Here is a 72,089-nt window from a genome sequence, read left to right on the forward strand (position 1 = left end):
AAGTAACTTGGTGTAATGAAAAGTGTATTGGTTTTAGACCTGAATCCAGAAGACTTGGATTCAAAACCTGACTCTGCTACTTACTGCTTGTGTGACCTTGGCCATGTAATTGAACTTTTCTGGGCCCTAACTGCCTTATCTGCAAAATGAAGGGTTTGAAGTAGTTGGCTTCCAATGGTCCTTCCAAGGTCTTGTGAATTTTTAGAAACCACCATCAACACCATGGCTATCACTGCCTTTCAGATACTGATAGAGATAGCCTAGGATCTTAAATTCTAGAGCTCTGGAATAGCAGCATCCCCCAGAACACCCACCCTACTTTTACACAGCCAGCATTGTGGAGTAGGGGCCCACCTTCCTCACCACCACTAATACCAAACAAACACTGACCAACTACTATTGATGGGTAGGTGAGTCCAAGAGCCCTATGAATGGCAATGCCCCCATGGCTTCTTCTAGCCCAGATGCTGTCGCCATTATCCCAAGGAAGCCAGCTCTATGGGAGATGAGAACCTAGCAAGTACTTCTGCAGGCATAGGAAGGCCCAACTCCTCAGCAATCATAGCTGCTAAAGACCCAGAAAAGAAAGTTCGCTCCACCAAGTCCCGTGACAATGTCAAATGGTACAACATCAGACACAGACATGATTTTATCAGTGGAAACAATGGCAGCTAGGTGGCACAGTTAACAGAACCTGGCCCAAGGAGGAGGAAGAGGACGAGGAGAAGGAGAAGGAGGAAGAAGAGAATTTTTATCTGCTTTGCTGCTACACCCTAAGGACCTTTTCAGCTGAAACCTTATTTTGGTTGTTTTCTACCATTAAAATATGAGTTCCTTGAGATAAGGGACTGTTTCCACTTTTCCTAGCACTTATATTCCTAGCATTTAGAAGTGCACTAGGAAGACTTGTATGGACTAATGCTGAGTGAAGTGAGCAGAACCAGGAGAACACTAGACACAGTAACAGTCACATTGTACCATGACTAACGCTAGCCCTTCTCAGCAATGTGAGGATCTAAGACATCTCCAAAGGTCTCATGATGGAAAATGCTACCCACATCCAAAGAAAGAACTGTGGAGTTTGAATGCAGATCAAAGCATACTATTTGCTATTTTTTTTCTTCTGTTGTATTTTGTTTCCTCATTCTTATGGTTCCTCTTATTGGTTCTAATTCTTCCTTATAACGTCACTAATGTGAAAATGTTTAATAGGAATATATATGTATAGCCTATATCAGATTGTGTGCTATCTTGGGGAGAGAGGTAGGGAGGGAGGGGGAGAAAAATTTAAAACTCAAAAGCTTATGGAAGTGATTGTTGATAAATTAAAATAAGTTAATAAAAAAGAAGAATGCTTTGAATATAAGAAGCACATAATAATGTTTTTCCATTTATTCAAGTTGTGCATTCACTCATTTAGATTGTCACAAAAGACTGAGGTGAGATAGATGCTACAGGCATTTGTATACCCATTTTATCATTGAGGAAGCTCAGCTATTCTAGGTTTCTTCCCCTTCAAGAACATCCAGACCTCTTTCCAGTCTCCATGAAGATAGTTTGCCAGACATCTTGGCCAACATAAATAGGCTCTCCTTTGCACTTAAAAAGTAAATGTTCCAGCCCACAATAAAATAATGAAATCTCTAGTTTTGTTGAGAAATGTGTCAAGTGCTTCTTATCATTGTGTATTCACCTCAATGCACTACACACTGATTCTCCAGCTTAGTTTTGGAATTGTCATGACCTTCTTTCCCACCATTTGTCCTTTGCTCTTGATTCTTTGAGGACTCTGGCTTGACCCCTCCTGTCTACTCCTTATTTAAGTCATGCCCTCTTTTCCCAGAAAGCTTTATCTCCCCTCATGATTTCAATCACCAGTCCCATATACTTAGGGAGCTGCCTAGAGATTGTATTATGTGGAATAGAATCAAGGATGTGCTGGAACTCAAATCAACTACTAAATTTCCAATGTGATCACTTACACCCCAGAAATCTGTGCAAAGCCTGTAGCCCTTAATTTATCGTTTTGTTGATTGTTCAGACCAGAGGTACCAAACAGAGTGCTGCCTGTAACCATAGAGGGTGCATACTCAACTAGATTAAAGTATAACTGGAAAATATATTAACAAAATAAGTACAAATACAATAAAATACAGATGATAGTAATATGTGGTTTTCTAAGTCAGCCCGCAGGGAGTTTGACACTAGTGGTCCATACTTAAGAAAGTGATGGAGAAAATGTTTATAATGCAGATCGAACTTAAAAGTGTGCCAAGCTTACATTTCTTTCCTTTTAAAATTTTAAAAAATTTATTTTATTTTTAATTTATGGAATAAAGCAAGCATTTCCATAATATAGTATAATAAAAAGATGATTACATGTGAAACTGCAAATCCATTATGTACAACTTGCTATTCCTTTTAAGTTATAATAAACTTACCATGTACATTTCTTTTTTTTTCTTCCTTTCCCCCCCATTTCTTTTTCAGAGAGCCAGATGTTAAACATTTACCAGCCCGTTCCTGTTAGACTTCTCATTAGCTGGGTGACAACGAACAAATCACTTAATTTCTGCAGGCTTCAATTTCCTCATATATAAAATAGGAAAAAAGAGCAATTTCCTCATATATAAAATAGGAAAAAAGAGCATCTACCTCATAATAATGTTACGAGGATCAAATGAGATAATATAATATAATGTTATCACAACATATAATAACAAGTAATTATAATATACTATAAAGAATTTTGCAAACCCTGAAGTCCTTGATAAATCCTGGTTATTATTTGCTATTATTATAGAGGCTGCTAGGTGGCACAGTTGAATAGGATGTTGAAATTGGAGTTAAGAGGACAGCTAGGTGGTGCAGTGGATAGAGCTCTGGCCTTGAAGTCAGGAGGACCTGAGTTCAAATATGGCCTCAGAAACTTGACACTTACTATCTGTGTGACCCTGGGCAAGTCACTTAACCCCATTGCCTAATTAAAAAAAAAAAAGAAATTGGAGTCAAGAAGACCTGCGTTTGAATCCTGTCTCATACTTAGTAGCTATGTCACCCCTAAGCAAGTCATTTAATTCTTCTCAGCCTTAGCTTCCTCATCTGTAAAGTGGGAATAATAATGATGATGATGATGTGAAGACAACCTGAAATAACATATGTAAAGCAGAACTTTGCAAAGCTTAAGGCACTATATAAATGCTAACTCTATTATTACTCTGCCTTTAAGTGAAGTTGCATAGTTATAAAAAAAAAAGGAATGTTTAATAACTTGCAACTGTTTGATAGTAACATTTACTGTACTGACTGGGAATAAGGAATTTCTGTAGCTCTATAGTTGCAATAGCAAATGGAGGCAGTGGGATTCTATCTGCTTAAAACAAAACTTTGGACATACAATTCTGTCAATGCCATGCATAAATAGATGTGCTAATATGCACTTGGGCTAAGTGGCTGTGCTTAGACCAAGGTTGACTTGTATTTCAAAGTAATAACGGGGACTTGGCAAGGGGAGAGAAACCCCTTTGGACCTAGAACATGAATTTAGAAATTTTGAAAAGAGAAGTTTAAAAACTGGCTGCTCCTGAACTATAGAGAATTGGTAGGTCCCTAAATTAAGATGCCATTAAGGATAGTAGGTTCATATTTTGTTTCTGCATAGATGTGATGACTGCTAACGAATAAACCCAGCAATAAATATTCACTCAACTCCAGCTATGTGCATAGTACTAAAGAGGAAAAATAAGATGGCATTCTTTCCCTCAGGAGTTTACAATCTAGTCATGGATGTAGTTATTAGTATTCATCAGCTTGTTTATACTATGCTAGTTAATAGAAAATTGTGAGAATTAAGTATTTTATTAAAAATAGCTTGCATTTGCAGAACACTTCTTACCATAATGTGCTTTTAGAAAGTGAAATTGGCACTAAACATATATCATAGAATCAGAGGATGTTTTCCAACGGCACAGACATCTATCTTCTCTCGGTAAGGATCTGTCATTTTGCCCAACAAAAAATGTAAAAAATTAATGACAAAATTTCCTCATTTCCTTTTCTGACAATGACTGGTGGATCAAGGAAATGCTGTAGGCCTCGTATTGTTGCTTTTCAACAAGGTATTTGACAGTCTCTCATGACATCCTTGTGGACAAATGGAAAAATATGGGCTGTTTGATATGACAGTTAGACTGGTTAAATTACTCTTCCCCAAGGTCTATGTTGACCACAGGGTAAGGAGGCTTCAGGTGATGAGCATCAGAGTTTTCTCTTCCACCTTATTTTGTTCAGTCCTTTATCAACGACTAAGAGTCAGATGATTTTATAAGATGGAATGCTTGCTGTTCTGTTGTTTCAGCCATGTCTGACTCTTCCTGATCCCATTTGGGGTTTTCTTGGCAAAGATACTGGAGTCGTTTGCCATTTCCTTCTCCAGCTCATTTTACAGATGAAGAAACTGAGGCAAACAGGTTAAATGACTTGCCCAGGGTCTAACAGCTAGTAAGTGTCTGAGGCTGTATCTGAACTCAGATCTTCCTGACTTCATGTCTGGCTCTCTATCCACTGTGCCACCTAGCTGCCCAGATGGAATGCTTAGCTCATTTGCAAATGACACAAAGCTAGGAGGAATAGCTAATATATTGCATAGTACATTCGGGATCCAGAAAGATGGAGCCAGGGTGGAATTAAGGATCCAAATGAAAAAGATAAAATTTATTAGGGGTGTTGAAACAAATAAATTAGGATCACTCATTATTAAATGATATTTATTAGTTATGTTGAACCAAGCTTATTGGTAAATTATTTTACATTTAAGCAACCTCTATCTACCACAAAACCCCTCAGTCAGTCAACAAGTATTTGTTAATTGCCTGCTATGTGCCAGGCTCTGCCCTCCTCATGTACATTCCACTCTAGCCAGGCCAGCCTCATTACTGTTCCCTGAATACAACTGGCTTTTGAAATTTGCTCAGGGTATTGCCCAGAAAGGTTTCATTTATTGTCACATATAAGCAAATTTGCTCTTGGACTTCTCCTTCTTTGCAGAAGTAGAGGATTATGGGTATGGAATACTGCCTATGACATTAGACTTTTTCACTGTATTGGTTTGGTTTTGATGGCCTGTTTAATTTTTCTCTTCTTTGTTCTTTGTTCTAGGGGATGAATGTCTTGGAAAGGGAAGGGATACATTGGGATTTTTTTTTAAGTTTGCTCTTGGAGAGATTTGGGAATACTCAGAGCAGTGAATGTATTTGCAACAAGAGGATGGTAACACTATTTTGGGAGTGAAAGTTTGACTTTATTGAAAGGTAGGTGGTGCAATGGTTAGAGTCCCAGGCCTTGGAATCAGGAAGACTCATCTTCCTGAGTTCAAACCTGGCCTCAGACACTTACTCACTGGGTGACCCTGGGCAAGTCATTTAACCCTGTGTGCCTCAGTTTCCTCATCTATAAAATGAACTAGAGAAGGAAATGGCAAACCAATCCAGTGTCTTTGCCAAGAAAACCCTGAATAGGGCATGAAGAGTTAGACACGACTGAGAAATGACTGAACAACATATGTTTGTGTATATGGTAATCAGAGGAGAGAATAAGAAGGCCAGTTTGCTCTTGCCCAGATACCTGGGCTATCAGCCCTTAGTTGTTTCTGGCTGATAGCTGGTCTCCTAGGGCCCTTCCCTCACACTAGGATGGACATACTGGGACACAGAGCCCCAGCAAGGTATCCTGAGACTATTACAGGTGTCCTGGGACTCCTGCTCCTGGCTGACCTTCCCCCCTAAAAGTTAATTTAGCCTTAGCCCTCCTCGGTGTTTGTCCTTGTTGGCCCTCCCTTTTCACTATGCTCTCTAAAGCCTTCGTCTTTTGTGTGGCAGTGGTGAGATGGATTTTTGAATCGGGGACCTGAATCTGAATCCCAGTACTGTCACCCATAATGTGATCTTGAGTGAATAACTTCAGTTTTCTAGGGTCTTAGGTTCCTCATCTTTAAAATAAAATCCCTTCCAGTTCTAAATCTATCATCTTAGATATTTTCCTCTCTTACTCTTTCTATCTTCTGGAGATTAATGAAAACTTTTTTTTTTTTTCCTGAAGATACCATATGCTTTGAGGCAGCATACCGTAGAATGGAATCAGAAAGGGTGGGTTCACAGGAGTATATTGTACACAGTAACAGCCACACTGTGCGATGACTGACTTTGATAGACTTAGCTCTTCTCAGCAACGCAACAATCCAAGACAACTGTAAAAGTCTCAGAATGGAAAATGCTATCCACATCCAGAAAAAGAACTACGGAGTTTGAATGCAGATCGAAGCATACTATTTTCTCTCCTTTTTTCCCCTTTCTTGTGGTTTTTCCCTTTTGTTCTGATTCTCCTTTTACATGACCAATGTGGGAATATGTTTAATATGATTGTGCATGTATAGCCTGTATCAGATTGCATGCCATCTTGTGGAGGGGGGAGCAGAGGGGAGGGGAAACATTTTAGAACTCAAAATCTCATAAAACTGAATGTCAAAAACTAAAAACTAATTAATTAATTTTTTGAAAAGAATACGTTCAAATCCCACCTCAAATAGTTGCAACCCTGAGAAAATCACTTAACGTCAATATACCCAATTTCCTCATCTCTGAGGTGAAAGATTTCAATTGGATGGTTTTTGAGATCCGTGATCGATTGATACCCTCTCCAAGGTCAGCTGCTTTTTCTGTCATCTGGGGCCAGGAAGACAAATAGCTTGTGCTCTCCCTGCTTCCCAATGTCACTTTCAGATGCTCCTTTCACTATCTCTCAGCCAACTGAGTCTGGCCATTTAACTGAACCCCATCCTAATCCAGATCCTTCTTGTCTTCATCTAGTGACCTTCAGGTCTCTTTATATTCTCCCAAACAGCATGAACACTTAGCTCAAAGCCTTCGTCTTAATCCCCAAACCTGTCCTTTCTGAGTATCCTAACCTCCTTAACCTTCTCAACTCCTATGACACTTTTCTGGCCTACCTCTGCCACATGCTGGAGTGGTCATTTCTTAGACCAGGTTTCTCAACCTGGAGTCCATGAACTTAAATTTCTTTTTGATCACTGCATTTCATATCATTGGTATTCCTTTGAAATCCTATGTATTTTATGCACTTAAAAACATTATTCTGAAAAAAGAGGCCTTAGGTAAGCTTCACCGGATGGTCAAAGGAGTTCATCACACAAAAAAAGGTTAAGAACTTCTGTGTTGGATGAACCCCACCCCCACTAGACTGAAACTGCCCCAGGTGCCTGAGTTCTTAGTTGCAATTCTGGGAATTGGTGATGTTATCAGGGTATCAGGGTATCAGGTATGGTTGGGAGAAAAGGAATGAATCTAAGATGACCTGGAGATTGTAGTGATAAGGCTTCAATGGAAGTTTGGAGAATGAATAAGGAGGCTAAGAATTCAACATTTTTCACAATGGCTGCAATGACATATAAAAGTAGACATTTGTCTAAAGGAGCTCATAGTTGACTTGGGAGGTAATCTAATTTCCCTATGCTGTTCATTTGAGCCTGAGTTTTATCAAGGGCAGAGGTGGGGAACCTACGGCCTGGAGGCCACATGTGGCTGTCTAGGTCCTAAAGTGTGACCTTTTGACTGAGTCCAAGTTTTTTTTTTAATTTATTTTTATTTTGTTATTTTTAGGCAATTAGGGTTAAGTGACTTGCCCAGGGTCATACAGCTAGTGTCAAGTGTTTGGTCTGAGGCCGGATTTGAACTCAGGTCCTCCTGACTTCAGGGCCAGTGCTCTATCCACTGTGCCACCTAGCTGCCCCCTGAGTCCAAGTTTTACACTAAGGGGATTTGTTTTGTGAGGTTTGGATTTGGTCAAAGTGTTGAGGTTTAGGGGTGCTGGGACCCCAAAATATCGAGAACAAGAGAAGCGGGTCCTGCCCGGATGAATTTGACGGGAGCCTTCTTTCAGCCAAAGACAAGGTTTATTAAAGATACCCCATATTGGACAGACACTTAAGGAATCTAAGCATTTGTATTGCTAATGCAAGGGGGCCAGATTCTAAGAATCTGAGCACCTTAATGGAAGCCAGATGGACCTTATATACAGAAAGACTTTGGGAGGGATCTAGGAGTGTTAAAGTAGTCTGGGGTAACTGGAGGGAGGGATCTAAGGGTGATTTGGATGGGAGTGGCCAGTAAGCTGGGGTGACTGTGAGGTAACAGAATGCTCCGGGGCCTGGACCACGTGGCCAAGGGAGAATGGAGTCTAGCTAGGATTAACGGTGGGAAGCGGCCAGTGGCAATTCAGAGGTAACAGAACAGAATTGGGAGATTGGGCCATAGCCACAATGAAAGGCCAGTTGAGTGGATTACAGGTTCAGGCAAAAGCCAGAGATTTGGGAAAGTTCAGGGATTTTCCTAGAGAGCCACATGTGGCCCTGAGGCCACAGGTTCCTCGCCCCTGATCAAGGGAATAAAGAATAAAATCTATATTTAAAGAAGTATTTTTCCTTTTGCTTTCCCAGCATCTATCAAGAGCAGTATATAATTTAATTACTGAATCCATAGGCTGGACCATGGAGAGAAAGAATGATGTGTCTGCTGTTGTGAGAAATGAGATAGCAGCCCACTGCTCATTCCCATCATTCTTCTTCTGTTGGACTAAATTAATATAGTTAACAAGCTTTTGTTTGGACTAGTAGCTCACAGGCGCGATGCACAGATCAGGACTCGTGATTATTACAGTATTTATTACTTATTGATTGCTGACAGTGCACCCACCCAGCACAAGAGGGAAAGGAATTCTTTTGTCATTTTATTGTGCCTATGTCAATGTTCAATTTAATTCGACTTGGCAGACATTTATTAAACCCTTACTCTGTGCAAAGCATGGTGCTAGGTACTTCGGGAATAATAAGCCTTGGTAAGACATTGTCTACATGGAGCTTAGGGGTAAAAGTGGACGTGAGCCCTCTACAGATAAATCCAATACACCAGATTTAAGGGGGCAATTATTAGAGGACTAGTTGTTTTGAGACAAGGGGTGTGGGTCATAAAGCTTCACAGGATAATAGATTTTTTTTGGGGTGGGGGTTAGGCAATGGGGTTAAGCGACTTGCCCAGGGTCACACTGCTAGTAGGTGTCAAGTGTCTGAAAAAGAATTTGAACTAGGATCCTCCTGACTCCAGGGCCGGTGGTCTACCCACTGCGCCACCTAGCGGCCCCAGGATAATAGATTTAGACCTGGAAAGGTCTTCCATGGTCATCTAGCCCAACCTCATTTTACAGAAGAGGAAACTGAGGTCCAGAGAGTTAAAATACTTTAGGTCACAAACTCAAGGTCATCCTGGCTTGTGAACCAACTTTTAAGCGTCCTACTCAGACTTATTTCTTAGCGTTTAAAAAAAAAAGTAAAATGCAACCCTTTTATTTTACAGATGAAGAAAGGCTTGGAGAGGTTAATATTAACTTCCAAGGGTCATGCACCTATTTGGTTGGGACCCTAACCACATCTCCGAAAATTTCATAAGAAGCAAATATTATTTCCCATATCGCACGCGAAGGGCCCTTCAGAACGCTAACAGCATTGGGTACCAAACACTAGCCCAGACCTCCGGATTTCTGGGCCCACTTCGTGTAGTTATCCCCCACTCCCCCACTCTCCTTCAGGCCTGCAGCTTCATTACTCTTATCTAATTCGCACTTAGCATCCTTTCTGGTTTTTAGGTCGGGGGGTGGGGGGTGGGGGTGGGGTGCAAAAACTCGCTCGGTTTCATCCAAAAGAAAACCTGTTAGAAAAATAACACCACGCCATTCTCGTCCATCAAACGACCCGCCCTCTGGGAATCTGGAAAGAGTCCAACACTCCAAAGCCTAGAGCTGGAAACGAGAAAGGGCAGAAGCGGAGCGCGGGAGGCGGCCCGGAGGAGGCAGTGCAGCGTCCCCGGCCCGGGGGAGCCCGGCCCACGGCCAGGCGGCTGACCTGCGCCCTCGGGGCCGCGCGCGCAGGGGCGCCGCGCACTTCTCCCGGGTGGGGGGCCGCGCTGGCTCTCCATCTCCATCCGCAACTTGGCGCGGGAGAAGCTTGCGGGGTATTAGACAGACTTTCGCGCCAGTTTGCGAGCCCAGGGGGCCGCGTGGCGCGGGCAGATGGAGGCGGGGCTAGGGTGGGGGAGGACGCAGGGAGGCGGCTCGGGGAGATGGCGGGAGACGGCGAGGCGTGCCCGGGCTCGCCTCCCTGCTGGGCGGCCCCGGGAGCCGCGGGCGGGCGGGCGGGCGAGCGCGCGCAGGGACCCGGGTTGGGGGCGCCGGCCCCGCCTCCGGCTCCGCCTCTTCCCGCTTTTGTCGGCGGCGCGTGGAGGCGGGAAGGCGGCTGAGGCAGCGGCGGCGGCGGGATGAGCGGGGACCGGCTTGGAGGGTACGCTCTGCTCGCCTCCTTCCCTTCCTCCTCTTCCTCCCTTCTTCCTCCTCCTTCTGCTCTTTCTTCCTCCTCCTTTTCTTTTCCCTCTTCTCCTTCCTCTTCTTCCCCCTACCTCCTTTTTCCTCCCTCCCCCCTCCTCCTGCAGCTCTCCCTCCACTTTACTCCTTCCCCCACCTCCTCTTTCCACGCCCCCCCGTCCTAGCCTGCCCTTCCCCCTGTCCTGTCCTCCCTCCTCCTTCACCCCTTTCTCCTCCCCCGCCCCGGCCGCTGCGCCCCGGGGTCCCCACGCACGAGGCTCTGGGCACCTAGGCTGGTGCGCAGCTGGGAGGCCCCCTGCGGTGGGAGTCCGGACCCTTCTGGGGTGTTACCGTCATTGTCAGGTTCACATTCAAGGCTCCGCGTGGAGGAAAGGTGCTGGGCTTTGGGGGCGTTTGCACTGGAGTGTGTTCAGCCCGCCCACACTACCTGTCCCCAAACCCACCCAAATACCCTGGAAATGGGGAAGAAGGGGTGTAGACTGTGAATGGATCCTGGAATGACCTGATTAATTGAAACCTAACTTTATAGTTCGGATGCCTCAAACTCCCGTAATAATCATACCAATAATAATCATAATGGCCTAATAGCTAGCATGGTTTGCAAAGCGGCTTAAAAATAATTGCTTGCATTTATTTAGCAGTGTCGTAATTTGTAAAGTGCTTTTCCTGTATGATCTTCAACCCTGGAGGTAGTTGCTACCATTTTCATTTTACAGATGAGGAAACCGAGGTTTAGGGACAAACTAAATTAGTAAAAGGCCAAAACAGGATTTGAACACAGATCCTTATTCTAAGTACAGTGCACTGTCTTATTATTCCACGATTATACCAAAAGAAGCTTTCTCCTAGGGAAACAATACATAATGTTGGTATATTCCCTGTCAAAGTATAAAAAGAAAAAAAAATTAGCCCTTTGGGTGTCTCTGATCTGAATTCAGAATAACTCTTCCCCTACCTTTCTGCCCCAATTCAAGTCAGTTTATTTTCAGTATTACAAGCCAGCTTAGATGAGGGTCACTGGGGAGAGGATTGATGGTGGACGGCACTCCTCTTTTAGTACTTGGAAAATCAGTTCCAGAAACAAGCAATTATTAAATGTCTTCTGTGTGCTATGTGCTGGTGTACAGAGACAGAAAGAAAACGATTCCCAGCTTCCATTCTGTTGGAAAATGTACCTTGGCCTCTTTGCAGGAAGAGTTTCAGCTTTTCCAGGCTAATATTTTTAAGTGCCCTTGCTTGGCTGGGTACTGTTAGTTTTCTTTTTCACCACACCTTCATGAAGTAGTAATAATAGTAACTGAGATTTATATAGCACTTGGATGTTTGCAAAGTGCTTTACATAGATTATCTCATTTCAACCTCAAAAATAGTCCTGTGAAGTAGGTGCAGCAGCAGTTACCTGCGTGTTACAGCTGAGAAAAACTGAGACTCGGACCTTAAGTGAGTTCACCAAGGTGAATAAATGTTAGAAGTGAGATTGGAACCTAGGTCTTGCAGACTGGGCGCTCCAGCAAAGCTTTTGGAAGGCCCTCCCCCTCCTAGACTGCATCTCTGTGGTTTCCGCATGACTTCTCTGCCAAGCCTGGTGCTTGAGCACAGACAGGTTCCAGGGTGTTCTACTGAGGCCTTGCCTCTTTTCCTCGATGACCTTTCCAGGAGTTGGAGTTCTTGGCTCCCTTTCATGAGGGAAATTTATAGTTCATACCACTGTCAGTCAACAAACATTTATTAAACCTTTACTGTGGTGTCAGGCACTGTGCTGTGAAGGAATATTTTAACTTTGTTGTTGGTATTTATATTCTTCAAAGTGCCTTGCAAAAGTGTTATAATAATATTAACTAATATTTACATAGCACTTACTACATGCCAGGCACTGTGCTAAAGTGCTTTACAATTATTATCTTGTTTGGTTCCCATTTTCCAGGTGAGGAAACTGAGTCAAACAGACTCGCCCAGGATTACACGGCTAGTTAGTGTTTGAGGCTGTATTTAAACTAGAGTCTTCCCAACTCCAGCCCTAATGTTCTGTCCACGATACCACCTAGCTATAGAGCAGATTTTATTAAACTTACAAGGGAGGAAATCGAGGCACGTTGTTGCCCAGGGTCATATAGCTAGATGTACAGATCCCTGCATCATCTCTGGCTGTTGTAAATTGTTTAACTTCTAGAGAAGTGTTATATGGGTTGTGGTTATTAGTCATTTCAGTCCTGTCCAATTTTCTGTGACCCCATTTGGGGTTTTTTTTGGCAGAGATACTGGAGTGGTTTGCCATTTCCTTCTCCAGCTCCATTTACAGATGAGGAAACTGAGGCAAACAGGGTTAAGTGACTTGCCCAGGGTCACACAGCTAGTAAGTGTCTGACACCAGATTTGAACTCAGGAACATCAATCTTCCCTATTCCGGGCCTGGTGCTCTATGCGCTATGGCGCCACCTCGCTGGGGGCTGTTGGCCAAAATGACCTGTTTGTTTTTCTCGAATGCTGGGCTTTAACATTTCTTCTTCTTCATCATCATTATTGTATTGCTTTTGTCGTCCCTGCAGCTCAAGCCACAGTGAAACAACTAGTAAAAAACGGGACGACTATTTGGAATGGCCCGAGTACTTCATGGCTGTGGCCTTTTTGTCTGCCCAGAGAAGCAAGGATCCAAATTCCCAGGTAGGACCATTTCGAAGAGTGTACTTCACTCACACTCACACAGATGCACATAAATGCATTAATGGCCGAAAAGGGAAAACTTAGGAGACTAGCCATTAATTTTAAGATTTAGGATAAATCTGCCGTCTCCGTGTTCGCAGTTTTATTTCTTTCTTATAGTTCACTGCCGAGTACATTGTGTGGTTCTTCAGTTAAGTGCTTCATTGCAGCAGGAATTTGTTGAAAGACTGGTGGATTGTGGGGGCAAGATTGAGGAATGGGTAATCAATCAATCAGTCAAGCATTTATTAAGCACCTGCTATGTGTGAGGCACTGTGCTAGGGACTGGAGATATAGATACAGATACAGAGAATATAACAATCTCATTCTAACAAGATAGGGCACCCCACAATGTCTTCCACTTCAGTGGCGTTGGAGTTAATTGTATTTCTGGTTTCATTAAATTTTTCTGCTTATAATAGTAATGATAAATCAAGTGATCTCTCTTGTGGACTATCACAGTACTTTCTGTTTCTTATGTACTATGTACATACACCCAAGGAGGGACTGGGACCCAAGTTTCCTCAACTCTGAGGCCGGGTCTATACCCACTATACCACAATATCTATCATTATTAGCTGTCTCACTATCCTCCTACTGGATCGTAAACTCCTTGAGGGTAGAAACCATGCCTTACTCATCTCTGAATTCCTTCAGTATCTACCGCTGTGACTTATCTTTGTCGCTGTGTCTGGAGTCAGGAAGACCTAAGTTCAAACCCAGTCTCAGACACTTAGTAGTTGTGTGACCTTGGCAAGTCACTTAACCTCATCCTCAGTTTCCTCATCTTTAAAATAGGGGTAATAATTATACCTACCTCCTAGGGTTGTTGGGAGGATCAGATGAGATAATGGTGAAGTACTTAGTATTGTGCCTGGCACATAGTAAGGGCTATATAGACCTGTTAATTATTATATTGTTATGATGTTATATATAATATGTTATATAATAATATATAATGTTATGTATACTATTATACATTATTATATAATGCTATATATAATATATTATATAATACTATTTAATGTTATAATGTTTATTATATTGTTCTATATAATATGTTATATATACTATTATACATTATGCAATGTTATTTAGAATATATATTATATAATACTATATAATGTTATGATGTTAATTATATTGTTATAATGTTATGTATATGTTATATAATAGGTTATATATACTATTATACATTATATAATATGTTAGATATAGTGTTATATTTACTATTATACATTATATAATATATATTATATAATACTATATAATGTTATAATGTTAATTATTGTGTTATTTTTTAAAAAAATTTATTAGTTACTGTTGTTAATTCAGTGCTAATATTTTTTAAGAGCCCTTGTTAGGCTGGTAACTGGCTAGGTTTGTTTCTCATAGCACCTGTATGAAGTAGTAATAATAATCATAGTAGCTAACACTAATGTTGTCCTTGGACATTTGCAAACTGTATTCTACGTATGATATTTGAAACTCATAACTCCTCTTTGAGGTAGCTCCTATAGATATTCCCATTTTATGGATGAGGAAACTGAGACTTGAAAAACTTAAGTGATTGCCTCAGGTCACACATGAGTAAATGTCAGAGGTAGGATTTGAACACAAATCTTCCTGATTCTAAGTCTGGATCTCAAGTTGAATTGAAATCATTTGGGCTTTTTTTTTCCCTACTTAGGTTGGGGCTTGCATCGTCAATGCAGAAAACAAAATTGTTGGAATTGGGTACAACGGTATGCCCAATGGGTGCAGTGATGACTTGCTTCCTTGGAACAGGGCGGCCGAGAGTAAACTGGACACCAAATACCCTTACGGTAGGGAACATGACCTGATCTCTGTGACAGATGTGTTTCACCTCCGATCTGTTACTAAATCAGAGAGCTGGCCAGAAATCTCTCTCCTTTTTTAGCTATCAACAGCTAGGGAAGGAAAATCCTATTAAAATACTTGAATCTGTTGACCCTGCCTACCCCTCAAATGCCGCAGAGGTCCAGCAGATGGAGGGACAGGAGGGCAGCTGTATACAAGTGGACACTTGGTAAATTTCATTGACTCACTGATGCTGTAGAGACAGAGCCAGGGCTGCTGCTAAAGTTTGCCTGAAGAGAACCAGAGCCACAGAGATGTTCAGAAGTGATGGAAGAATGTTCTCTGTGACTCCTTGGTCTACTTCAGTATCATTGGGAATGCTGAGCAAAGGTGGCCTCCTGGCCAGGGCAGTGCTCTTCGAGGGGGAGCCTTAACAGCCAGATGATGCCATCTCAGCTGTAGAGATAAAAACAGACAGGGATGAAGGAGAAGGTGGATTGCTGTTGTGTGTCATATACAGATGCTATTCCATAATGGTAAACCACACTGCAGCTATCTAGGTGTGACTCTTCTGCCTCCTGGCCTCTCCAAGATTGAACCAGTCACCTTCCTTTTTACAGAGAAAGTTGGGTAGGATGTAGATGGGCAGTATGAGATGAGTAAGTAGCTGTCAGATGGTAGAAGGCCTTGAATGCCAGGTTAGAATTTGAACCTTATTTAGTAGGTAACAGAGAGCCATTGAAAGCTCTTTACAAGTTTATAGGTTCACAGATACAGAATGAGAAGGGGCCTTAGAGACCATTGTATACAACCCCCTCCCCCATTTTACAAATGAGCCTGCTACACAGAAAAGTTAAGTGACTTGCCTGAGGTCACTCAGGTGTTGAGTGGCTCACCTGGGATTTGAGGTGGCACAGTGGATACAGCACCGGCTCAGAAAGACCTGAGTTCAAATCTGGCCTCAGACACTTACTAGCTGTGTGACCCTGAGCAAGTCACTTAACCCTCTTTGCCTTAGTCCTTCATCTGTCAAATGAACTGGAGAAGCAAATGGCGAACCACTCCAGTATCTTTGCCAAGAAAACTCCAGATGGGGTCATGAAGAGTCAGATACAAATGAACAACAAAAACAACAGCTGATTCCAAACCTACCATGTTTTCCATTGTAGCCATCTGCTTCTTCAGTTCCTTCCATTCATTGCTCCTAATTCCACCCTCTGGGGCCATGGAGAACAAATGTAATCCTTCCATTTGACAGACTCCAAGATATATGAAATTAATTATCCCGTCCTTATAGTCTTCTCTTCAGTTTAAACATCCCTGCTTCTTCCAACCATCCCTCTGATGGCATGACTTTAAGTCTCCTTCCTCTCATCAGTCCCTCTTCTTTTGATATTTTCTAGCTTGTCAATGCCCTTCTAAAATGTGGCTCTAAGAATACTCCAACCATGGTCCAACTAGGGCAGGGCACAGTGGGTCTGTCAATCAACTAGTAAGGATTTATTAAGTATCTACTATGTGCAGACACTATGTTTGGGAATACAAGTTCCAAAGACTGAATACAAAGACTGAAGCAATCTGTAGTCTCAAGGAACTTAACATTCTTTTTTTGGTTTTGTTTTGTTTCGTTTTGTTTTGAGGCAGTTGGGGTTAAGTGACTTGCCCAGGGTCACACAGCTAGTAAGTGTCAAGTGTTTGGTCTGAGACTGAATTTGAACTCAGGTCCTCCTGACTTCAGGGCCAGTGCTCTATCCACTGTACCACCTGGCTACCCGGAACTTAACATTTTAGTGGGAGAGAAAACAAGTATGTGTCTTAAGTTGTTGTGTTTGTCCTTTGTTCTTGAAGAGGACCATGAAATCAGGGAGATGATGACATGACTTGCAGTTGACTTTGATTTGAGTGAGGGAGGGCTGTGCAAGGTCACCAGCCTCACTTTCTTCTCCAGAGCCATCTGGGTCCAGTGGCCAGATATTCATCAGGATGATCCAGGATGACCTGAGATGACCCAGGATGCAGTGGGAGACGGCCCTTTTAAGCTAAGGTCTTTTCAGGTTCTCACTTTGAATGAGGCAACACCCATTCAATGAATAGGCCTCTTTAAGAAGTGAGTCAAGGGATGGCACCTTTAATAAAAAAAAAAAAAAATCAAACAGGGAGGAGAATGAATGTAAATACAGTTTCTTTCGTCCTGTGTGTCTTAAGTTTGTTCAACATAAAGTGAATAGAAAAGATAAAATAAGAAATAAATAGAAAAATAATAAAAACAATAGAAAATAAATATATAGAAAGTAGTTAAATACAAGGTAGTTTTGGAGAGAGGGTACTAGTAGCATGTGTGGAGGGGCATTAGGGAGGAGATACATGAGCTGCCTCTTTTTAAATTTAAATTTATTTTTACCATTCTTTTTTTATTTTTGAATTTTGAGTTCCAAATTCTCTTCTTCCCTCCAGCCCCTGCCATCCCATTATAAAGGCAAGCAATATAGTATCAAGTATATGGGTGAAGACATGCAAAATATATTTTAAAGGAAGGGCAGCTAGGTGGTGAAGTGAATAGAGCACTGAGATTAGAATCAGGAAAACTCATCTTCATGAGTTCAAATCCAGTCTCAGACACTTACTAGATGTGTGGGCAAGTCACTTAATGCTGTTTGCCTCAGTTTCCTCATCTGTCAGATGAACTGGAGAAGGAAATCGTGAACTACTTCTATATCTTTGCCAAGAAAACCCTAAATGGGGGTCGCAGAGTCAGACAAGACTGAAAAACAACCCAACAATAAGTCTTTTTTTGTGTCTTGATTTTTTTTTAATTATTTAGTATTTTATTTTTCCTCAATTACACGTAAAACAATTTTTAACATTCATTTTTAAAATTCTGAGTTCCAAATTCTCTCCCCTCTTCCCTCCCCTCTTCCCTCATTGAGAAGGTGAGCAATTTTATATAGGTTATGCATAATAACAATAATCTTAAAGGAAGATAGGGCCTTTGTGAGGCGGAATTGAGGAAGGAATACATTCCAGGCACGAGGGATGACCATTGCACAGGCACAGAGATGGGAGAGTAGTATAGTGTTGGAAGCCAGTTTAGCTGGATGACAGTGTGGGAGGGAGAGTCATGTCCAGTGAGTTTAAAAAGACAGGTAGGGAAAGGCTTAAAAAGTTGAACAGAGAAGTTTATCTCTTATCTTAGAGGCAGTAGCCCCCTGGAGTTGATGGAGTAGAGAAGTCACATGGCCGGCTCTGCACTTAAGGAAAATTACTGCTCTTGCCCTGTATGACTGTACTTTTGTTATTGTGGCCTAAAATTACATTCACTTTTTTGGTTGTCATCATCAGACATCTTCAGTTCACTAACCTTCTGAGGTCCTTTGTACAAGGACTGTTGTCTAGTCACATCTCTCCCATACTGTGGGGTTGATTTTTTGAACCCAAGTTCAAGGATTTTTTTTTTAACATTTATCCCTATTAGATTTCATCTTATTACATTTGGTCCACAGTTCTAGCCTTTTAAGATCTTTACGAATCCCAATTCTGTCACTCAGTGGGTTCTCTATCCCTCCGAGCTAGCTTTCATTTCTAACTTTAGCTAACCATGTCATCTATACCTTTCTCTAAGTCATTAGCAAAAATGTTTAAGGCCAAAGGACCAAGAATAGATCTCTGGGGGGTCCCACTCCACCAGAGGCTTCCCTCTAAGGTGACATTGATCCATTTAATCACCATTCTTCCCATCTGGTCATTCAGTCAGCTCCAAATCCACCTACCTCACCTACCTGTCTCATCCACAGGGAAGCATGAGAAACTTTGTCGATATCCAGGTATATCATAGAGAGTGTACAACAGTCCTTTGATCTGCCAGCCTCGTAACCCATCCACCGAGGAAATGTGATTAGTCTGGTATCAACTTGTCCTTAATGAACCCATGCTGACTTAGAATGATCCTGGCTTCCCTTCCTGAGTTCTCACAAACTACCACTTTAACAAAGCATTCTGGAATTGTGCCAGAAATTGTCATCAAGCTCACTGGCCTTTTGTTTGAAGACCTCACTGTCTTCCTTTTTTTCTTTTTTTTTAAATCTTGCAGTGCTTCGCTATCTCCAGTTCTATGGTATCTCTCCCATTTGCAGGCTAGTAGTTGTAATAATAAATAATGATAATAATGAATAATGATACTAGCTAGCATTCATATAATAGCTAGCTGATGCAGTCAATAGAACATTGGCCTAGATTCAGGAAGACCTGAGTTCAAGTGTGGCTTCAGACACAAGCTGTGTGACCCTGGGCGAGTCACTTACCCCTGTTTGCCTCAGTTTCCTGAGCTGGAGAAGGAAATGGTAAACCACTGTGGTATCTTTGCCAAGAAAACCCAAATGGGGTCATGAAGTTGGACACAACTGAGATGACTAAACAACAGCAATGTGTGTGTGTGTGTGTGTGTGTGTGTGTGTGTGTGTGATTTTCAGGTTTGCTAAGTACTTCATGTATGTTGACTTACTTGATCCTAACAACAACCACATGAGGTAGGCATTATTATTATCTTCATTTTATGTGTGGTAAACTGAGACTTAGGGTGTGACTTGCCCAAGGTCACACAGCTAGTAAGTATCCGAGTCAGAATTGGAACTCAGGTTTTCCTAACTCCAAGTCTAACCATATATCCACTATGCCACCTCAAAGGTCATAGCATCATAGGATTCTGCAGCTGGAAGGGGTCCTCAGAGGCTATCTAGTATAATTCCTTCATCTGAGTGCTAATACTAATAACAGTAAAAACAATACAGACTGTCCCAAATGTCTTAGTGCAGTTTAAAACTGTTATGGCTTAAGTAAGAGCCAGTGATAGCTAGCATTAGCTCACTTTCGTATGGTGCTTTAAGGTTTACAAAACACTTTACATTTGTTATTTCATTTTACAGATGAGGAAACAGGCCTAGAGTTGCCCAAGATCACATATGTAGTATATGGTAGAGGGTGTCAGACTGAGACCCTCTGACCCCATGTCCAGTGTTCTTCCCACTGTGCCAATCTGGCTTTCTCTGGGAGAGTTCAGCAGTCATACCTCTGCAAGGTCTTTTAGATAACTGGGATATAGTTATTTTGATCCTAATTTAAAAAAAAAAATCAACGTGCATCTCCTACCTGCCAGTCATTGCCATATGACTCGAACTCACTGAGGGCAGGCATGGGAAGGCCCTCCACAGAGCATACCCAATCTTTTTAAACTATGACAATTTTCTGTTTAGAGGGATTTGCTTGCTAAAGGTCCAGTTTAGAGCAAAAAGATGAGAATTAGAAGGGCATAAAGTAGCCTTCACTTCAACTCTAATTGTGATAAGCGAAAAGAAAAAAGGTTAAAATTGAGTAAAGATTTTGTATTAATTTGGTTTTTTTAAAAATTAATTTATTTAGATTTATCAACAATCACTTCCATATGCTTTTGAGTTTAAAATTTTTCTCCCTCTTCCTCCCCACCACCCTCCCCAAGATGGTGCACAATCTGATATAGGCTATACATATACATTCCTATTAAACATTTTCACATTAGTAATGTTGTAAGTAAGAATTAGAACCAACAGGAGGAACCACCAGAAAGGGAAAACAGAACTCAACAGAAGAAAAAAAAAAAGCAAATAGCATGCTTTGATCTGTATTCAAACTCCATAGTTCTTTCTTTGGATGTGGATAGCATTTTCCATTACGAGGCCTTTGGAGATGTCTTAGATCCTTTTGCTAGGAAGGGTTAAGTTTATCAATATTAGTCATCGCACAGTGTGGCTGTTATTGTGTACAGCGTTTTTTTGGTTCTGCTCACTTCACTCAGCATCAGACCATATAAGTCTTTCCAGGTTTTTCTGAAGTCAGCCTGTTCATTATTTCTTATAGCACAATAGCATTCCATTACATTCATATACCACAGCTTGTTCAGCCATTTCCCAATTGATTGGGTATTTATTTTTTTTTTTTACGTGTTTGTTAGTGGGAAACAGGAAAGGAAGAGATTAGTGATGAGTATAGACCCAAACTGTATGTAATATGGAAATGTCTCATATGTACATTTTAGAAGTAAAAAGGTCACAGTTTAAAAATTCTGGGTTGAAATATGGGGATACTGAAGTCATTATTTATTCACCAAGCAGATAGGATCTTGCCTGGAGGCAGTTTATTCATTCTTGTGCCTGAACCCTGCTTTGGAATTCTTTGGAATGGTGAGAAGACCTCAGTCCTAATTCCCCCTTTGGCTTCTGGCATGCCAGTGGCAGTCAAGTAGTGATTGTGACCAAATAGAAAGGAGATTGGATGTTAGGGCACCTGTCCACCTGCTCATTTCCCGTTGGTTATGAGTAACTCCACCAGTGGGACCCTCTGCCTTCTTCAAACACAGTGAGCCTGAGGCAGACGGGTAGCAGTCACCCAGAAGCTAAAGCTTTGTATCCCATTAATGGTCCCCTAGTCGCCTGAACTGCCGATGCCTTCCCAACCTCAACAATAGCAGATTTTGTGTATGTTAAGATGCAGCCTTTGTATGTGTTGACAACATGCTTTGTGAGCAGTGCTTACGAGATCTCTTTTGTAGAAAGGGTAGAAGGGAAAATACAAATACAGGCATCTGCCTGGCTCTGCAGTTTTTTAATGTTTTGTGGGTTTGTTTTTTTTTTTTTTATTGCCTAGTTGAGTTTTGGTACACTGGTTGACTGTCATTTTTTCCACATCTGCGCAGCCTTTCTTGATTGTCAAAGCTCTTTCTCTCACTTATTAATTATTCATTTTCTATGTAGCAATGTTAGAATCTGCAGTTTTCTTTAGCCATTGATGTGCTATAAAAGAGTAAGAGTGTATTAAATGGCTTTTAAAAAACACTTAGTATTTCATCATAATACACATAAAGATATGTTAAAATTTTAAATAATGGTGAGTGCAATACTACAAATTAGGTAATTTTTTTCTAGTATTTGTTATTTGTAAGGAATTTTAGTTCCCTGGGGGAACAAGGCATGGGGTCATAGGACAAAAGCTGGAATGGACTTGAGGTCATCCTCCCAGTATTTGGCTATCTTAATGTTAGACCCAGGATCAAAGAAACCTGGGTTCATATCCTGCCGCTCTTAGAGAGCCTATATTGTCTACAGAGCTTCATGGAAATAGTCTATGCAAGCATTAAGGATGTTGATGAAAACGTGAGAAGTGAATGGGCTGGCTTCTGCAGTCAGTTATCTGTTGGAGACCACACCTTTATAGTCACAGAAAAGAGAATAGGTTCCCCCGGGTCTACTACTATTTGATTTTCAAAATTCTTTTGATTATAGAACAAAATCCAACCTTGAATACTCTTAGACAAGACATCTTCTTTGCCTACCTTAAATTATACAAGATTGTGACATATGATTACTGAGATCATAGGTTCTTAAGGTCATTTAGTGACCATAAGATAATCCATAAATCTTTCCGAGCTTCACTTGGAGGATATTCATTGTAATATTTTGCAGGATTTTTGTGAAGAAACTACTTTGTAAACTTTAAAATGCTATACTTAAATTTTTTTCTCAGTTGCTAATGTTAAAATTTTCCATTCTAATGGAATCTTTCCTTCTTTGGGATAGCTTGACAGTGCATCCTGAGATCCTTCAAAATGGTATAGCTTCCGGTATGGATTTCCTCTAGATGTTTTTTCTTTTTTCAGACCCAACCATTCTTCTGGACTGAGATCATTTTGAGTATCCTGCTTCCTTATGATACATCAGATGGAGTCCCTATGTGGTGGTCCTGTCATTGCTAATGAAAATAATCATTATTAAAATGGTGGCAGGCAAACAATCGATGTTCATTAAGCGCTTACTATGTGTAAACACTATTAGGTAGTCAAAGCAGATACAATGACATACCGAACAATCCTTGCCTTCAAGAATTTACATTCTGTTGGTGGGGGGTGGGGTGGGAAGGGGGTCCATCAGCACAAGTAAGTACACAACCAAGATAAATAGAGGCTGTAGGAGAATGTACTAACAACTAATGAGGGGAGGGGGGAGGTCAAGGAAAGCTCTATGAATGAGGTGGACCCTTGCACTGAGCCTTGTAAGACAAAGGTTCCAGTTGGTGGTGATGAGGAAGGAATGCATTCCGGGCATTAGGGAATGGCCTATCAAAATGTGTGAAGGTGAGAGATGGAACATTGGGTTTAAGGGAACTGCTGATAGTCCAGTTTGGACAGAAGGTAACATTCATGAAGGAAAGTAGAATGAAATAAGCCCAGAAAAATCAATTGGAACAAGATGGTAGAGGGTTTAAAATTATGGACTGAGGAATCTGTGTTTTACCCTAGAGGTTAATGGAAAAGCATTGATGAGCTGGGAAATGGCATAGTTTTCTCCATTCCTCATTGGTAGTACGTTCCTCATCAGTAGAGGTATTTGAGGAAAGGCTAGGTGACAGGGAATGTTTTGGAGTGGATTCGAGTTTAAATATGGGTTGGACTAAATGGGAGTTCTTCACCTGGGGTCAATAAACTTCTACACACACACATACATACATACATACAATTGGTTTTCTTTTTAATTCTCATTTTATTTTTTGCATTTAAGAACAAATGATCAAATGAGATAATATTTATAAAGGGCTTAGCACAATACCTGGCACACAGTAGGTGCTTAATAAATGCTTTCCTCTTCCTTTCCATCTTCCATATTCAGAGAAGGGGTCTCACCAGACTACCAAAGAGGGTCCACAACACAGAAAAAGGATAAAGACTCCTAGACTAGATGATCTTTGAAGCCCCTTCTGAATTTCTGTGATTCTGTGAACAAGATTATTTGGTGATTGAGACAATTTTTTAGTTCTTTTAATCAAGGAGTTTTAGCCTTTTTTGTGTGTCATAGACCCCTTTAGCAGTCTGGGGGAGCCCATGGATTCCATATAATAATGATTGACCTCCTATATCCATAATTGAAGAAAATGCAAAATTTCAGTTAGAGATTAGTAAAAACAAAAATGTTATTTTTTTCTCGTTAAAGTTCACGGGCCCCTGGAAATTTGTCCACAGACCTACTAGACTATCCTAGATGGTTGTGAATTAGATAAATTTCTCTAAGAAATGGCATTTGACAGGAATATCAGTCGATGTTTGTCCGTTTTTCTGGACAAATAGTATGTTTAAACAGATTGGGTTGGAGTAGCTTTAATCGTCCTCATGAGAGAGTCATTTCCTCTTTGTTTTAAGTTGGTATTTACTTTGACCTTCTCTGTAAGCAGTCAGTGTTCTCACTATCCACGGACAGCTGATTCTGAAATGTCTGCTGCGTCTGTAACCAGTCATTTCATGCCTTTTAAGCCATAGTCAGTTTCATTTATCCAGATGCCATTCATGGCTCTCCACAACCAATGAGTGCCTTTTGCCACTCTTTAAGAAAGTGTCTATCATGTCTATCATATACCTATCTAGCAAGCATACACAACTTGGGGGTAAGGGTCTAGGAGTTGGGATATCAAGAAAGGCTTCATCCATTTTGCATCTGGCGGGGAGGAGGCAGTACAGTTGAGGAAAGACCTCGTTGAGAAGGTGGCACTTGAGTTGAATTTTGAAGGAAGCCAGGTGTTTTAAGAATAGAATATGAACCAAGGTCTTGTGATTCCAAAGCAGAAGTGCTTTCTTCTGTATGCCAAGTTGTAATTCTAATGAAGAAAATGAAGATTATCCTAGCCCAATTAAACAACTTTATCTTTTTTTCTCTGAAAGAACAGAAAAATATTGTAGTATCACTAGCATTAGATGGTGTGAAGACCTCATTGTGAATTTTTTTTTAAGGAGACCCTATTTGCCAATAAGGTGTCTCCCTCTCCCCTACCTCATTCCCCTTTATCAAATGAGATTTTTTTATTATAATTTAATGTTTTATTTTTTCACCAATTACATGTAAAAATAACATTTGTTTTTACATTGTGAGTTCTAAATTCTCTCCTTCTCTTTCTCCCCTCCCCCCATTGAGAAGGCAAGCAATTTGATAAAAGTGGAGTCATGCAAAACATATTTTCATGTTAGTCGTGTTATGAAAGAAAACAGATTTTTTAAAAAACCAAGAAAAATAAAGTGAAGAAAAAGTATGCCTCAATCTACATTCAGACTCCATTAGTTTTTTTCTGTGGAGATGGATAACATTTTTCATCATAAGTCCTTATCTTGGGATCATTGTGTTGCTGAGAACAGCTGTCATTCATACAGTATTGTTACTATATACAATGTTCTCCTGATTTCTGCTCATTTCATTTTGTATCAGTTCATAAAGTCTTTCCAGGTTTTTCTGAGAGCATCCTACTTGTCATTTCTTACAGCACAGTAGTATTCCGTCATAGTCATATACAACAACTTGTTTTGCCATTCCCTGGTTGATGGACATCCTCTCAATTTCAGTTCTTTGCCACCACATTTGTACATGGGGGTCCTTTTCCTTTTTTTTTATCAAATGAGATAATATTTGTAAAGCACTTAGCACAGTGCCTGGCACAGAGTTGGCACTTAATAAATGCTTATTTCTTCCCTCCCCTTCTCTTTTCTTTCCTTCCCTCCCTCCTTCCTTCTTTCTTTCCCTCCTTTCTTCTCTTCCTTCTTTCTTTCCCTCCTTTCTTCTCTTCCTTCTTTCTTACCTCTTATCCCTTCTTCCTTTTCCGTTTTTCTTTCCTTCCCTCCCTTCCTTCTCTCTCCATTCGCCTTTTCTTCTTCACTCCCTCCTCTGTTCCCTTTCTTTCTTCTCACACTTTCCCTCTCTTCCTTCCCTTCTTGCTTTCCTTCCTTCCCCATCTATACCTTTCAGAACACCCAAAATCGGTATCAGGTCCAGATGTCCAGCGTTAAAGGAGATTGTGTTTAAAACAACAGCAATACTGAAGTGTTTATATTGATGAAAGGCAGGGTTGCTGAACCAAAACCAATTGCATACTCTTCCCTTGTGAAAAAGGAAGGCATTCCTTTCTCATGCTGATTTCTTTATCCTTACTGGAAAATCTGTTATAGCAAAGATTTGATGAAAACACATGCCACCAAAATAAAGATTCAATAAAGCACAGATAAGAACACATGTAACAAGTAAAAAGAAAAATCACTCCCATTTCCTTGGGTTTTTTCACCCAAGGGGTGCAAGATGATTTTGCAGTTTCCAGACCCAACTAAGGAAAGGGGCAAAAAGGGAACTTCTTCCAGGATCAGGAGTGATTCTTGTTCCGCTTGGGTACATTTAAATAAATGTTCCCTAGACCTCATTAGGCCATTGGGCTCATTTCTGATGGCTGTGTAGAAAGTAATCTACTACAAATGGGGGCTCTTCACCTCAGCCTCTTGGCCATCGATCAAGGATGTCGCCATCCCTTTGACTCTATCCTATCATCACGAAATTGACAATCCTCATGTCCCAGATAGGGAACAGTGGCATCTTTGAATGAAGTGGGACCCAGGAATCAATCTGCAGGATTTTCTCATTTCTATAGAAGTACTTCAAAAGAAAGAAACCCAAACTGGGAAAATGCTAAGAAAGCTTAAATTTTTGCAGTAAGATCCAGGGAAAGCACATTTTTTAAATGCTGCCAGTATGTGGCAGTGGTTGTTTGAATTTTATATCTAAATTTAATCTTTATTTCCCAGATTTAGCATATTGTTAAGCATGCATACATGTCATTTTAGTGATTACTTAGCCATTTACTTCACCCCTCTTTGAACACTGACATTTTCCTCACTGCCATGCGTGTGATGTATTTCTTTGGCATCCAAAAGGTTAGTCTAGAGAAACCAATTTATCAAGAAGTTAGGAGGCTGATCCTCTTTAAACTGTGACTTCCTTCGTAACTTGTAAGAGCTCCCTAGTAATTAAGATCAAATTTGTTCTCGCAGTCAGTTGAAATGGAATGCCCTCTGGTTTTGTGAGGCTGATCCATAGATTTGATGATTTACTGTGTCTTTTTTCTACTGCAGAATTTAAATTTCAATTAGAGCTTAAAGTACAAGCAAAATGCTTGTTTTAACATATTGTGTCTTTGCACGGGCTGCTTGGTTCCCTTCATTCTCCATCTGCGGGGTAATCTCGGAAGAGCCCAGGCTGACAGCCAGCCTAATTAGAGATTTTTGCACAAAACAACTAGTGTATCTGACAGGGAAAACCTTTGAGGGATTTTTACAGAAAATAAATCCAGCAGATCACCTATAAATATTGAAGGTGGGGGAATGAGATCCTCAAGTTTGTTTATAGATAAATAAAGGCCGCCTGTGGATGCAGACGTTTATAACCATCCCTCTCTGGCTTTCTGTCTGAAGTGGGTTTGCCTGAACGCTTAACTGTTTGTAAACAGTCTCAAGAAAAGAGCATTTAAGTAATGATTTTTTGCTAATTTGCTTTAATGTTATAATCTGTGATTGTGAGAGTTGAATTACTGGGGACATGCTGGAGAATGTAACTGTAAATGAGAGTCAGGGTAAGGATACAATAACTTTTTCCAGACTAAGAGGGCTAGAATGCCCAGCTGAAGGGCTGTCTTCAGAAAGCCTGAGATAACATGAAACCTGGCAGAGATGCTTCTTATACAAGGACATAGGGTTTGTTAGTATTTGCAAATCTTTGAGATTTATTAGAGCGTAGAATTCAAACTGGAAAAGACGTCAGAGGTCATTGAGTTTCCTCCCCTTTGTATTATGGATGAGGAAACTTCAGCCCCAGAGAAGTTAGGTGACTGACCCAATGCCATACTATTAGTAAGAAACAGAACCAGGAGTTGACCTCATGTACTATGTCCAGGTTCAACATTATTTTTACTGTTAACTGTCCTAAAGTGCCAATTTCAAGTAACATACTCCATATTTGTACCCTGACTTATTTGATGTTTTTCTCTCTGTTGCCCCAATGAAAGGGTTTGCTAAGAAATTAACAATCTAAATAAGACTTTGGGGGCACATTCAGTGATTTTAAGTACTTTAGAACATTAATTGTTGATATGCAATGAATGCTGCTAATTATAAATATATCCTATCTGTTCATTATGGATGATGAGATTTTTGCTTGGAAATACCTTGTTAGCAGTTGGGGTTCTCATCCAGGCTTTGGAAATAATGAGACTGAAATTCTTTAAAATAGTCTGTAAATAAGATATTATACTAATCCAGTCTGGCCTCCCCCCATTATCAGACTGAATTAGTGAGGTTTAACTTTATCATGAGTTTTTTTGTTTTTTTTTTTCCCTAGAGAATCTCCAGTTTACAGAATTTATTTGTATATGATTTTAAAGTAAAATTTTTAGGTGTTATTTGAACATAGACATAAGAACCAAAATTTAGTTCTTGCTAATTTCTGGATTTATTTGTATTATTTCCCTTGAGGTGCCTGCAGTTTTTAATTTGAATGTGAATGTTACTACAAGTTGAACCCCACTTCCCCAAAAAAAAAAAAAATCACAGTGTGCTTTAGTAATAATACCAGGAGTGTTGGACTTGGAGTCAGCCCAGCATTCACATCCCAGCTGGACAATTTTTCTAGTTGTGTGACCTTGGGAAAGTCGCATCTCGGGTTCATTTGTAAAAGACTCAAAATATGTGTACTCTCTGCCTGCCAGGGTTGTTATGAGGCTCTTGTGCCATCATGGTGCAGTGGGGAGTCAGGATTTGGAGGTGGAGGACCTGGTTTCAGATCACATTTGACCTCTGAGGTCCAGTCATGATCCTGTGGAGGTCTGTGAAATCCTGACTCTGCCATTTTGCCTACCTGTGTGACATTGGGTGGGTCATTTTGCCTCTCCTGGCCCCTTTTTCCTTCTTTATAAAATAAGAGGATTGGATGAGGCAACGTTAAGGTCTCTTCTAAGTCTGTTAGTATTTTGTCAATACTTGTTAAAGCAGTGCCCCTAAGCAGGATTCTAAGAGCAGATGAGTTGCAGAGCTGGACTATTAGAGAGAATGTTCTCACCCGGAGCTACTCCCGACATTAATGAAATCATAAGTCTAGACTTGAAAATTGTCTAAATGTAAACTATTGTTATATATATATTTTTCCTAATAGCATTTGAAAAATTTGAGTATAAAGAGGCCTGGTTTGGGGGCCAAGAAACTTGGGTCCCAATCTCTTTCACTGACACTAACTAGCCATATGACCATGGGCAACTCAACACACAAATACGTTTAGGGGCAACAAGACTTTACCTTTCTGTGTCTCAGTTTCTTTATGTCTAGAATGGGGGTGATAGAACAATAGATGATCTTCAAGGTCCATCTCAATCCTGTGAGTCAAGTTTTTTGTTTGTTTTTAAAGTTAAACAGTCTAATTCTTAGCATTGGGATAGTGCTTTTTCAAATCTGAGCAAACATTGTTTCTCAACCAACCAAAGGGTTGTTGAATTATAAGGAGTCCAGAAAATGTCAGGGGAAGCCAGAGCCATAGAGTTGTGAACAGTGCTTGGTGGCAGCAGCCATGGGTTGCATTGATGAGAATCAGCTTAGTCTTTCAGACTTCTCAAGATCTTGAGTGCTAAAAGGGATGTAACCCTTCTTCCTCCCTCCTATTCTCCCTTTAGGTGAAGGAGTAGGAAGCATGGAGGAAATAAATAAGTTGGAAAAACAATGTATAATGGGAAAGGGTCTTATGATTTGGTGGAGAGGGAACTGAAATATATATATAGATAGATAGATATGTATGTATATGTATGTGTGTATATGTATATCTGTCTATATCTGTATTTGTTTATTGTCTGCCTGTCTATTTACTGTTAACCAAAAACAGTGTCACAAGTCCATAAGGCATACACTGCAATTGAATTTATTGCAAGAGAAAGACACATGCACATGGGAACTCCCTGTACCAAGGAGCCCAGCAGTGCAGGGAAAGTAAAGTCTTGGTGTTTATGTTATAGGGAACTCATAGGGGAGGGGGAAAGGACTAATCTCCTGTTGAAGGGGAGAAGGAAGGTGATGGCAAAATCCGCATTCTTTTCCCTTGGGAACTGTTAGACCGGGAAGATAGGATAGTGTGCCTATCTACAAGGGTCTCAGTTGCACAAAAAAAAAACTTCTTACTCTAGTGCAGACTGATTGATGTCTGTCTTGACTCCCAAGGACACAGAGGGAGTCCGCCTTGAGGCGCAAACAACAAATTATGTCAGCTCAGAGGGGGAGCTTATCCTTAACACATTTAGGACCTTCTGCATTCTCTAGGTCCAGTATTTCTGGAAAATATGGCAACTCAAGAAGACAGGGGAGTCCTTAACTCTATCTGTCTGCCTGTCTATCTATCTATCTAACCAGCTAGCTCAGACTCAGAAGGGACCCCGGAGGTCATCCCCAGGAATGTACTTCACTCCATCCTTGTCCACTTAGAGAGATTTCCATTGATGAGGAAATCACTGTCACTCACCTTTTAACTGGTAAGGAGTACCCAAAGCTGTACATTGAAAGCTTGATTCCCTTCCCACCAATGCCAGGGCAACAAAGAACATATAAAGCAAATAGCAAACAAACCCATTTATCCAAGCTGATAGCAAATAGAAATCAGAGGAAATACAAATGAGACATCTCAGTTCATCCAAGAGAAAGAGTCCCACATTTCAACCAAGGGGAGAAGACCCAAGTGTAGCTGGGGGATAGGAACATGATTGAGTTGCCAGTTCCTCTATATGTTGGCTTTTTCCCAGAATCTTTCTCTTGCTTTAGAAACCTGAAGAGAATTGAGTCTCATGTCTTCTCTTTCAAAACTAGAAGTCAGAAAACCAAGATCTGTTTCCTCTCCCAAGTTCTTCACAACTCTACCCCTTTCTCTCCCCCTCTCTTCCCTCTCCCCTTTTCTCCTCCCCTCTCTTTCCCTCTCTGCCTCTCTCCTTCACCCCTTTTCCATAGAATACCACTCACTCAGCCTGTGCCCAGTTGATAATTGACATTTAACTTGTTATACACATGTTCTATCTCCCCTACTGTACTTTGAGGTCTTTGAGAAAAAGGAATGTTTTTTAGGATCATGAGAGGCAGGGCTGGACGGAGCCTTAGAGGTCATTCGGTCCAACCCAGTGAGGAAACTGAACCCCTGAGATATTGTGACTTGCTTGAGGTCACATAGGCAGTAAGAAACAGGAATGTGAAGACAGGGTCTCTGCCTCCAAGTTTAAAGTCAGCTCCCTAATGTCCAAACCAGTGCTCTTTACACAGTATCTCCCTTTTATCTCCAGCAACTAGCCTAATGCCTTGCCCTTAGAGGTGGTCAGAAGATGTTTGTTGAGGAAGGGAAAATGTTCTGAAGTAGAAAGAACTGACTTTGGAAATCCCTTTTAAATCAGTGAATCAGTAAAGTATTTTATTGAACGCAGGCCATGTGCTAGCATGGTGTAGTCCTGATCCTGAGGGCAGAAAGCTGGTGTAGGCTTGGAGGAGAAGGACATTTATTTTCATCCTCATCCATTCTGGCGACTTTGTACCTCCCAATTAGAAGAGGCATAAACTATTTCTCACTGTTCCTTCCTACCCAAATGATAGATACCACAGTGAACTTAAAATACTGAGTATGATAATTGAGCATGAATTTTTAAATTCTGCAATTAAAGGACTTTGTTCAAGATACCATTAATTTTGAATTTAGGTGACTACAGTAAAATTGGAGCTCTTTTGGCCATTTTTCCTCATTTTAATTTTTCAGCAAATGTAGATATTAGACTTTATTGTGAGAGAATACTTGTAAGCGGCAGCTGCTTAGCTCCATAGTGCATAGAGTGCTGGGCCTGGAGTCAGGAAGACTCATCTTCCTGAGTTCAAATCTGGCCTCAGGCACTTACTTACTAGCTATGTGACCCTGGGCAAGTCACTTCATCCTGTTTGCCTCAGTTTCCTCATCTGTAAAATGAGCTAGAGAAGGAATGGCAAACCACTCCAGTATCTTCCTCTCTTATTTCTTCTTTTTCTTTCCAAATGGGGTCACAGAGAGTTGAATACAACTGAAAAAAGCTATTGAACAACAACAAAACAACATCTTGTTTTGTTGTAGATAAACCTTTAGACTCTCAATGTGGAGAGCTGCCCCCCAGTCATAATGCAGATCCTGCCTCAACACTTAACTAGCTCTATGACCTCGGGCAAGTCTGTTAGTTTCTCCAGGCCTCGTTTTCTTCATCTAAAAATTGTTCATCTGTATAATAGAAGAATATATCTATGTATAGAAGATATATATAGTTATAGATATGTAATAGAAGAATAAAATTCTTTATAAAAAATAAAATAACAAGAATTTCATAGGGTTCAATGAGATGTAGTCAGTGAGACATGTAAGGCAAATTTTGAATCACTTCACAAATGGCAGTTAAAATAATTATTGTTATTCTGCTAGAGCTTGGTCTTATAGAGGCAGTATGGTTTAGGTTAATGAGTACTGGGTTCAAATCTCAGCCCTTCTACCAGTTGCCCATGTGACTGTGGACATGTCACCCAACCTTTCCTGAGCCTCTGTTTCCTTTTACAGTGAAATCCCTCATTTTTGCCTTGGTATCCTCATTGTCTCCACCTGTGCCTGGCACGTAGTGTTAATAATATCCTCTTATAGATCGGTATGGCATTGATGCTTTTTTCCCCCAATATCCAACACATCTGTCTGGCCCAGAATTCTATGACCCTTTGACATGATCTACTCTTTATAACAACTGTAGGAGGTTGGTAGAACAAGAATTAATTTCTTTATCCATTGTAAAGGATTGATGTCTGTCTTGACTCCCAAGGACACATAGGGAGCCTATTTCTTGGACATTATCCAAGTCAGTGTGTGTATACAGCCAGTCATTGGTAAGACTGGGACTCCTACAATGTGGGGTCAGAGAAAGAAGATTGTAACCAAGTCGTAGGTGGTAGATGTGGGCTAGAAGGGAATTCACCAATCAGATGGTGGGAAGTACCTAAGAAGGCTTGTTGAACTGAGTTGGGCTCTGTTGATTTTAAGCCAGTTTGGTCTGTCTGGTTAGTCCTGACCTGGATTCTGTGGTCAGTTCTTCTGTCAAGGACCCTTGCTATGGAGGGGAATGGGGATACCGAGGAGAGGGATCCCAAATGATCTCAAGACTTAAGATTTGTTCCCTCAGATTATTCAGTTCTGTCATATGTTAAGGCTTAGCATAGGGACCGTGACCAAGCATTTATTAAGCACTTACTACGTGCTAAGCAGGGCAGGTGGATGGCACAGTGGATAGAGCACCTGGCCTGGTGTCAGAAAGAGTCATCTTCATGAGTTTAAATTTAGCCAGAGTCACTAGCTGTGTGACTCTGGGCAAGTCACTTAACTCTATTTGCCTCGGTTTCCTTATTTGTGTAATGAACTGGAGAAGGAAATGGCAAACCACACCAACATCTTTGCCAAAAAAAACCCAAATGGGGTCACAAAGAGTTAGACATGACTAAAATGACTGAACAACAACAAAATATGCTAAGCACTGAGAAGGGGACAGTTATTTATTAAGCACCATCTATGTTCTAGGCACTGTGCTAAGCATTTTGCAGATATTATCTTATTGGTTCTTCACAACTCTGGGAGGTAGGTACGATTATAATCCCCATTTTACAGATGAGGAAACTGAGACAGGCTGGGGTTAAGGGACTTGGCCAGGATCATAGTAAATATCTGAGGCTGGATTTGAACACATTGAGGTCTAACTCACCCTGGCACTTTTATCCATTTTGTGCCACATACAAAAATAAGAGACAACCCATGTCCAAGAAATAGGCTTCCATTTATTGGATCTTCATCTCTACAGTGGATAAAGAAATTAATTCTTGTTCTACCGACCTCCTACAGTTGTTAAGTGGAGCAAATCATGTCAAAGGGTCATAGAATTCCTGACCAGACAGATGTGTTGGACACTGGGGGAGAAAAGCATACAACTCTGCATGATTACCGACAACCCAGTAACTTATACTTTGGGTGAGCTTTTACAGAAAAGGAAAGTCTTATGCTACTGACCTCCCTGTCTTCCTTTACATCCCAACTAAAATCCTACCTTCTACAAGAAACCTTCCCCCACCCCTCTTAACTCCAGGGCCTTCCTTCTGCTAATTGTTTCCTATTTATCTTCTACATAGCTTGCTTTGTATATATTTGTTTACATGTCATCTCCCCCATTAGATTGTAAGCTCCTTGAGGGCAGGGACTATCTTTTGCCTCTCTTTATGTCCCCAGCACTTAGCACGGTGCCTGGCACTTGGTAGGTGCTTAATAAATATTTATTTATTGATTACTTGATCAACCCTGTTCTTGGCACACTGGTTATAGCCCACAGGTACCAAGTGCAACAGAATAAAAAAGAGATGAGCTTAATTTGTTCTATATTTAAAAAAAAAAAAGAGCAAACTCACCCTATTTGTTTGAAAATTAAAAGTCAGTAACGTTGACAAAATATACTCAGTAAGTGCTTATCAATTAAAATAAGATAAAGACTTTAGGGAAATTATTTTTAATGGATTCTGCCATGGTTGGTTTGGTCCATGCTGATTTTTTTTCCCTAAACTTCTCCTTCCTTCTGTTACCCCTCCCTAAGGATTTTGAGTCTTCCTGAAAGTCAACATGAAGAGTAACCCATCACTCTTAAACAGCCCTGCAGTAAAAAAAGAACTGCATGAACTCTGGTAGGAGAGTTCTGTTGCTGATCAAACTATTTCAGGTTCAAGTTTTAAAGGGATATTTGTAAATAACAGTGAATGTGAATGGAGGGATACTGGTTTATCTTGTCAAGTCTCCTACAGTTTTGGAGAAATCACGGGGTTTGGAGTGGGGACATACTTTTTTCCCCCAATAAGTTTTACTGATGCCTTTGCTTTTACATCAGTTTTGGATATATTTATTCCTATTTCCTGTTCTTACCTCCTGGAATTGAACGTTCCCTTGTATGAAAGAGAGAAAGCTAAACAGAAAACAACCCACTGTGGTGACCTTATCTGACAAGGTAGGCATCATTCAGCCCCCATAGTCCCTCACCTCTCTGCCAAAAGGAGAGTGACCTGTTCCACTATCTGTTCTTTGGGGTCAATTTCTTATATCAGTCATTCAGGTTGGTTTTCTCTAAGTGATCTTTTTCATTGACGTTCTTAGGCGTATTATTTCTTCTGTTTATTTCATTCTTTATCAGTTGGTACAGTTCTTCAAGTGTTTCTCCAGATTCCTCCTGTTCTGGTTTTTTTTTGGTTTTATTTTGGTTTCAAGCCTCTTTGCATCTAGAGGAGCATTGCAAATACAGTGCCTTTTCAGTTGTCTTTACTGCCAAGAGAAGGGTGTTGTTTAGGTAATTTGAAAGAGAGTAGATAACCAGGGATTCAGTTGGGCAGTAAGTCCTGAAGTCAGTCACTTAAAAGTTCTCACACTTTATTCAGGTTTCATTTATTGGGTTTATTCAGCTCCAGCAGCACCTGCATGATTACTGACATTTACATAGGCACTTTAAAGTTTGCGAAGCATTTTATATACATTATCTCATTTAACAAACTCCCCCTCCCCCAAAAAAACAAACAAACGAAAAACCCGTTTGGTAAGTACTACAGACATTATTAACTCAGTTTTATAGGCCAGGAAACTGAGGCTCAGAGAGGTTAATGACTTGTCCATGGTCACACAGCTATAAGTATCACAAGTGGGATTTGTAGTGTGAAACTCAAATAGAAACAGATCCCTGCTGGCCAGATGTTGACTTCAAAAGCCAGATATTAACATTATGTTGTGTTGTATTTTTATTTACTTTGTTAAAACATTTCTCAATTACATTTTAATCTCTGATGGAGTTTTGCTGGCTGGTGGGCCAGGTTTGATGCCTCTGCTACAAGCCATGCTACTCCTTTTTCATTACATTTTTTGAGGGCAGAGACTTTCAGTTGTGCCCTTGTATCTCCAGCACCTGGCACTTTGTAGGCATTTAGTTTTTGCTGTAATTGATGGATTTTTTTTTACCTTAGCCCCTGTGGTTTACCTGTACACTCTCACTGGCTCTTTAGTCTGTATTGTTCTTTCTGAGACCTTTCTCTCCGTTTCTTCCATCTCTTGTTTTAGCAGCTATTATCTGTGTGACTTTGGGCTAGTCATGTACTTGAGTTTTAGTTTCTTTCCCTATAAAATAAGGGTGATAATGCTTATACCACTACCTACTTCAGAAGGATCGTTACGGAAAAATGCTTTGAAAGCTTGAATGTGCTAGATAATAATGTGCTGTGGTGGTTGTGATTCATCCCCTTCTCACCTTCTCTCTCTGGCAGAAAAAAAAAGAAAAGAATACATAGTACATTTGCAAATACACTGCTTGTTTCTAAAGCTAGGGTTCTTAACCTTTTTGAAGGGAGATCTGGACCCTTTTGGCAGCCTGTGAACCCCTTCTCAGTAATTTTTAGATGCATTGAATCATGTATATAGGATTATAAAGGAAATCAGTTGTATTGGAATGTGGCTATTAAAATATTTTTAAAAATCTAATCCCTAGGTGTAGAGCCCCTGTCCTGAAGGTCTTGGAGACATTGAGGGGGTGGATGATAGCCTGCCGCTGTTCAGTGTTCATTTCTCTGGCTTTAGGGTTGACATGAATGAGTTGGGGGGAGAGAGGGACGTGGCAAGGAGCTTCTGAACTGTTGCATTTGGGGAACAGAAGAAAGATTGACCTAAGAAGAGGAGCAGTTGGATACCAAGTTGATCTCTCTCCATTGAGCCATGAGAGAGGGGGTTAGAATGGCTGGATGGTGAAAAAGTCAGCTTTTGAAGGCATCAGGTCAAGGACATCCCCTCGTAGACCTCCTCTGGGCGATCTGAGCTGTTGACAATCCCTTTGCACTCTCAGATCTGCTTTTACTTTGGAGTGGTGTCTTCATTGGACCAGATGAAACATCAGCTGGGTTTCTGCCATCTTTCTAACTACCTGGTCCAGAACCTGTCAGTTTCTACTTGCTGTGAATAGATGAAGATTCATGTTCCAAATGACTGCTATGTAAAGAGGCTTCTGAGAGTATCTAATCTTCTTTTGCTTGCCTGCTTTCTTTTCTGATGGCTTCAATGTCTTTTGATACTGATCTGTTGAATTTTTCACTTGAATTTCAGGTAGAGAAACCAGTGCCATTGTAGTCTAGGTGCTTCCTCCATGTCCAGAGTTAATGGGAGCCTTGTGTAATATAAGTAAAACACACACACACACACACGTATGTATATATACATTTATGTGTATATATACACAAACATATATAAACATATTTAAAATATTTATATATGATAGAAAATAGCATATATACATTTTCATAGGGAGTAAACTGTACATCAGAGATGTCAAACATGGAAACCAGATACATAATGAAAATATTTAACAAAATAAATAAAAATACAAGAGAACATAGATGATATTAATATGTGGTTTCCTAAGTTAATGGCTTATAGGGATCCTTTTGTGTGGCTTAGTGGCCCTATTTCTATTTGAGTTTGACATCCTTACTGTGGGTCATCATGGGTCAGGAGGTAGTAGTATATTGATGCTAAACAAGCTTAGCTCAGCTTTATGTTGTGAAATCGTTTTTCAGTCCATGACCTATTTGGGATTATCTTGCCAGAGATACTGGAGTAGTTTGCCATTTCCTTCTCCAACTCATTTTACAGATAAGGAACTAAGGCAAACAGGGTTAAGTGACTTGCCCAAGGTCACACAGCTAGTCAGTGCCTGGGGCTTGATTTGAACCCTTGAAGATGAGTCTTTCTGGTTCCAAGCCTAACACTCTATCCTCTGTACCGCTTAGCTGCCCAAGCTCAGCTAGCTCAAGGCAAATGCTATTTCCATCACAACTGCAGGTTCATTCCAAGCTGGTTACCTTGGCAAAGGGTTGTTAGACTATGCTACCTAAAGCCTGTTCCTTCATAGGGCAGCTAGGTGGGGTAGTGGTTAGAGCCCTGGTATAAAGTGAGGGATTGATCTGGACACATTTTCTTTTCTGTTTAAAAATTTTATTGATGCCTTTTGTTTTTTATACTACAGATACTTCCCAATATCCTCTCTCTTCCTTCCATAAAACCCTTTCTTTTCACAAAGAAAAGTTGTTAAGTAAAACCAAGGGATGGAACATTGGTGTCTGATAGCATATGTAACATTAGGTACCCATAGTCCTCCACCTCTTTGCCAAGAAAGGGATGTGATGTCCTACTTTCTGTAAATATTTTCCAGGAAAATCAATGTTATAAATGGTGGTAGGTATGCCAGGCCAATGAACAATCAATCAGTCGACCTAATTAAGTGCCTCCTGTGTGTCAGGAACAGTCCCAGGAGCTGGAGATGCAGACAAAAAGAAGCAATCCCTCCTCACGAGGGCTTCCATTCTATTGGGACAAGTCTATACACGTAGCATAGTCAGTGACAGGGCCCAGTACCCTTGGGACCTAGACTGTTCCTCTTGGCATATCCTTTTTCCTCTGTCAAATAGTATTTTTCTATGTCTTCCATGTTAAAGTGGAAACAGTACCAGACTTGATGTCTCAAGACCCAGCTCTCTGTCAAGTAGTTATAATAATACTTGGGTTAATCTTATACTATCTAATAGGATTGTTTTAGGAAGGAAGGAAGGATAGAAGGAAGAAAGGGAGAGAGGGACAGAGAGGAATGGAAGGAAGGAAGGTTGAGGGAAAGAAGAAGGGGAAGAAAGAGGGAGAAGGGGAAGGAAAGAAGGAGGGAAAGACGTTCTTATTATGTGCTAGGCACTGTGCCTAGGGCTAGGGATACAAATGTAAGTCAAAAGCAAGGTTCTACCCTCAAGAAGCTTCTGTCCTAATAGCAGAAGAAAACATAAAATGAGATAGAGTATGGAGGTGAAAATGCTTAAAGCCAAGGCATAGTTTTTTAAGTCTGAATGGTCAAACGAGTCTGGGGGGATAATGAAGGTTGGTTGGCTTGGACCCTTCCACGAAATGGAGACCCCAGGAAATTCACCATTGGGCCTGGTGGAGGGATATTCCAATGTGAGAAGGCAGAAAGGGTAGATGGATATTCCAGCATGAGGAGACCCCAGGCGCTGAGGGAAGTTCCAGTGTGAGACATCAGCTAAGGCATAGTTTTGAATTCTTGAAAGTTAGGAACTGGGATGAGTGTATGAGCTATTGCAGTGTGGCACTAATAGTTGATCACTATTAGCGAGAATGTGAGAATCACTATTTGTAACAGTGATGCTAACGGAAAATGCATTGAGATCCATGCCCTGGAGTTTGGTACCTTCACCCCACTTCAGTTCCCTTTTCAGCTCCCTTTTATGTTTTGTCTTTATCCATTAGAATATAAGCTTCTTGAGGCCAGAGACTGACTTTCTTTTTGCTTGTATTCATATCCTTAGCACTTAGCACAGTACTTGACACATGTTAAATGATTAATAAATGTCTTTTTCTTTCTTTCCTTCCCATTAGTTGGGTGAGGAAGCTAGGTCATGCAGGTATGACCTAGAGTCAGAGTCAGAGATTTGAAACCAGATCTTTTGACTCTTCTACCGTGATGGTTGGGGTGAATGGGAGATGAAAGAGTTCAGTAATAGAGCTTCTGATAACATCCAATGAGGGGTGGCTTTTGAAATGGAGCAGACTGTATAAATTGGAAGATGCTCAGATAGAGAATTCTGACCTAAAATGTTTGCTTCATGTAGCAATGACCATAGGGAACATTTCCTGTGCTTTTCTAAGGGAAAGGACTTAGATTTAGAGAATATTAAATTGTTAAATTGTTGACCCAAACGATATGTACTCCAAAGAGCAGCATTGATATACGAAGGCCCTGACAGGATGTCTTTCAGTAACTGGAAAATGAATAGTGAAAATCCATTTTAACTCAAGAAGCAGCTGAATAATTCTGTAAATTGATTTTTACAGAAAAAAGAACGATTGAGTTTCCATCATAAGAAGTACTCAGACTGTGACTGAATGACCAACCTGTCAGCAGTGTGGTAGAGGGAGGAGGACCATCAGTGAGTGTCAGGTGGGAGGTTAGAACAGGTGATCCCCGACTAAGGTTCTTTCTTGTTCTGTGGGAACGTTTGATAGTTAAAATTAAAAGAGCAAACAAAAAACTTTGAATCTCAGTTTTTTGGAGCTGAGACAGACCTTAGAGATCTCTTAGCCTAACCCCTCCATTTTACAGGTGAGAAAATCAAGGCCACACAGAATTATTGGCAGAGTAGGAATTCTAATACAAAGTAATTTGACTCAAATCAATCATAAAACTCAGTTACCGGAATACAGGTAGAGTTTATGGTGGAAATTAAGAAGAAATTATGAGACAGCCGCACACAAGCCAATATTAGACTTAGGTGTCCCATTTCATTTTAGTTGTTAATTGAATAGTGAACACCCCACTCAAGGTCCTCTGACTCGGGTCAGTCATAAAATTCAGTTACCAGAATATAGCTGGAGTTTATGGTGAAAATTAACAAGTAATTATCAGAGTCACAAACAAGCCGACATTGAACCTGCGTGTCCCATCTCATCTCAGTTGTTAATTGGATAGCAAGGATGCATTGGATAGAGGGCACATTTTACTCTTAAAAAATTCCAGAAGAGCTATGGCGTAAGATTCTCTTATTTTTACAACCTGACCCTGTCTTGTCAATGAACCGAGCTGTCTACACTTTGAACATAGGTGGCCCTCAAAGTCCCAGAACTTTCAGAGTCATCAACTTGGTTCAGGGAATGAGTTCCCCAGAGAAACACATAAAATAGAGTCCTGCTGCTAGTTTGCAGAGATCAGTGTGCACCATTGCTAAGTGGTCCCACATCACCTATACCTGGCTATAAGCCCTTTGCCCTAACATTGCTGCTGTGTCAAGCAACCTAATTTCTAAAGGTAGCTTGGGTCAAGATGGGTTCTCTGAGCTGGAAAACATTTCTTAAAAGAAAAATACCCTACCTTTGAAAATGAAGGCTTTCAGGCAATCTACAAAACTCCTCTCCTCTTTAATAGGAGCAAAAACCGAAAGGCTACCTGCTGCCCTATTTTGCCGGGCGTCATTATTACCTGTCATCCTTGTGTCCCGTCTTCAGATCCATCGGCTGTACTCAAGTCGCATTACTGCTAAATTATTGGAGGAACATTAAGTTTTTTTTTCCCTTGACAGTGTCTTCCCTTCATTTTTTTCTTACCTTGTCACCTCTGTGAGTAATCTTAATAATACCATTGTCAGAAACAGATCTTCGTCTTATATCAAATGAGATAAAAGTCAAATCTCCAAAATTATGAAGACCCAGAATCTTTTAAATCTAACCAGGGATAGAATATATCCTGTTAATTTGTCAGCCTTCTAGGTGAACCGCCTACACAAGACAGTAAGGATTAATCAAGCAAGGGAGAATTTTGAAAAATATATTTTTCTAATTATGCAGTGTCTTCACATTGGTCCAGGGTTAATGCAGAGCTGAATTCTGAGAGTCAGTAACAAGAAAAGAGACTCAAGCATACGAATTGTCTTATAATTACCTGAAAAGAAGATTTTCCTTCTGGCAATAAAGCTTTTAAAAGTATTAATCTGATATTTTTGGCATCTAATTTCTTGCCTTTTAGATAATTTGGGGAAATAATTGAACGGTTTTATATTATTCTCTGTTCTTATCAAATAAGCATTAGGTATTGTTAGTTTCATTTGGGCATTATCGCTTAGCTATTTCTAAAGAATTGGAGCTAAAATGCTTTAGTAATTGGTCATATTTTCACAGATTTAAAGCATCTCATGAATATTTCAAGGATGCTGTGCCTTCTTTGGTACACTTGACCAGCATGCCTCCTGAGGATACAAAAAGCCTACATTTTTCTTAAGATCACTAGGAAAGTCACTTTCATCTGCCTGGTTTTTGTCATCAGACTTGTTTACAATGCTTACCACAGTGATACTTGGGAATTCCAACTGAGAATTAAGGTTGCTTAGCAAAATAGGAAGATAAGTCTGTTCCTTAGCTTCTTAGCTTTGGGGGGGAATATTTATTTGTCGAATTTCACTGGAGTGGCCTCAAGATGCAGATTTCCTGCTGGCTGCTCATAAAGAAGGGACTGGGGAGGCGAAGTCAGGAGGAGAGATAAAGATTTGAAAGCCTTGAATGGGGAGGCCGATTCTTCAAGCAGATGACTAAAGGGGGAGAAATGCTATTAAAGCTTAGGACTGTGCTTTGGGAAATCCCCACAGTGGTGGGGGAGGAGGGAGTTATCAGAGGGTGATCAGAGAAGTAGGTGGACGTCCAAGCAGGTATGCCCTGCCCAACTCTTCATGACCCTATTTGGGATTTTCTTGGCGAAGATGCTGGAGTGGTTTGCCATTTCCTTCTGTAGCTCATTTGACAGAAGAGGAAACTGAGGGTTAGGTGACTTGCCCAGGGTCACACAGCTAGTAAGTGTCTGAGGCCAGATCTGAACTTAGATCTTCCTGACTGCAGGTCTGGCACTCTATCTACTGTGCCACCTACCTAGCTGCCCTATTCTTTTTTAAATTTTGTTTTGTTTTTGGCAAGGCAGTTGGGGTTAAGTGACTTGCCCAGGGTCACACAGCTAGTAAGTGTCAAGTGTCTGGTCTGAGACCAGATTTGAACTCAGGTCCTCCTGACTTCAGGGCCAGTGCTGCATCCACTGTGCCACCTAACTATCCCAAGCTGCCCCATTCTTGAGGCTAGAAAGCACTAAAATGGAGACTGGTCACCAAGAGCAAAGGAAGCACAGATGTCTGGAAGGATGAGAAGAGAAAGTGTTAATGGATTTAGTGTGAAAAGAATAAGCACTTTCGTAGTGCCTACTATGGGCCAAGTACTATACTAAGTGCTTTTCTTTTTTCAATCCAGTATTAGCTCATTTAATCTTCACAACAACACTGCAAGGTAGGTGCTATTGTTATCTCCATTTTACATGGAAACTGAGGCAAACAGAGGTAGAGTGACTTGCCCAGGGTCTCACAGTCTAAGACTGGATTTGAACTCAGGACTTCCTCAATTCAGGCCCAGCACTCCATCTGTGCTATGGATGGAATTGAATGTAAGGGGAAAAAAAAAGACAAAAAGTATCTGACCACAAGAAACTTAAATTCTGGGGATAGAACATGGAGAGAGATAAGGAGTTATAGGATAATTTGAAGGAAGAAGCACATTGCCTGCAGGAATCGGGGAAGGCTTCCCAGGTATGAGGTAACATCTGAGCTCAGTGTGGAACCGGCATAAGCAATCAGACACAGAATTGAGGAATGTATGCAGCACATTCCAGGCATGGGGGAAGACTTGGGCAGATGCTCCAGGGTGGGAGATGGTGTGTGGAATTTGGGCAGTGACCAGCAGTCCATTTTAGGTGGAGCAGCCAGAGTAAGTGAAGGCTAGCCAGAAAGAGGGGTGGCAGCCCTTGAAAGGGCTAAGGAGTTGGCATTTTATCATAAAGAAGTCCCTGAGGATATGGGGGATCAGGGGAGTGACATATACCTGTGTCTTAGGATTATCTTGGCAGCTAAGCAAAGCGTTGATTAGGAAGGGGAGGAGAGCATGGAAACAAAGAGATCAGTTAGGAGACTTTTGTAGTAGGGCAGTTAAGCCATTATTAGGGCCTGAAGTGGTCTGGACGTATGTGACACCTGCTGTGGTTGTAATATAAAAGTTGGGCAGGGTGTCAGAAGGGGAGACAGATGCAATTCAGGATACATTTATTTAAGTACCTATTAACTGCCAGAAAGGGCAGCAAGGTGGCGAAGTGGATAGAGCATCATGCCTGGAGTCAGGAAGACTCATCTTCCTGAGTTCATATCTGGCCTCAGACACTTACTAATAGTGTGATCCTGGGCAAGTCATTTCACCCTGTTTGCCTTAGTTTCCTCATCTGTCAAATGAGCTGGAGAAGGAAATGGCAAACCATTCCAAGAAAACTCCAAAAAAGGGGTCACGGTCAGACATGACCGAAAATGATTAAACAAACAACCAAATGCTAGACGCTGTTCTAGTTATTGGGGTGTAAACACCAGAAACACAGACCCTGACCCATCGAGAGATAAGCAGAGGCATCAGTGGTCAGTATGTGCTCATATATCAGGCAAGAGAACTGTTTGTTGCTTCAGCTCTTCTAGTGAACTAAAGATTAGACCAAAACTTAGATTAGAAAGGATTTGGTGGGAGGGCTTTGGTGTCTCTCTCTTTCTCTCTCTCTCTCTCTCTCTCTCTTTCTTTTTTAATTTAAATTTTATTTTGAACTTAAAAACCAATAAAGGGTATTTGCACATACATAGTAGAACAGAAAAAGAAGATTGGACATGAAATAGCAGGTCTCTATTATGTTCATTTGTTTTCACTGCTAATTGCTATGAGAGTGCAAACCCAGAGTTGGAGGAGTCATGTCAACAAGCATTTATTAAGCACTTACTGTGTACCAGGCATTCTGCTGAGTGTAGGGTATACAAAGAAAGGCAAAAACACATCCCCTGCCCCTGTATAACTCAACTTCAAATGGGGGGGAGATGCTGCATGCACACAGTTGTGTACATTAAAGGCACACAGAGCAAATACAAGGAAACCTCAAGGTGAGAGGAGGTCACAAGGAAAGGCCTTTGGCAAATGGTGGAATTTGAGTGGAGTTTTGACGGAAGCCAGGGAGCCCAAGTGAGTCTGGAGCATATTCTAGACATAGGGAGATGGCATACCATGGGGGAGGAACAGCAAGATGGCGGGTCACAAGCGTGGGTGATGGGGAAGATGGCATCACCCGCAATAGACATAAAGCCATTGTAAGGTAAGGCTGGTTTTGGGAGGAAAAGGTCATGAATCCTGTTTCAGACATGCTGAGTCTGAGATGCTAATGGGACATCCAGGTGGATTGAATTGGCCACTGGATTGTCCAGCGGGCAGTCAATGGGACCGATACTCAAGAAAGAAAAGAATGTTGGACTTACTACTTTGGGTGTCTTCTGGTCTAATCCAGCATTTATTAAGCTCCTACTATGTGCAGGGCACTGTGAACTAGTTACTAGGTATACAAAGAACAGCCCCTTGTCTCTTCTCAGCCCAGTGTGGTTTTGTCACTTATCAGGTTCATTTGATCAACATGTTGTTGATCAGTTGTTTCAGTCGTGTCTGACTCTTTGTGACCCCATTTGGAGTTTTCTTGGCAACGATACTGGAGTGGTTTGCCATATCCTTTTCCAGGTCATTTTACACATGAGGAAACTGAGGCAAACAAGGTTAAGTGACTTGCCTAGGGTCACACAGCTGAGAAGTGTCTGAGGCTGGATTTGAACTTGGGTCTTCCTGTCCCTGCACTCTATTCATTGCACCACCTAGCTGTGGCCCTTTTGCTCTGATAGAACTCAGTTGCATAATTACAGGAATTTATTTCAATTCAACTAATATTTGTTAACCTCCTATACTGTTTAAGGCACCAGGAGTACAAAAATGAAAAATTACCTAGTTCCTGCCTTCAGAGAACTTAATTCTTTTGAGGTTTAAACACAATGGAAAGCAATGATGGCAGTAAAGATGGAACTGTGAAGAAGAAAGCTTACCTAACATTTTAAAAAAAAAAAACTAATGTTTTATTGATGCTTTTTGTTTTCAAGGTCACAGTCCTATCCAGATAGCCCCCATCTCTTGTAGTCTTCCCCTTATGACAAAGGAAAACAATTAAGTGCAACCAACTACAAAATGGCAGCACCTAAGCCCATAGTCTCCCACCCCTCCACCATGGAAAGAAGAGAGTTGCATTTTCTCTTTACAGAGATCCCTAGAACCCAAGAGAGATTACAGAGCAAATGACCAGGAATGATGTGATTTGAGGGATTCACGTGCTGTTGACTCAACCCTGGAATGAAACGACATGTACTGTATCTCTTTATTAAGGTAGCTTTTTTGCCTTTTTCCAGATTTGGTGCTCACTTAGACAGCTGGGAGCCTTTGTGTCCCACAGAGGTAGTTTCATGTATTTCCAAGGATCACACCGATTTCAAGGTTTTCACATTGCCCAGCCGACCATGTTCTCAATAGGGAGGGTTTTACATTTTAACTCCAGTTATTTTGCGGCTAAGTGAAAGGAGGCCTATTTATAATTCTCTGCCTTATTGCCTATAAACCACAAGTTTCTTTCTATGCAGAATTGTAAAATGCTGCTTGAGCTGTGAGGATCTATTTCATATGGTAATTTCCATTAATGAGTCAGGACATAGAAATGTTAAATTTTGCCCCAAACTGCCTAGTGTGAATTGAGGGAAGACTGTTGTAGTTAGTGTTGACAATTTCTTCTGGTGATTCAGAACACAATATAATTGTGTCCATAACCTGTTTAATGTTCTGAATAGAAAGTAACCCAAAATGTATTTTGTTGGTAGAGGGAACCTCACTTTGACATTTGGATTTAGGAAGTCTAAACTTTCACCATCAATTATTGGGGCGCTCATTTCTTCCCTTATTCATTCAATAAATATTTAACATCCATTGTGTTGATAGCATTGCATTAGGCTTCAAGGGAGTTCCAAAGAGCAGAGCAGACAGGGCTCTGCCCTCCAGGGGGGCATAAAAGACAATTACATTTAATTGTTTCTAACAACAAGCATTGCATAGTCTCTGCACCAAACTTCTTGGCCTCGTGGGATGGGGAGATGATTGTGCTCTAGGCATTTCTTAGGAGGAAGGCATGTTGGGATGGAGCTCCTCTTTCCTGTTGGAAGCAAAACCTTTACTTCTTTTTTCAGACATTTCTGGGCAGTTGAAATGGTGTAAGCCTCTATTCAGTCCATCAGTTTTGTAAGCCTTTATCAGACAGGCAGGCCAGCAATGTGCATTTATGAAATTGTGTGCCAGGCACTGAATTGTGTTCTGGGGATACAAAGAAAGGCAAAAACAGACCTCTGCCCTCAAGGAACTTACAGTCTAATGGGGGAGACAGTATACAAATAACTCTATGTATATCCAAGATATATATATATAGCATAAGTGGAGGGTAATATCAGAAAAGGAGCTAGCAGTGGAGGGAGGGGTAAAGGCATCCTGTAGAAGGTAGAGAAGGAGCTGAATGTTGAATAAGGTCCACAAAGCCAGGAGTAAGGAATGAGAGCATTTCAGGTGTGGGGAACAGCCATTAAAAAGCTACTGAAGGGGCAGCTAGGTGGTGCAGTGGATAGAGCACCGGCCCTGGACTCAGGAGGACCTGAGTTCAAATCTGGCCTCAGACACATAACACTTACTAGTTGTGTGACTCTGGGCAAGTCACTTTACCCCAACTGCCACACACACACACACACACACACACACACACACACACACACACAGCTAGAGTTGGGACATTTACGTGTGTGTGTGTGTATACATACGTACATACATACACACACACATAACATCTGGGAGGATTAAGAAGGCTTCATGTATTCTGAGTTACAAGTCAGTCCAACTCAGGCCAGCCCCTTCTTCCATTTTGGAACAGTTAACAAAAGGTGGTTGGCTCAGCCATAGCATAAAATGGCTATTTGGATAGACAGCGCCCCTCATCTTCATGTGGAGATGAGTGTAGGCAAAGTGAGGTGACTCCAATGCCAGTAATCAAAGGACTCCCACATTGTGGGTCTTTTTATGTCGTCAGGTGCCCAGGAAGTGACTTTAGTATGGCCACCAGGAAGCTTCATAGGAAGTACAGCTTTAGCTTTGATGTATGGGCCACTCATGTCAAGTTTTGTTTCTTTTCAGGGAAAGAGGTATGCCCTCCTTCATGCAACAAATATTTATTTAATTTTTTGCTACGTGTAAGCCTGACCAAGGCAATATGAGGAATACAGAAAGGAATAGCAGTAGATGCCTTACTTTTTTTTTTTCCAGCTAGGTAATGTTAAGTGCTGCCCCAATGCCTTTTTAATTTGAAGAGACAAATTGTAAATGTATAAAACCTTAAGGAATAGAATGAAGTCAGAAATAGAGAGAAGGGTCCCATCTGCCTCAAAATACTTATGGTTGTAGGGCAAAAAATTGTAAATTAACCAGATGCCCATCATTTGGGGAAGAGGTAAAGAAATTATGGAACCTCGATGCAGTGGAATATTACTGCATCTTAAGAAATAATGACTATGAAGGACAAAAAAAAAATGGGAAGACTTACATGAACTGATGTGGAGTAAGAAGGTAGAACTTAGAAAACAGTATATGCACACTGACCACAGCAGTGTAAATGTCAACGAATAAAAAATTGAAACAAAAATCTATGTAATTATAATGACCAAGCTTGGCCCCAAAGAAGAGAGATGAGTGTGAGGGGCAGCTCGGTGGTACAGTGGATAGAGATCTGGCCTTGGAGTCAGGAGGACCTGAGTTCAAATTTGGCCTCAGGCACTTGACACTTAACCAGCTGTGTGACCCTGGACAAGTCACTTAACCCCGATTGCCTCACTAAAAAGCAAAAAAAAAAAAGAAGAGAGATGAGTATGTATCTTCTTCCTTACTTAGCGTTAGTAGGGAGGGCATGAGTGTAGAACACTGTTTATTTTGTTGGAAATTGTTTGATTAGCTTCACTGAAGTACTTTTTTTCTTTTAAAAAATAAGGGATGGTTCTTTGGGTGAATAGGGGAGGGATATATTAGGAAATTAGAGTAATGTGATGAAATAAATCAGTAATTAGGTTAATTTTTTTAACTTAGTAAGTTTTTTAAACTTTAAATTTTTTTTAAAGTTAAAAAGTTTAGCAGAGGAGTAGATAATATAGTGCCAAATGAATCGTATAGACAGAAGTGCTGTGGGTTTAGAGAAGGGAGAAAGAGGCTTGATGGAGGAAAAGTTGGACTTTGGCTAGACCTTGAAAGATGGATTAGATCTGGTCAAGTGTCATTCTGTCACACTGGCAGAAATGTCAGATAGTCAATAAAGGAACATTTATTAAGTGCCTGCTATGTTCCAGGCACTCTATTAAGTGCTAGGGATACAAAGAAAGACGAAAGACAGCCCCTACTGTTGAGGAGATCACAATATAATGGGGGAGAGAAAAATTAGCGAAATTAACCCTATTTTTGAAACCTTCAAGGACTGTTCAGTTGGTAAAGAATTTAGATTTTTCATTGTCACTGAATTTACCTGATACAAGCGTTTAAATAGAGACTCCTTTGAAAAGAAAAAAATAAGAGATATTAGCTGAAAAACATACGAATTGTAGATCACACACAGGTGTTATGCAAGCTCATTTGAGATAAAATGTAGCCTTTATGTGGACCAATGCAGTCTCTCTTCCCTTATTTTTCTCCCTTTTATTCTATCTCCTTTTTCTTTTGAGGAAAAAAAAAAGGTGTATTTACTCAGCTGAACTGTTTGTTGTACATTCTTATAGTTCTTGGGTATATTTTAAGTGTTTCTGGGATGAGTCACCTGGGAGGTGAACCCAGTTCCTCAAGAGAGAAATGCTTAGCTTTACTTTCCAATTCTTTTGTTAAAAAAAAAACAAACTATGTCTTATACTCTTGACCATAATAATATTCTTACATATGCATGTAAATTCACAAGTGAGCCATTTTCCATAGACATTTGGGGTCTCTAAGGTATTCTGAAGCCATGGGTTATTGTAACACTTAGGGTAGGTAAAAGTGCTTGGCCTTGGGCCTTGGTATCTGTTGTAGGTACTTAAAACCCAGCAGTGCCACTGTGGCTGATGATTTTGTTGCTAATTACCAAACTGGTCAGACCACTTGGCTTTATTTGCTTTATTTGGTGATCTTGGGATGCCTCTATTTACTGATTTTTAAAAATTGTAATCTTCATCATTCAGGTGATTGATCTTGTATAGGATACAGCTAAAATAACTTTATCAATAACAATATATTCTTCATGACCTGGAGTATTGTATTTCCCTCTCTCATCGTACAGTGTGCCATGCTGAACTGAATGCCATTATGAACAAAAACTCAGCAGATGTGAAGGGTTGCACCATGTATGTTGCCTTATTCCCGTGTAATGAATGTGCTAAACTCATCATCCAGGCAGGTAAGAGCTGGTGCCAGGTTGATTTGTCACATATGCATTGCTGTCTGCTCCTGAGTACCTCATCACAGATGTATTTTATTTTAAATTGCTGTTGTTTAAATCTAAATTAATTGCGCTATCAACTTTGCAGGAGATTTTCCGTGTTTTGTGTTTGAATGGTGCCAGGTATTCTAAGACTAATTGTATCCTCTGTGATTCTTAGCATGTTTTTAATTTAGGTTTGCAACTTCTTAAACCGCTGAGCTGCCAAAGAACAACACCGACATTGAATATAATTACTGTCAATTTACTGTACTCTGACATATTATGCGTAGATTAGGGGGGGAAATGAACTTCTGTCTGAAACAAGGTCAGTTGGGAGCCTCTCCATGAAATTTTAATTTGTATGTAATATAGGGTAGATATTTGAAGATTTTAAAATATCTTTGTTCAGAAATGTCATAAGACTTATATGATCCACCTTTAATTTTTCCTCTTATTACAGCTGCTGTAAATCTGTGTTCTTGCAGCAAGGGTGCTGCTTGGAACGTTTCTCCTTCTTCAGACTCTGATATCCAAGTATTGAGCTAACTACAGTATACTTTATCTCTATAAAGCTCTCGACTTGAGTCCTAAACACTTATCATGTTGGCCAGATGTGTGGCTTAAAGGGCCTGTTTATCATGTGCCTCCATGTGGGGGTATTGAAATCAAAAGCCTCATGTTGAAGGGCTCTTATAAAAATACCTTTCTGGCCTCCTTTTGTACTTTCCCTCGGATTTTATTTTCTCCAGACTGTATTCTCCAGAGGGATCAATGGAAAAGAAGCAAGAATAAAAAAAAGCATAGTCTTGTTTATATGTGGGTAGGAAAAAACGGGGACCATGCTAGCACAGATGGGGTGCTTTCCAGCTTGGTATTGTCAGAAGGGGATGAGGACAAGTGCGTTCTGTCTGCTTCCAAGGAACTAGTTTGAAATAAACACATCTATACCTCTCAAGCTATAAAACATTGGAATTGGAAGTATTTTGGCACTTATTTCTAAATCAGAGACTCTTAAACTTTTTTGGGTCATGGACCTCTCTGGTGGCCTGATGATGCAACCAGCTGGGGCTGGTTGGGATTTCCTAGGTAGGCTCTAAATCTACAGTATCTTATTGCTTCAAGTTAGGTCCTTCCTTAATATAGTGTACCTACTTGTGTTAGACCTCAGTTTTTTCATCCATAAAATGAAGGAGTTGGACCAAAGCTGACCTCAGCTCTAAATCTTTAATCCTATACCTAAAATTCAGTCATCATCTTAAACCTTAAATGTTTTAATATGTTTCCATTTCACATTAGTGGGGTAGAGGTGGGACTCTAAGTTTGTTATTGGGAATATTGTGCACTAACTTTTCTTTTCTATGTCAGAGAATAAAAGATAGGGATTTTTGCTCGTGAGAATTGGAATTTTCTGTAAGTTCCCCTTACAAAGTGTAATTAATCAGATACTACAAGGACTCCATCTGTTTCTGTAAATCTTATATATTATTTGTATCTGCATTTCCTAATGGACTTTTCCACATTATCTCTTAAGGTATAAAAGAAGTTATTTTTATATCTGACAAATACCACGATAGTGATGAAACCACAGCTGCAAGAGTCCTGTTTGACTTGGCCGGGATTAAATTCAGGTAAAAGGACAAACTTTTGATGGATGTGAGGCTTTTATTTTGTTTGTTTGAGTTCTGAAAAATCTCTCTTCCTAATGAAGAAGTTTATTTGACTTGCATCAACATTGGAGTATGCTCGCTAATTCCTCTCTGGGATACCTGACTTTCTTTGCTTTGTTGGGGCTTTTGAAATGATGGGAACACTGTCAGTGTAATAAGAATCTGAACAATGTCATCGAAAGAATAGATTTTTAAAAGCGATGACAGGAGCATCTGAAGGCAATCTGTTTAACAGTCTTCAATTCCAGTAACTTTCTAAGGCTTCAACTAATTATTCTAGGAGGGGGGGATTTATAAATTCACAGAGTTTTACAATATTAACATAAGACCTTCTTAAGTTTTGCAAATATAACAAATGTGGCATAGAAAATTTAGGATGAAAGCAGCCTGCTAGGTTGAGACACCCAGGAATTCCTACAGCGGTATTTTAAATTGAGGTTTGAAGTCATTCAGTTATTTCTTGCCTTCAAAAGCTATGTGGATTTTGATCATCATCTTGGCTGGGCAAAATAAGAATATAAGATGTTTTACTTGTGAGCTAGATCAGCCACCTGGATTCTTGGGGAAAAGTTAGTTGAGCCTTTTTTGAGATGGCAAAGCTTAAGGAAGTAGCTCTGATGCCATGGATGGTTTATAATGGTCAGCAGCATAATCAACAGTGGGCTTGAGGTAATGACCTAAGGTCTTTGCCTATTACATTAATGGTTAGGGATATGGGCTGTGCTTAATGAATTTCCTGAATTAAACAGTGCAATGCCTTATGAGACTTTAACTCCATGTTATTTGCATAATTCTTTGTTTGCTGTCTGATCCAAAGAAATAAACACAGTCCCCAAATAGTCTTTTTTTAATTGCTGGGGGAGATTTGACTTTTTTTCAGTGTTTGGGTCTCATTTTAATTTTATACTTGCAAGTATAATTTTTAAATGACTTTCTATTAAAAGTTCATTGATTTATCTGCCCCTATGCAAGAGGTAAAGTAAAATTTAAGACTCTTGAGCCACCAGAAATACCCTTTTAAACTTACTGCAAAATTTGTTAGAAAATGAGATAAATTTGGGAAGAAAGCCAGTAATCTGATGTCATATCCTGCAGCTCACTTGTTAGAAATCCTTTGACTCCCTGTTAATTCACAAACTCCAAAAGTTAAAGAACACACAACCTAAGCAACCCTGTGTGTCTTTTTGTCTTTACTGTTTTTGTCCATTTTTCTCTCAGTATGGTGCACTCTAATTGGCTCAGATAAAATTTCAAGCAAAACATAGAGCATTTTTTTCCTTATAGAAAATGTTGGTTAAGCCAAAGTAAACAAATTATTTTAAACTACTCATGAAATAACATCTTTATATTTTTCTTCTTTTTTTTTCATGTTTAGGAAATTCACACCCAAGTATGGCAAGATTGTCATTGACTTTGATTCAATTAACAGCCAACCAAAAAGTCAAAAGCCTCAATGAGTTACGTCTCATTAAAACTCTAGAAGATTGGGATTATCCTCTTCTAAGAAGCTGCTAATGCCTTTCATCTTGAAGTTACCCATAACTTTTTAATAGGCAGTACAGCAAAAGTAGACTTCTAAAGAAATCCTCAAATCTTCCTTACTGTCTCTCTGTGTCATAGAATCTACATCTGTTTAAACTATTGATTTGTGATTCGAAATGGAGAAACATCTATAGCATAGGCATATATAGCATAGGGGTGTTTCTTTTCTTCCTTTCCCAGAAGAAAACAGGGCAGTGAAAGGAGTCAGAGGACCTGGATTCATATCCTGACTATGCCATTTACCACCTACTGTAAATTGGGTGAATGACTTAATCTGTTGGCCTCTGTTTTCTCATCTGTAAAAATAACATGTTGGGCATACATGATCTGTGGCTCTATGATAAGAGCCCCTTATTGTTACCCTGGTACCTATTCACTGGGGCTGGTTGGGATTACTGAGATAAATTCTATGCCATCTTATTGCTTCGGTTTTCACTAATATGCAGTGTGCTTACTTGTGCTAGGAGAACAGATAAATAATTGTTGTTGTTTTCTTAGCAGGGATGAGCAGACACACTGTGTTGAACATCTATCCCAATGAAGTAGAACATGGAAGTGCCCCTGTTAAAAACAGAGGCTCGTCTTATGGTAGCTTCAAAATAGTGCTGGGAGAAGGTCACCAAAAAAAGATGACAGTCCCATATTTAGGATTGCTGGTTTGTCTTGTTAGATCCTAACAGAGGGGCATTGCACCATATCAGTAAATACAGATTGAGTGCTTACTTGTATGATCATTTACCAGTTATCATTTACATTAGTCACAAGATCTGAGCAGAAACAGCTGGTTTTTTTGTGAATCATTTTACGTCTTCTTGTCAGACACTGCATTTAATTCACCTTGTTCTTCAAAGTTCCGTGTACTGTCCGTTGTTAGGAATAATTTGTTCCTGACTCTCAGAACACTGTTAATTGTTTGTAGGTTTAAGGTCAAGGACTCATAGGATTTCATGTTCAAGGAGCTTCTGATATTTCTTAATCCCACCATTCATTTAACAGATGAGGCAACTGAGGCAGCAGGAAGAGAAATGACTCACTGAGGTTCACCCAGGGAATAATATCAGAGTTGGTATTCTGACCCATAACTCCAAATCCTTTCTCCTTCCTCTTTTCATCTCCTGGAAACTGTGTCTGCACACCAAGGTTGAGTTCTGTCTGTCCTCTTGCAGACCATCTTTGTTCAGCATCTGGGTTACTCTCTAACATGAGATTGAATTTAAAATAAAAGCACTGAGCCCATTTGGAGGCAGCCTGTTCTAGCTAGAGTGGTGACTTGGGCATATTTAATCAAACTGGCTCATTGCCTTTGTCTTCAAAAATATTGCTTAACCAAACAGCCTCACTAATCAGCACCAGGCTTGGGAATGCATGTCAGTGCACCTTGTCTTTTATCTAATTTAATTTTTTATTAGCTGTGTTTAGTACCTTTGTTTAGAAATGACTCTCTTCTCTTGGAGAGTATTACTTGCTCTCTTTTAAAAAAAAAAAATAAAGCATTATATTCTGCTGAACTTTTATCGTCTCCAAGGTTTTTGTACTCCATATTTTCAGTCATTATGCAATTTGGCGTTTTACCAGTATTATTAAAATCTTATTAAAATCTACTAACTGAAGTATGCTCATCATTATAGTATCATATTGTATGCTTAATTCTACAATTCCTGCCATGCTTGTTAGTGGTGCCTAGAGCACAAGACAAGACACTGTAATGTCTGCTATTCAGGTTTCTAAGTTGCTGTTCATTCAAGCTACTAACATTGGGAAAATCTGGAGGTGATGCCTTTTCCTGGGCTAGATTTTAAAAATCAATAAATAAGTCTTCCATGAGGTATTTGTATATCTTTGGAGTAGGGCCCAGAGCCCTGCCCTTGGAAGAGAAAGTTGTTCTTTGCTTCACCTACCAAGTTGGACTGCCTTTGGGGATGGGACTCAAGTGAAAAACAGCAGTGAAATAGAAAAGGACTCCATTTCAGTAATAGTAACTTATTAAGCTCTTACTATGTGTAAGACACTAGGCCACTGTGGTGCCATATTTTCAAATGGACTACATGGGCAAGAATGAACGTTAGAGTATGTAGGGTTAAGCAAGGAAAACTGAGTCCATTGCCTTTGCTAAGCAAGGACTAGATTTTTCCATTGGGCACCAATATGTGACCTGGAGGTCACCAGCGTTAACAGAATGCAAACTATTTTGGATTCCTTCAGTTAAAGGCAGAAAATTGTCCTAGTTCTAGGCCAGCAACCCAGAGTGTAGAAACCAAAGACACACCTCTTTTCTCTGGGTCTGCTATATCTTAACCAGGTCAAATCAACAAGTATTACTAAGTACCTACTATGTGTCTAGCACTGTGATAAGTGTTTGGGATACAAAGAAAGGCAAAAGATAGTCTCTAATTCTCTGGTAGCCCACAGTCTAATGGAGAAAACAACATGCAAACAAAGTACATACAAGATGTAGATGGGATTCATTGGAGATATCTCGGGGAAGTACCTGGCATTGAGGAGCACCAAGAGAGTATTCTTGCAGAAACTGGGACCTTAAGTAAGACTTAAGGAAGCCAGGAGGCAGAGGTGAAGAGGAGAAAATACCCAACATGGGTCATGGAAAATGCAGAGTCAGTAGGTGGAGTCTCTTATGCAAGGAGGCCAGAGTATGCTGAAGGGAGAGTAGGGTGTAAAAAGACTGTAATAAGGTATAAGAAGATTAGGGCTTGGATCCTTCCCCAGAACAATGGGAGGGGATAAGTGATGGCAGAGGGCTCAGGAGAGGAGACGTTGATCTTACACATTGCACTTGTATGGGCCAGGATTGGAAGGAAATTGATGGAGAAAGGTGAACAGGTGCTTCCTGTTCACCTTTTTCTCTGTGAAACACCTCTGACAATGCTCTCCAGCCATCCAAAAAGTGAAGGGAGCTCAACCAGAAGAAGAGATTACACAAGGTTAACAACATTGTGAAAATGAACGGCTGAAAGACCTAAGAACACTGCTCAACATAGTGATTAATGGTGACTGGAGGACCAGTGATGGAAAATCCTGTCCACCTCCTGACAGAGAGGCAATGGACTCAATATGCTGAATGAGACCCATTTTTTTTTTTTAGACATGGTCAATATGAGAATTTGTTTGTCTTGACTATATATATTTGTTACAAGGGTTATATTTTTCTTCTACTTTAGGAGATGGGTTGAAGTTGAAAGGGAGAGGAAATAAATGCTGGTTAATTGGAAAGGCTCCTTTTTTTCACTGATCCTCTGGTGGGCTTAATTCATCAATGATTATAGACCCTTGAGGAGGGAGTCTGAGGAATTGTAGCGCTAGGGAACTCTTTGCCCTATATGTTCTTTGAAGGGCTGGGTGTTGTCTTTTCTCGAGTGTGCTGGTCCTTCTAGGGAATGGAGGCCCAGGGATTTAACCATATCTTTTGTCTTGGTTTAGATGTGGAAATTCACAAAATGATCCATGGGGTTTCATAGCTAGTCTGTATTTACATGTAAAGCTAAGACGAAATTGACTCAGGGTGGAGCCAAGATGGCAGAACAAAGAAGAAATTGGCTCAATAAAAACTTCAACAGCACACATTCCTGAGCCAGTGTGGTGTAGATAGTGCTGAGGCCTTGAAGTCAGGAAGACTTGGATTTTGGTCCCTCTTCTACTGCTGTATTCAAAGTAGCCATGAGATCCTGGACAAGTCACTTAATGGACCTCAGTTTTCTCATCTGTAAAATGATGGGGTTGGACACTGACTTCTAAGGTCCTTTCTGGCTGTAAATCTATGCTCTTATGATCTGTTAAGTGCCTGTTTGAAATGCAAGCCTCTGCCCCACTGGAAGTCGGAATGGGACATTTTTTCTATTCCCATGTGTTCACCTAACTCACTGAGGTAGAAAGCTTGGAGTAAAGACCCATGGTAAAATGGAGTTGGTTTGGTGTGAGAATCAAGAGAATCAATTAAGATTCTATCTTATGAATACTGACTCCCATCTTGTACTCTCCCACATGTATTTTCCTCCATGTTGTTGTTTTTCTGTAAATTATTCATGCAAATCAACTGGATGGTATAAGCCATTTCTTGTTTCATAAATGCAGGTGGATGCAATTAATCAGCATCCCTCCATTCTGGGAAAAGAAAGACCCCATTCCCTTCCCAACTCAACCTAAACTCATTATTCCCCACCTCCAAACTTGGAAAGCCTTTAATTTTTCCTCCAATTAGAAATCAGATTACCTAATTTTGTATCCTGTTAATTGCTTTCTTTTAATTAATTAGTTTTATTTGATTGTTTTTAATAAATAAAAATCTGTTTTGCTCTGTATTCAGGGTCTTTGACTGACTGGGGAGTCCATTGACCCATTTATTATGCCTGTTTTGCTAATTAATCGTGTTGCTCAGATTATTTCCTTAGTTATCAATTATCTACCACACCTGGAACTTGTCTTTCTGTTGGTAAAAGGGAAAAATTGGCACCCAACAATTCCACTGTTGTCTATAATACAAGGCACTATTTGAAATGGGAAAAGGTTGTTCTCAGCAGCTCATCATGACCGTGGTTAGGGACAGTCTTGATACCTTGACCCTATTAAGTTTCCATGTTAGGTAGAAATACGGAACTCATAGGCCATGGAACAGTTAGCAAAAGGAGGTTCACTTAGCCCTAACATAGCTAGAATATGCATCAAAGGTAAATTGGCACTCAGTGCCTTCACCTATCCCCAGTCTCCGTATCAAAATAAGTCTGCAACTCCTAGCCTGGGGGCACTGAGAGGTTATGACTTGCCCAGGGTCACATAGGTGGTATGCCTCGGTGGTGGGATTGGAATCCAAGTCTTTCTGACTCTGAGGCTATTCCTCTACACATTAAGCCATGCTTTCTTACATCTCTGATCGCTTTTCATCTGCTTGTATGTAATTATTCATTGGTAATGTCCTGCAGTCTATTTATATGTCTCTCCATTGCCCATTGGGTAACTTGGTATTCTAACTCTTCAAAGACTGTGATATTCTGAGATTCACAGTGATTCAACATCGTTGGAAGGATATTGGTGTTAAAAAAGATAGAGAATCTTCTGCTTGCCTGCACTTGCAACTTTCCAAACTAATCCATCCCACTTTCTTTAAATACAGTTTAAATTTAAACTCAATCTAAATCTGGGCCCAGCTCATTGTCTATCTTCTGTATCTATCCTAGATAGATAGAAATATAAATATTCATATGTCTATAAACAGATATAGATCTATCAATATAGAGATAATATAGATTATATACACATAAACTATAGACATAGTTCACAGGTTGTTTATGGGCCTATATATCTTATCTGTTTAGAGCTAGATATATTGATATCCATATAGATAGATCTAAGTACATGATAGATAGGTTGCATCTATAGATACATCTAGATTTTGATATTTATCAGTAGATATAGCTATATAGATATATATCTATACCAATAGATATACCTATAGATCTCTCTCTCTTTCTCTTTATCTATCTCTGTCTTTTTAACACCAATATTCCAATGATGCTAAATTGCTGTGAATCATGGAATACCCCAGTCTTTGAAGAGTTAGAATTCCAAGTCACCCAAAGGGTAATGGAGAGACATATAAATAAACTGCAGGACATTACCAATGAATTATTATGTATAAGCAGATGAAAAGGGATCATTGAGATGTAAGAAAGCATGGCCTAATGAGTAGAGGGATAGCCTCAGAGTCAGAAAGACTTGGGTTCCCGTCCCTCCTCTGAGGCATACTACCTATGTGACCCTGGGCAAGTCATAACCTCTTAGCGCCCCCAGGCTAGAAGTAATATTGTCTGATTTCCCCTAACAGTTGTTTCTTCCCTTCTTTCAGATATTTTCAGATTCATCCCTCCATGCTGTCAAAATCATGTCACCTTCAACATGGACAATCTCTGTGCACGCTTGGTCCAGTCTGGCAGCTATTCCCATTTTTGTCCTCTTTAGGGCCATTTCTACTTCCTTATGAAGTGTATCAAGTCTATAATCTTTGAGTCCAAATGTGGTGGCTCCACTCTCATCAATGAACTTCATAGCTTGTTATAGAAATTTTGACAGATCTTTTCAAATTTTTGTCTGTTGTCCTAATCTAATTTTATCGAATAATTTTATGGACTAACTTAGATGATCTTACTTTATTGGATCTCACATGTATTTCTGTAAACTTATTTTCTCTTTTTCTCTTACTGTGTTATGAGAGGATACTGCTAATAACTTTACAATGTGTTCCATAAAGGTTTGCAGATGAATTTTAATTCTAAACTGGTTTTGCCCTTGTTTATTATGATTCTCTCCTTTAGCAAAGATATCAAATGTTTGCTGGCTGACATGGTTTCTCAGCTCTCTTGTTCAATTCTTTTATCTGTCTCTAAAGGGAACTGTCCTTCCATTTAGCTACAGCTTCCTCACGTTTTCTGGTTTAATTAAAGTGAGAATGTCTATATCAGATATGATTTCTTTCCTCCAGTGATATATCTACTTGGTTGTTGGAAATTTAGGGCACCCACAGTTAGATGAGTATTTATGGTCTGAAAACTCTGAGATTCTTAATATCTTTTGTCCTATTTTCCGTTATACTGGCACCAAAACTAGAAGGGTACTGTGTGGGACTGAGAGCTGTTTTGTGGTTTTTTGTGTTCCATTGAGTCTCTGGGGTGAAAGACTTTATGACCTAGTAGCCCTCCTATTTGGCAATGAGCATTGCAGTACTTAGCCTGGTTCTTGGACTGAGATATAGTCTTCAGCTGTGATGGGACTCTAAGTCAAAGCTATGAGGGGACATAGCCGTCAGCAACCCCAGGGTGACTTTTGTGCCAGGATGAGGTATCAGAAACATGGAGAAAAAAGTTCACCATACAGCTAATAACAGCTCTAAATGCTTAACATGAGTACTTCCCCAAATCATTTTGATTCCTTCCACTAAAGAAACATATCCACTTCTGGGCCCCTTCTTTTTTTTTTTATTAATTTATTTTGATTTATCAACAATCACTTCCATATGCTTTTGAGTTTAAAATGTTTCTCCCCCTTCCTCCCCACTTCCCTCCCCAAGATGGCGCACAATCTGATATAGGCTATACATATACATTCCTATTAAACATATTTTCACATTAGTGATGTTGTAAGTAAGATTTAGAACCAATAGGAGGAACCACCAGAAAGAAGAAACAAAACTCAACAGAAGAGAAAAAAAAAAAGCAAATAGTGTGCTTTGATCTGGGTTCAAACTGCATAGTTCTTTCTTTGGATGTAGATAGCATTTTCCATCACGAGGCCTTTGGAGATGTCTTAGATCCTTGTATTGCTGGGAAGGGTTAAGTTTATCAATATTAGTCATCACACAACGTGGCTGTTATTGTGTACATTTTCTTGGTTCTGTTCACTTCACTGAGCATCAGACCATACAAGTCTTTCCAGGTTTCTCTGAGGTCAGCCTGTTCATCATTTCTTATAGCACAATAGGATTCCATTACATTCATATACCACAACTTGCTCAGCCATTCCCCAATTGATGGGCGTCCTCTCAAGTTCCAATTCTTTGCCACCACAAAACAAACTGCTATGAATATTTTTGTACTTGTGGGTCCTTTTCCCATTTGTATGATCTCTTTGGGATGTAGCCCTAGAAGTGCTATTGCTGGGTTCTGGGCCCCTTCTTGATGCCATACTTTGCCTTTATTGAAACTTGGAGATCATTGTTGGCAATGGTGATCATAAATCAGTATTCTCTCTACCAAGAAATTCTGAGAGATTTGGGGGTTAACTTAAGGAGGTAGAATAGAGTGACTATAATTAGAAGCTTAGATGCAGACTTTTGGAGTTAGTGAGGTGGGGAGGACATTCTAGACCACCTAGATGAGTCTAATCCTCTCATTTTACAGAATCTGAAAGGCAATTTCTTCTTCACCTCCCTTCTCTGTACTTCTTCAGTAGGCAGTACATGGCATAGAGTGTTGGGCCTGGAGTCAGGAACACCTGAGTTCAAATCCAGACTCAGACACTTCCTAGCTGGGTGACCTTGGGCAAGTTACTTAATCTTTGCTTTAGGAAAAAGGATTTGCTCAGTGCTTATAAATATGGAAGCACTATGCTAAATGTTGGGAAAGCAAATACAAAAATGAGACCGACTTTCCCTGCCCTTAGGGAGTTTACATTCTAATGGAGAAAAACAACTTTTATAGGGGAGTGGTGGCCAAATAGGTGTGTTACGTTTTGGAAATTTGGTGAGTGGTGCCATAAGGGATTAGACTGACATGCCCTTTCCTGGGGTAAGGGCAGCATTGATTTGATTGTGGTTCCAGAACTGGGAAGAGGGTGGGGTGGGGTTAGAACAAATTCTCAGAACATCATTTCTGTTCCTCTGGGGTAGATAGCTGCTGATGGCCAGGAAGTAGAGGAAAGCATGTCTGGTGACCATCTGAAATAGAGGACTCAGGAAGGTGCTAACCACTCAGAACAGAAGGACCCAAGGCCAGGGTTCTGGAAGGGTTAAGGCTCCAGGGCAAGGTTTGGATCCACACCTGGTAGTAGAAGCAGGTGGAGAATATTGTCAGTTTGGCCATAAGCTTGTTTTGAGAACTCAAATTTGTTCCAACACAGTTGTTATAGTAGGGAAGGATTTGAGCTTAATTAAATGTGTTTGCTTATGCTCAGTTTCGTCTGTCCAAAACAAGAATGAAGAAAAATGCACCATTTCACAATAATGCACAAGCTGCCCCTCTTCAGATGACCACTTCCACAAGCAAACTGTAGGACTTTATTAAGGTAGAGTGCCATATTTATTGTCTAGCTTGGTGCAGTAAGAGCTGTGGTTGGAGGGGGGCTGGTCTGCAACCCAACCCCTTTCCTCCATGACCTCCAATCGCTGAGGCCTAGAGTTTCAGCCTGCCCTACTTGCTCAAGATTTTGCCAGCCTAGGCCAGAGGTCTAAGCAGCAGCCAGAGGCCTCAGGTGCCTGACACTATTTATTGTAGTAGTTATTTCTTAACCCCTTAACATGTATAAAAACTGTGCTCCTGATTTTTAAAATTAGGTTCCTATCTTTTTTTTGATATGTCACTGACAAAGTTTTTGAATGTAGTGTTCCTAACCCTATTTTTATCATAAGCCTTGTGGTTTTGATTGAGAAATTTTGCATAACTCCATGCTTTTTGGGGATGCCTATGTTGTATTATATCAGAACTGTCTGTATTAGAAATATAAATGGAGCCAATCCAATCCAACAAGCATTTAATGAAGACCTACTCTGTTGAAGGGCAGCTAGGTGGTGCAGTGAATAGAATGCTGGGCCTGGAGTCTGGAAGATGTATCTTCCTGAGTTCAAATCTGGTTTCAGACACTTGCTAGCTGTGTGACCCTGGGTAAGTCATTTAACCCTGTTTGCCTCAGTCTCCTCATCTGTAAAATGAGCTGTAGAAGGAAATGGCAAACCACTCCAGTATCTTTGCCAAGAAAACCCCAAATGGGGTCTTGAAGAGTCAGATATGAATGAAACCATAACAATAACAGTAATTCCATTGAAGGCATGGGAGATACAGAGACAAACTAAAAGCAATCCCTCAAGGAGCTTACGTTCTATTGGGGTGGATACTGCATGTAAACAGGTAAGTATAGGGGAAAGAGGAGAGCAGGACCAAATAGAACAGGAGATGTATTCCTTGGAGGAGAGGGAGGCAGACAATTGAGCTGAGCCTGGATGCCCAGGCAGATTTGAAGGGAGAGTGCTTTACTGGTTATGGGGGGTAGGGTAAGCCTATGCAAAGTTTCTGCTATGCTGAGTTTGGGAAATAACAAATGGAATGATGTTTTTAAATGGGCTGGTCAAAATAGTTAGGGACCTAAAGAGGAAAAAAACCAAAATGTTTACTTGCCATTGTATTATTTATCTTAATTATTTCTTGCACAGCCCATGATGGTAGTTGGGAAAAAGAGCTTATTGTGTAAATTATATTTCTAAAACATCAGTACTCTTGTAACCCAGTTGTTAGGGGCAGGCCAGATACCAGCACCCTGTTAGTTCTGGTTCAATATTGGGGTCCAGGACCCTTGTTTCCATAGGGAAGCTTGTTTATTAATAAGAGTTATTCTCTAATTGATAGTCAAAGGATATGAATAAACAATTCTCAGAGGAGGAAATCCAAGCCATGTGAAAAAAGTAACCACATGAAAAAAATGTGCTAAATCACTAATAATGAGTTTGTGGTTGTTCAGTCTTTTCTCTTGTGTCTTACTCTTCGTGACCCCATTTGGGGTTTTCATGGCAAAGATACTGGAGTGGTTTGCCACTTCCTTCTCCAGCTCATTTTACAGATGAGAAAGCTGAGGCAAATGGGATTAAGTGACTTGCCCAGGGTCGCACAGTTAGTAGTAAGTGTCCGAAACTGGATTTGAACTCAGGTCTTCCTGACTCCAGGCCCTGTGTTCCGTCTACTGTGCTACCTAGTCATCCACTAATAATGAGAGAAATGCTAATTAAAACAACTCTGAGATACGGTCTCACAAATATCAGATTGGCAAAACTGACAAAAAGAAAAGGAAAATGACAAATATTGGAGGGGCTACGGGTGCGCTGTTGGTGGAGTTGTGAACTGGTCTAGTCATTTTGGAAGCCTAATACTGGGTCATATCCTCAAAGGTTGCTCTGTCTACTAGTAGGCAACATCTGTGATGATCATAATAATAATGAAGTCCTAATAAAAACATGAACCTTAAGGGAGGGACCACTAAAGGGGTAGATCAACTTACTACCTGGGTAACCCTGGGCCAGTCTCCTAGGCCCATACTCTTGTGGCTCTAGCTTTAGGACTTAGGAAGCCTCATTTAAATAAATGATGGAATGAATAAAAAAAAATGTGAGGGGTAGAAGGAAAAAGGAGGACAAGAAATGGGGTGGCCAAGGTTGTCTGCCATCCGTTTACTCCCTCCCTTACCCTCAGCTTTCAAGGTCTGGCCTAGGGGCTCAGGAAGATGAGGGGGAAGCCAGACAACAGGAAAGCCCAAGCATTCTCAGATCCAGGCCTAGTTATTTCCTGAAAGGATCCCTTTCTAGCCTTCAGCCAGGCCCAAAAGGCAGAAAAACATGGGCAGAGCTGCCTGGGCCTTGGGAACCTTCACTAGGGCCAAGTGAAAGTGTATGTATGTAGGGAGGATAAGGAAGGGTTGGGAGAGTTGGAAGCAGGTGGAGGTCTTCCCCAGTGCTACCGGTGCTGCTTTTGCTGGGTCCCCAAGATCCTAGGTAGTAGGCTCAGGATGGCAGGAGAAGTTTCAATCCTTGATTCCCTCTGCTCCCCATACCCCCAGAGCCTACAGCAGGGGTGGGGAACCTGCAGCCTCGAGGTCAGATGTGGCCCTCTAAGTCCTCAAGTGCAACCCTTTGAATCCAAACTTCACAGAACAAATCCCCTTAATAACATAAAATAAAAATAAAACTTTGACTGAATCTAAGCTTTAGATTTCCTCCTTATTCCCTTCTTTTAATTTTTCTTATTATTTTCTTCTCATACCCTTTCCCTTTCTTTTTTCCCTCAAAATATGAGAATCAGAAGGAATATAGAGGAAAGAAAATAAAGATACTTTAAAGAGAGAAAAGCATTCTAACCATTTTATTTTTTATCAGTTTTAGATTCTAAGCCATGTTGTCAGGGAACACCTAATTTGTTTTATTTGTAGATATACAAAGGACTCATAAGCCATGGGTGTATATAATCCATCTATTAAAACTCCCACAGCACCATCCAACCCTTTTTTTGGTCCAGGTTCATAGTAAATTTATTTCCCCACTCTGGGTAACATCATTGTTCCTGTATACAACTAGATCTATGTCTAACTATATCCAACTGTATTTATATATATAGTATATATATGTATATATATCTATAGATCTATATCTAACTATTCCTATGTCCAACTATAGATCTCTTGGTGATCTATAGCAGTCCAGCTATGCCCTTCAGTAGCAGTGATGCTTTTTCTAGAAGCATACTCTCCCCATCCACCCCCCCCCATCCCAACTTGTTAAAAAATGCTGAACGTGAATTCAATGTGATTGGAGTTTTCATCTTTACGTCCGTTGTTACACCCCAACAGAAGGAGGGGCATTTTCCTCATTATAAAGTTCCCAAGGATGTCAGTGTTCCAGTTAAGAGAGGTTTGCTTTGAACTGCCTGCCTTTGGGGAAGGCGTCCCAGAAGGAAGGAGCTTGGAGCAGCCTTTTGCCTGTAAGGCATTCCTGGATAATTGTAGTGAAGTGAGACTATCTGAGAAGAGTGTTGCTGCCTGTAATAGCTAATAAGTGGCAATAAGGAACCTAACTGAACCGTTAGGCAGAGGGACTACATTTAAAAGGGAAAATATGTGAGTGAAAGGGATAGAAACTTCATTTCCCAGACAGTTGGGGCTGCATTTTTATTTCTTTTTTTTTTTTAAGAGAGCTTGCACAAAGATCTTTGACATCCTGTAGGATTCATGTGTTATATTGGTCTGATATTATATTCATATTTTCCAAGTCAAAAAGAAAGTAGAATCAGAGCTGTACTGCTGGAAGGGACTTTCTAGGCCTTCTAATCCAATGCCCCCCCTTCAGTTTTCAGATGAGAAAACTGAGGCCCAGGGAGCTTTTAGTGACTTGCCCATGGTCACATAACTGGTAAGCATTAGATTGGTTATTTATGCTTTTTAGCATTAGTTTTTCTTTTTTTAATTTTAATTTTATTTTTAATTTATGGACTAAAACATTTCCATAACTGTATAATTTTTAAAAGATGATTGCACATGAAACTGCAAGTCTATCATGTAGAACTTGCTGTTCCTTTTAAATATATAATAAAGTTATGTAAATATCTTTTTTCCTTTCTTTAAAATTAATTTTTAAAAAAATTGAGTTCTAAATTCTCTCCCTCCCATGCTCCCCCACCCATTGTGAAGGTAAAGAATGTGATATTAGTTATATGCAAGATGTATTTCCAGATGGTAAGTATTCAAGGCACGATTTGAACCTAAGTTATCAGACTCCAGAGTCAGAAGGCCAGTGTGCTTCACACTACATTGCCTCCCTAAAAATAGGAGTACAACAGGAAAAAAAGGAAAGTTGGAAGGAGATTATAAATACAATCCTAGAACTTTAGAGCAGCCTGACTTGTCAGAGCCAATAGGGGAAAGTGGTGGATTTAGAGTCAGAGCACCCGATTTCACATTCTGGATGCTACTATCTGTGTGACTTTATGCAAGGAACTGGACCCCACCTAGACTTCAGTTTACTCATCACTAAAATTAGGGGGTTAGACTAGGTGGCCCCTAATCCTATTTTCCTTTAAAATTTTTTAAGTTTTTATTCTGAACTTAAACATTTGCCTTCCCAACCCAGACTTACTCATTTTTATATCAGAACACAAAAAGACAATTGAATATGAAACTCTGAATCTCTATTTCATGCAGCTTACTTAAAAAATTACACCTGTTATTTGAAAACTGTCCTGCTTATCTGTGCTTCCTTCTGCATATTAAGAAAATTTTTAATGTATCTCTTTTTTGAACATCACTGTGCTAACTCTCCACTTCCTCTAACTTGTTCTCCCCAATGAAAATAGAGAAAAACAATAGGATAGAAATATAGGATAGAAAACAATAGAAAAATAGGATGCTTTTTTAAAGCATCCTCACTTTAAAATAAACACAGTGAAGCAAAACAAATCCTCACAGTGGTGCTGTCCAAAAATATTTATTTGTCTCTTTCTATATCTTGAGACCATAATCTCCCTTTCTGCCAGGAGGTGGCCTAAAGTCTTCATTAGATGTCCTCTAGAGACAATACTGATCATAACATTAATCAGAGTTCTTAAGTCTTTCAGAATTGGTTATCTTTACAAGGTTGTCCTTCTGTAAGTTTTTCTCTTAATTTTGCTCATTTCACTCTGCATAGATTCATACTATTCAGGATTCACTGAAATCATCTGTTTTTTTGTCATTTCTTAAGATACAGTAATATTTCAATATATTCAGTCATTGCCCAATTGATTGGCACCCCTGATGATATTTGCTTTTCTCCTCCCCATCCCCCTTTAGGATTGGAAGTTTATTTTGCTTTTGTTCTCCTCCTTAGTACCACTCCCCTATTTTCACTATATTTCTATACCAAACTATGTATGTGTGTATATTCAACCCTCTCTTTTCCATTTCAGATAAAAGTGAGATTCATCTATGATGACTTCCACCATGTTTTCACATTCTTCTTCAGGTGGTGAAGTGCTAGGCCTGGAGTTAGGAAGACCGTGAGTTCAAATGTGGCCTTAGATACTTACTGACTGTGACCCTGGGCAAATCACTTACCTTTGCCTACTTTAGTTTCTTTGACTCTACAATGGGGATCGTAGCAGCACCTACCTCCCAGAGTTGTTGTGAGGATCAAATATTTATAAAGCATTTTGTACAGTGCCTGGCACACAGCAGGCATATAATAAATGCTTGTTTATATACTTCCTTCCTCAAGCACTCCAATTATGAGAAATAACAAGTTCTACCCTCTTCTTGCTTCTACACTAGTATAGTACTTTTCTGCTCTTGTTTCTCTCTCAGAACAGATCTAATCGACCTTCATGACTTTTGTCTTTTTAAACTTCTTCAATACACTTAGAAAACATTAAGGTTTTGAAGGGAAATTTGTTTTTTTTCCCCCCACTATTAAAATATTAGCACTTTGTCATCCTATGATTCTTTTCAGTTGCTCAAAAAAATTTGCTTTTTTAGGTTTCTCTGGACTCTTGTGTTTGTATTTTAAATTCCTACTCTCCTTTGGTTTTTCATCAGAAATGCTTTAAATTCCTCTAATCCCTTAAAACTCTATATATTCCCTATAAAATTATACTCAGCTTTGAGGGTAAATTATTTTTAGTTGTAAGCCTATATTCCCTTTGCCTTTTGGAATATTGTATTCCATAATCCCCTTTCTTTTATGACAACAGCTGTCAGATCTTGTGTGATTCTGGCTGTGGTTCTTCATACTTGAGCTGCTTCTTCCTCGATACTTGCAGTATTTTGGAGGAGAGTGGGGGGATAAGATATTTGAATTTTGGCTATTATATTCCTGAGACTTTTCTTTCTGGGGCTTCTTTTAGGAGGTAATCTGTGGATTCTATCTTCATTGTGTTCTCTAATTCTAGTAGATCTAGGCAGTTTTTTTTTATAATTTGTTGAAATATAGTATCTAGGCCTTTTTAAAAGTCATGTTTTTCAGAGAGTCCACTGATTCTTAAATTATTTCTTTGGCCTATTTTCCAAGTCAGTTTTTTGGTGTCAGATATCTTACATTTTCTTTTATTTTTTTCAATCTTTTGATTTTGTTCTATTGTTTCTTACTATCTCATGGAGTTAGTGATTTCTGCTTATTCTATTCTAGTTTTTACGGAGTCAGTTACTTGGGTAAGGATTCCTACTTTTTTTAAGCTATTCTCCTAATTCTTTTCTCTAGAGTTTTAACCTCTTGCTTCATTTCCTTTAGGTCTTCATCCAGTCCTTGTGAAAAATCGATTGTTTTTCCTCCAAGTTAATTGCTTTTAGTTCTTATGGAGTGACTTACTCCTTATTTTAGGGGTGGTGAGATTCTCCATCTAAAATAGTTGTTGCAGTTGTTGTTTTTTTTTAAAGCTGGTCAGTGTTTTCTTTGATTTACTCATCTCTTCAGCTTTAGCTCCTGCATTGGGACTTTGTGCTAGGGTCAAGCTATGTCTTCTTCTGTGGTTTTTGGTGGAGTGGTCAGCCCTGCTTGGTATCCCCTAGGGGTTACTTGGCTTCTTTATACTAACTTCCAACTCTTAATGTTAGGTGCCCCTGGATATTTGAGGTTAAGAAGGTTGGATCGTCAGAGTTCTCCATTCCTACAGGATGGAGTGCTAGGACTTTCAAGCCCCTGGGCTTATGGGCTGTCCCTATCTGAGCACAACCATGCCTCTCTGGTCACTTCTACTCCTCAGGGCTTCCAGGGTCTGCACTCATGGAATTTCTGACCATGCTGGGGCTTTCTCAGAGACTTTCCACTCTTGCTCCTTCAGTGTAAGCTAGAAGTGCTTCTGGCCTGTAGAATTGTATTATCTATGGTTATCAGCTTGTTTGCTTATGCTGGCTCTGTCTTTTCCTATTGCCCACAGGCTTCTGACTGACTTTTTGTGTATTTTGGGAGTAGAAAAAGTAATTTGCTGCCATTTCTCATTGTTTTTCTTGATTATTGTTCAGTATGGTACAAATTTCAGATTCTTGCTGGAGTAGGTATGTGGGAGCTGGTTTAACACACATAGTGGGCACTTTGAGTGTTGACTATCTGTATCTGTTAGGGCAGCCATCTTGGCTGGAAGTCCCTTGCTTTCCTTTTTTGATTGTGAAAAGATTGTTTGTGGAAGGAATTTATAAAATGAGACATTTGGAATAGGTAATAACAACAATAAAAACAGATATTATATGATGCTTTCAAGTTTGCAAAGTGCTTAGTATATAAAATCTCATTTGAACTTGATCTTGGGAGATAGATACTCCTGGTATGCTTATCTTTATTTAATAGATGAAAAAATTGGAGAACTTTGGTGACTTTCCTCAGGTCACTAAGTATCAAAGAGGGTTTTGAACTGGGGCTTTAGGATTCCAAGTCCAGAATTCTATTTACTACATCTCCTCCAACCTAAATCTCTGATCAACATCTCAATCATCAGATCTCTGATTAACATGTTACTCTTAGGTTTCTTAGAAAAGAGACTTTTAATTTTCACTTAATTGACAGATTTGGGAGTTCTCATTAAATGTCAGAGCTGGAAGAGACCTTAACCTGGGGGTCTGTGAATTTTTAAAAATAAATAAATTGATAATTGTATTTGGATATATTCATTTTCCTTTTATGCATTTAAAAACATTATTCTGAGAAGGGGTCCATGGGCGTCACTAGACTGTCAAAGGGGTCCATGACAAAAAAGGTTAAGAATTTCTGCCTTAGAGATAATAATCTAGTCCAACTCTTTTGTTCTATGAATACTGAAGGTTAGAAAGGTGAAAAACCTATCCAAGTTCAATAGGGTCCAAACTAGCCCTGGAACCCTAGGTTTCCTGATTCCTGGTCCAGTGGTACTACTTTTGGAAAGTAAATTCCATTCCCCTTTAGGTTTTTCTTGCCCTAGCTATTTCTGACACAGTGATGGCTTTATACTTAAGCCTCCATGCTTGTATGTGTGGTGGTGTTAGTTGAGTGTGTCAAGACCTTGTGAATTAATTAAAATGATGAGTGTACTTTGAGACACAGCTGCGCCTGTAACAATTGAAAGCATGGAGGTGCCCACTCAGCAGCCAACCACCTAAATCATTTTCTGTGTCATCATTTTTTTATGAATGGCTTGAAAAATTTGTCAAAGGGAAAGAAATCTTCTCTGTAGCATCCAAGGGTTAATGGACACATTTATCTTGAAGAAAGAAGGACGATTGCTATTTAAACGTGTGCTTTAAAACTTCTGTGTTTTAGTTAAAGCCTCATTGTATATGGTTTTTAATCAGGCATTTGGCAATAACACAGTACTCTTGGCTGAACTCTGGGAGCTGGTGTTCCCATTTAAACCCATGTGATGAGAGGATGTCTTGACCTTAACAGGTCTTAAATCACTTTGGAATGCTTACCATAGTATGAGTTCTTTATTTTAAATTTTATTATGGGAAGTCATTAAACTATTGATAAGGATCGCATGTTCTTTGGGTCAGATTTTAAATGCATATTTGTACTGAGAGGCCCTTTTCTACATGTGAAGGTGGCTGGTGCCCTGAACATTTATTTTTTCACCCCTCTTTATGCATAAAACTTAAATACATATAAAATCCTATACGGCCACAATTTCATCACAGTGTCCTTCCTACATTAACATAGATCAGAACTCATTCATGTCTTCTCATCTTATGGGATCCTTGTATACATTTCCCACAGATCTTTAAAAAATTTTTTTTTGGGGGGGCAGCTAGGTGGCACCCCAATTGCCTCAGCAAAAAAAAAAAAATTCTGCTTACATGTAAAAACAGTTTTTAAGTCCATAGATCTTTAATTAAGGATCTACCAATGTGCATGTTTTTATTTTTCGTGGATACCATAGCAGTACTTGGCTATCCCTCTGTTGTCCCTCAACTATATGTCTGTTATATGATTATATAGACTAGATAGAGGGCTGGGCCTGAAGTCAGAAAGGCCTGAGTTCAAATCCGGCCTCAGACCAAACACTTGACATTTACTAGTTGTGTGACCATGGACAAGTCACTTAACCTCCATTTGCTTCAGTTTCCTCATCTATAAAATGAGAATAATAGTAGCACCTACTTAAAGCACTATATAAATGTTAGTCAGATGATGAAGATGGTGATGATATTATTATTTTTCTACTGCCTCCTTTTCTGGCGATACATTTCCCTGACAATATCTTTCACTCTGCTTCCTGTATGTAGGTCATTGTTAGAAATATGTTTTAGCCAACTTTACTCTAACCCATACCTCTCCATGGCCCATTGGGTCACCTGAAAGTTTGATTCCTTATATATTCCAGTGTTCCATCATTTGCAAGTATATTTGCATTGTTGGGAGAACAGTTGTGTTAAAGATTGTTTGTTTTTTGTAACAAGGAAACGGCTTGTGATCCTTAAATACAAGATACAGTTTCCTATTCACAATCCAGCTCATTCTCTTGCTTACTTAATTCTGGGCCCAACACGTAGTCTATCTGAAGTATCTGTCCTTGATATACATACTCATTTCATTTGTCACCCACCTTTATGCCATGGTCTGGGATATAAACATTTTTCACCCATTTAGATTTTCTTGTACATGGTTAGGCTGTATTAGGTTAGGTTCCATTTAAGGAGGGGGCCCAGGGCAGCCATTTCTTCATTTCCCACTCAGCTGTACTCCTCTGGATTTCTCTATCAACCCCTCATGCCGGCCACCTCTCCTCTCTTTTTTAG

General features: G+C 40.1%; 1 protein-coding gene across 1 annotated transcript; it reads left to right on the forward strand.

Moving 5' to 3' along the window:
- Window positions 1–10,335: 10,335 nt before the first annotated feature.
- Window positions 10,336–54,613, forward strand: DCTD (dCMP deaminase). The gene is made up of 6 exons (XM_027837473.1): window positions 10,336–10,402; window positions 12,990–13,104; window positions 14,834–14,969; window positions 49,756–49,872; window positions 51,428–51,524; window positions 52,939–54,613. The coding sequence occupies exons 1-6, from the start codon at window positions 10,380–10,382 to the stop codon at window positions 53,018–53,020; spliced, it is 570 nt and encodes a 189-aa protein (XP_027693274.1). The 5' UTR covers window positions 10,336–10,379; the 3' UTR covers window positions 53,021–54,613.
- The last annotated feature ends 17,476 nt before the right edge of the window (window positions 54,614–72,089 follow it).

Source organism: Vombatus ursinus, unplaced genomic scaffold, assembly GCF_900497805.2.
Source record: "Vombatus ursinus unplaced genomic scaffold, bare-nosed wombat genome assembly UNPS02014821.1, whole genome shotgun sequence".
NCBI lineage: Eukaryota > Metazoa > Chordata > Mammalia > Diprotodontia > Vombatidae > Vombatus > Vombatus ursinus.

Excerpts from the sequence above, each read along its gene's own strand:
- DCTD (XM_027837473.1), top strand. The coding sequence starts at position 10,380 with ATGAGCGGGGACCGGCTTGGAGG. Across the intron at positions 10,403-12,989 it reads AGCGGGGACCGGCTTGGAGG|CTCAAGCCACAGTGAAACAA; the intron begins GTACGCTCTGCT and ends TCGTCCCTGCAG. Across the intron at positions 13,105-14,833 it reads GCAAGGATCCAAATTCCCAG|GTTGGGGCTTGCATCGTCAA; the intron begins GTAGGACCATTT and ends TTCCCTACTTAG.